Consider the following 72,089-nt stretch of genomic DNA (forward strand, 5'->3'; position numbering starts at 1 on the left):
AAGCCATTGGATTACTATTAAATGGTTGTGATTAATTTGGAAATTAAATAAAAATAAATAATAAATAACTTGTAACCTGAAAGTAACCTAATCATTTATTTCCTTATAAAACTTTAATTAAGATTAATTATATTTTAAAATTAAATTAATGAAACATTTACACCAAAAATACAAATTATACACTTTATTACATATAAACCTACACACGGTCAAATCAACTTTTTTACCTTTTCTCAATATTTTATTACACATATACCACATACACATCACATCTATGCACCAGTCACGTCAACTCACCTATCAACCATCATGCATCCCTCAATCACTTCCCTCTCTCTTTTTCTTTTGTTTTCCTTTGATTTTTTTATTTCATTTCAGTTTTTTTTTTTTTTTTGAAATAACAAATAATAACATTTTCTCTAAACCATCCCATAACATTTTCTCTAAACCATCCCTCAATCACGATTCCTCAACCATTTTCCCTCTCATTTTTGTTCTTCAAAATTTTTTCAACTCCCTCTAAACCATCCCATAACATTTTTCTCTCTTTCTTTTTGTTTCTTCATCTCCTTCTCCTGTTCAAAAAAATAATTCAAAATGGGTTTGAAATCACTAGCTAATAAAGCTAAGGGAAAACGTCCTTTTATTGAGGAGGAAGACTCTGATTTTGCTCCTCCATTAACGAAGCGTGGGAGAGCTCCTCCTAAGAAGAAAACAAAGGTCCGTGTGCAAGAAAAAATGGCTGAAGATGTTTATGGGAAAAACAATAATGTTGGTGTTGCTGTTCGAACCGAGGTTTGTTTTCGGTTTCATTTTCGTTTCCCCCCAGTTTAAACATTTTCTTGTATTTCCATTTCATCGTTTTGGTTTTTTCTGGTTTGTGATATTTTAGGTTTTTCATTTTAAAATTTCGTTTGGTTTTCTTTGGATTTTTAGGACTTTAATTTTCTTTAATCAATTTTATTTTGTTCTTGGGTTTGGCATTTTAGTTTGTTTCTTATTAGTTTCGTTTCATTTTTGTTGTGTTTTATGTTCTGTTTGTGTTTCTAGTTTTTTTTAGATATTTTGAAACATTTGTTTTTGTTTTAGTGTCTCTAATCAGTGGGTTTTAGTTTTTTTTTTCTAGTTTTTTAATAGTTTAATATGTTTATGTATGATGTGTTTTGGGAATATTATTAGGTATAGTTGTTTGCTGTTCTTTTTTAAGTAACAATTCGATTTAGATGTTTGTAGTTTATATTCGTAGAGTTGTTTCTGCTTGTCAGTTTGTTTTTAGTTTTTTTATAGTTTTATTATAGTTTGTATACTTGTTTATTTACAATTTATATTTATTGCTGTTAATAAACTATAATAAAACTAAAATGAAACTATTAAGAAACGTTTAAATTTATTTCAGAAACTAACTATTTCTCAAAGTGTTTTCTCCTTTTCTTATTTCCAAAATAAATTCTTGCAAACAATTGAATTAAACTAATATAAAATAATGATGCAACTGTAAATCAACTTGAAAAGCCACAACACTTAATTCAATTTAATATAGTTGTGGTCATTGTGCTTTTTCATCAGTTTTATTTGAATCAGATCAATTGAATTAATAGTTGTATTTTTCTCGTTTTGGTTTCATTTTGGTTGTTTTGCAGTTTTGAAACGAGCGCGTATTTTCATCTTTATGGTTCGCTCTGTACAGCTGAAGGCTTAGTGCATGTGGTATTTTTGTAAATATTTGTATGTGGACTGTATAAATGTTTAATGGGCCGGCCCAAAGTATTTTTGTAATTTTTTTTCCTTTTTTGTATTTTTTTGTTTTTTTCCCTAAATTAATTATAATTATTAATTAATTTTTTACAATTTATTACTATATAAGGATCTTTTAGCAATTTATTTTTTTATACTTAAATTATTTAAAATTTTATAGCAAAACTTTTTATAATTTAAAATTATACACATATAATTTCATAATTTAAATTTTATTATACTTGTAATCTTAATTTTAAATTATTACACTTAACTATTTAATTTTTTTTATTTAAATATTTAAAAAGTAAAAAATGAAATAAGTTGAAGGATTTTTTAGAAAAAAAATAGCTGCACTTGTTATCGATTGATTAGCTTGAGGCCTCATACTTAGTTCATATAATTGTAACAAAATAATTAAATATCATTTAAAAATAATTAATTATTTGAAAATTTATTATAAGAAGAGAATTTTAATTTGTGTCAAAAGAAGTTTAATTTTTGTAAAAAAAAAATAAATTTTATTGTAAATGTTATAATTAAATGGCTTAATTATTAAAATAATTCAAGTAAGGATTTTAAGAAAATAATTAATTATAATTAAAATATTCTAAAAAAAGAATGTCTATTTAATTAATTATTTTAAGAAAATAATTAATTAAATCTAAAAAAAGAAAGTCTACCTATTAGTAACCTGCTATTACAGGTTAAAGAAAATTGTAACCAAATATATATATAGGGAGTGGATTTTGTCCCATTATGTCAAAATAGGGAATACAATCCCTAATTGTACTGTAGCCGTTGAATTGAATTGGGCATAATCTAATCGCTGGGTTTAAAGTAGGAATTATGCCAAATATATATATATATAGATATATATTTATATATATTTGTCACTTTCATCAACTTTGAAAAGGCCAACACAACACACACAACTACCGTTGAGTACTAACTAGTCCTTGTGGAAAAAAAAATACCCAAAATATTTCACTCAGCAAAACACATTGCATTTGCAATTGCATATGTCTTGAAAGAGTCACTACAAATCTATTCCTTCTTTTTCAATTAATATTATCTCATTTTATATCTTCTTAATTCGCTAATGTATTTTGGTAGAGACGATATAAGATGTCAATTTTTAAGTAGCAGTGTGGCTGCATGCATATACATTTTGATTCCTTATTACTTCATCTTCTTATGTAAATAATTTTTGCCTATGGCTAATAATCATGTTCAATTAATATTAGGATTACAAGTTACTCTCTCTCAAGGTTTCAACATATGTTTTAGGAAAAAGACAAATAATGATAAAATTGGATATAAAGTACCTAAAAAAACGAGACATTTTCCAATAAAGGGGGTGTGATTCATGCATATCCACATGTGCTCGTAGGTTTGTTTTAAACCTTAGGACAAGTATCTCTTGTCGTTGATGAGGCTCTCACGGTTGTCTCTCTCTCTCTAGCTCTTCTCTTCTGTTATATATCTTATCAAACGACAAATTTTGGTGCCCCTTAGTCCTATAATAATAACCTATACATGTATAAATGATTGGATGGAATGATTGAATTCCACATCACTATATACATAAAGCTTAAAAAATAAAACTCCAATTTCATTATTTGCTCATATCGATTACTTTCTTTCTAATCAACCTTTTCAACTACTCTCTTGAATCATTTCACTTAAAGATAATCCTACTTTAAACAATTTTTCTATTAGCCTTTGTCCCACTTTTCACCGTCAATTTGGTAACTATTCACTAGCATATATCCCCCATATGTTTTGTAAAATACAGACCCATATTACCAGTTATATATATTTATTATAAACATTATTCTATGTATATTATGATATTCCTATGTATGGACATTTCTATATTCACAGAACAATATAATACTAATTATTATAACATTTAAATGGTCCAAACATAGTAGCTAAATTCTCTTGTGTAACATATATATTTCTATTATATATTATCAAATTAATTGCTAACATTATACTATACATGCACATGAACATGAATCATATGTAAGATGTCAACGAGTCCCCACGTGACTTTTTCATGTTCCATCATACACCCTTAATTCTCATCATCAAAACAAGTAACAACCAACTCAATCTCTTTACAATAAATTCTCTAATATATGTTTTTTTTTTCTCTCTCTCTTTTAACTTACTATGACTTTTTGACACTTATCTTAAATCATAACCGTGAATTAATATAACCATTGAACACTTCTCTGATCAAAACCGTCTATTAATATGAACCAATATAATCTCATTATCACACACACACACAATACGTACTTATTTTCTTATTATTTTTGTTTATAAAAGAAAAGAAAAGAAAATAAATAAATAATGAGTCTCTCTTTTCTTACAGATTTTCTCTCTTACTCACTTACCTATCCCCTTCCTTAGGCTTCGGAAAAAACGAACTCTACTATGCCTTTCCTTCCTTTTCTTTCTTTGTCTTTTCATTTTTCTCTTTCAGTTTTGAAATTTTCTAACTAACCAAACACAATTCTGTTTATTCATTTTTCTCTCTTTATATATGGCTCCCGCACAAATTGAGATAATCAACACGGCATATCAAGCCATGAAGCCACCGAAGAAGCCACCGACCACAACCAAGCTCGTCTGTTTCTCCTTCGCCGCTTACGCTAAAAACCTAATCCAGAATCTCCGCTGCTCCGACCTTCCCGTCGCCGGAGGCCTCTCCAACGTCGAATTCTCCTCCATCGAGTCACTCTTCAACTTCACCTTCCCTCCCGATCTCCGTTCCATCCTCCGTGAAGGTCTTCCGATCGGCTCTGGTTTTCCTAATTGGCGTTCCTCTTCTCATCAACAGCTTCACATTCTCATCAACCTTCCGATCCTCGGTCTCCTAAAGCAAATCTCTCGAAGGAATTTCTGGTTCGAATCTTGGGGACCTTTTCCCGACGATATCAATCAAGCCTTGGAGATAGCCAAGAAGTTCTTGACCAAAGCTCCTGTTCTCGTTCCTCTCTACCGAAACTGTTACATCCCGTCGACGCCGAATGCCGCCGGAAACCCTATCTTCTACGTCGACGGCGATGAGGTTTGGATTCTTAGCTACGACATTACCAGATTCTTCCAAGATTTCGAGTTCTTAAACGGCGGCGGAGGAATCCGCCGCTCATCGGAGTATACAAGAGTCAACGCTCCGGCATGGGCGGCGACGACGGCGCGTGAGATCGAGTTTTGGACGGAGGTTGCGAGCAAGAAGCGGACGGTGAATTCGGCGGCGAGTAGCACGTGGTGGAGCCGGGACGAGGAGCTGGGCGGGTGCTTGGAGGAGGTGTTTCAGAGGTTGAGAGGAGGAGGGTGGAGGGAAGAGGAGGTGAGAGAGATGATGATGATGGACGGCTACGATGACGACAAGGAGGATGATCAGAAGAGGGAGGTAGTTATCGAGTGCGGTGAAGGTGTAGGAGGAGTCGACTTGGAGGAGGCCATGGCGTGGCACGTGCGGACGCTCTCGGTGGTTTTGTTACGTGCGGGGTGGACCATGGAAGATGTGGTGTACTCTCTTGATCTTCCAAACGACGAAGAAGAGGTTGCCGTTTTGGATGAGAAACCAACGACAACTACTCTCCAACCTAGCCATGCCCAGGATTTTCAGCTTCATTGTCGTTCTAATCCAAGTGAGAGTAACCTCCAGCAGTCGATGCACTTGCAGTCTCTTGAGGTTTGACTTTCGGGTGGGGTTCACAATTTTCATCCTTGGCCGTTGGATCACTTGACTTTCTTTCTACAGTTCATCACCACATACAAAATATCATTAAATTAATTGATTGTATTTGTATATATATTTTTGGCCGCATAATAATGGTTATAAATTTATAATGTGATATAAAAACATACTGGTTGGGAAGTGTTAGGAATAATTTCAGTGAGTTAATTACTAATTAATACTGATTGGAAAAGGGCCAATTATAAAGTAAAAAATAAAAATCTAAAACGAGATTTATAGAATCTATGTAGATTTATTAGTCATAATTCATTCAATAAATTAAGGGAAAAAAAAAAGCTATAAATGAGTTAGGCTTATTTGTGCATAATAAATACTTCATTCATTTAAAGAAAGATATTTTTTTTTTTGCATATTATATCTTAGTAAATATTTGATTTTTTTTTAAACTAAGTAATACATATACGAATATATAATACTAATTTTTTGAAAAACAATATGATATGAGGATATTCTCCAAGACTCCAACCATCACTACTACAATTTGGCCTTTTAGTGACACTCTTTAGTGACCCACGTAAAAGTGCGTGTCACTAAAGAGCTAGGAGTGATTTTTAGTGACACACATAATGAGAATCTAAACATTCGGTGTTAGTGTCTCATAATGTGTGTCACTATAAATATGTAGAGTCACTAAAGAGTAATACCCATTACTTTATGATTTTTTTTTAAAAAAAAATATTTACCTATAGAGTCATGCCATGAGAGACTGCAAAAGTGTGTCCCGACTTACGTAGCGCGTCACTATATCATAGTCTTATATTTAATTATTTTTAAATAAAATTAATATTATGATATAGTGACGCGCTAAACGAGTTGGGACATGTGTATCCAGTCATGCATTGCGCGTCACTATATGTTAATAAAAAAATATTTTTTAAATTATTAATTTCTTTAATTTTTTTATTTAAGTAAATAAATCAAATTTGTTTTTTTTTTTAAAAAAAAAAGTAAATAAATTAAATGAGGTATAAAATGGACATTATGAATATGAAACCCTAAAGCCCCAAACTCAACATTTTCCCTCATATTCAACAATCTCTCTCTGCGTCCTTTCAAAAAAAAAACCAATCTCTCTGCGCTCCACTAGACCGACGGCAACCCTTCACCAGTCCAAGATTTGGTTACTGAGAACGAAAAAGAGTCTCCCCCTCCACCCTCAAATCCATGGCGACTTCTCTAATCTCATCCCTCTCGACTCCCTCCTCTTCACCTCGCTATGTGGCTCCAACCATTTTCAGAGCTGCCGAAGTTGGTGCCAGAGCTGCCGAAGATGCTGAAAAACGGTTCCTTTCTCTCTAATTCTACTCCTATCTTAATTAGTCCTTTCTTTATTAATCAAAATTTTTTAATCTGATATCAGTTTTTTAAAACCATTAAATTCAGAACTCTTTTATATAGTCTCACCGTTTGTGTTAGGGATTTTAATATTTATAATATACATATACAATTATACATATACGTGTATGTATGTATGTACTGCTGATATATGAGTTTTGTTAGAACACATTATTTTTATTTTCTAGCCATTGATCATCCATGTTTAATTATTTCGTAAATGGATTTACTAAAATAATTTAGTAAATGAAATTGTTTCCTACAATCCCTATTATCTGTCTTTAGGGTAAATTATTAAGATGGTAATTGTTTCAAAAAATACCGAGCTTCTCTATAAGCAATGGATCATTGTTTGGCATGTTGAATTTGGTGTTGACCCTTTTTAGCAAGCCTTCCCAAACGCTATATTCCTTAATTGCTGAAATTTCCATTTGTTTTATATTATATTTGTCTTAATTTATTTGATTCGCTCTGGCTCGAATTCTGCCCACTTTAAATTCAAGACACCAAATCTTTGTCTCTGCCTCCGCCAAATCTTTCGACCATATTCCGAAACAGTTCAGGCAAGAAAATCTTAAAGATGGTTGTGAGTATCTCTTGCTCTATTTCTCAATATTTTCAAATTTTAAACATACCCCTGTCGCTTGTTTTTAATTTAACCTCAATACTTTTTTGTTTAGGTTATCAATTTAACCTTATTTATGTTGCAAGTTTTTATTTATTTTTATGCTTTTTCCTATATTTTCAATACTGGAAGCCTTGGGTTGAAGCTGGTTACTGAGAAGAAGAGTCAAATTTGATAAATAGTACTTAAGAGTGAATTAGAATGATGCAAACTAGTTTGTTTATATTTGTGGTGAATGTTAATTATTATGTGGGAGGACTTTGTTTAAATGAGGGATACATTGTGTTGGCTATTTTCAAAGAATTTTTATTTTAAGTAATGCTCTGTGCAGGAAGACGCCGTTAAAGTTCTTCGTGGATGGTGGATTTTTGAACTCGTGGTTGCAAGAAGGCTGAGGCTTGGTGTTAGATGGGCAAAAGAGATTTAGACCTTTTCTTTTTTATCTTTGCATTTTTCATAGAAATGTATATTTGTAATTGCTTTGAAATATGTAATTACATTTAGTTAATTAAAATTATTATTATTATATTTAATTTTATTTGTATAATTAATATAAAATATTATTTATAATATATAAAATTTAAATTAAATTAAATTAAATATTATTTTTTTTAGAAAAATATTTAATACAGTGATACTTTTTGTGTGTCACTATATCTCCAAAAATATTAATAAAAAAGAAAAACAAAAAAAGATATAGTGACACTTCATGCGTGTGGTTGTTACATTTTTAGTCTGACAAAACCTGACACTATACGCCTATAGTGACACGCAGAAAATGAATGCAAAAGGTTTCAGTGACACGTGTGAAGTGTCACTAAAAATTGTCTTTCCAGTCACCCTCATTAGTGACGCGCGTTGAAGTGTCACTATACACTTTTAGAGTTACTCAATGTGTGTCACTAAAACCCAATTTTCTAGTAGTGCATATGCAAATCTAATTAATACGGAAAAGAAATTACTAATAATTTTAACAGCGGCAGCTATTAAGTCATTAAAAGTGAGTGTTTTTATTTTCTATCTTTAACCTTTCTATTGTATTTTTTATTAATTTATTTATTTTTTTTTTTTAAAAAAAATAACTTTCAATTAATCAAACACTGAAGTATGTTTCAAAAAAAAAAAATACTGAAGTACAAGTCACAAGTGATAACAAGGTAGACAAACAGCGAGAAGGTATCGACTATGACGAAACTTTCTCTCCTGTGGCAATATTCATATTCATTCTCCTTCTTCTTTCTAAATGGCAATCTTAATGAAGTCATTTATATGGAACAACCAGCAGAGTATGTATTGCCAAGGAAAGATCGAAATGTCTGCAAGTTGCTTAAATCCATTTTATGGATTGAATAAAGCCTCTAGATCATGGAGTATCACATTTAATAAAACTATTGAAGAGTATGGCTTCGAACAAAATGAAGAAACCTGTGTATAAAAATACATTAAAGGTAATGTAGTGGTATTCCTAGTTCTTTATGTTGATGACATTCTATTTATTGAAAACAATGTAGAAAGGTTATCAGATGTAAAGAAGTGTTTAGCCGATAAATTCCAAATGAAGGATTTGCGAGGAACAAACTATGTTTTCGGGACAAAAGTCTATAGAGATAGAAAGCGAAGAACATTAGCACTTTCTCAAGCAACTTATATTGATAAGGTGCTAGAAAGATTCTCAATGGAGAATTCCAAGAAAGGAAAATTACCGTCTAGACATGGAATTATTTTATGTAAGGATCAATGTTCAAAGACTCCTTAAGAAGGAGAGGACATGAGAAAGTACTCTTATGCATCAACAGTTGTGAGCTTAACGTATGCAATATTATGTACAAGGCCTGACATATGCTACGATATAGGGATTGTTAGTTGTTATCAATCTAATCCAGGTTTGGAACATGAATAGTTGTAAAGCACATTCTGAAATATCTTCAGAGACCGAGAGATCTAATGCTTGTATATTCCGGTGGAGAGTTAAATCATACTGGATACACCGATTCTGATTTTTAATCAAACAAAAATAGTCAAAAGTTGACATCTGGGTTAGTATTTACTCTGGGTGGAGGAGCTATAGTCTGAAGAAGCATTAAACAAACTAGTACTATTGTAGATTCAACCATGGAAGTCGAATATATAGTAGCTTTTGAAGCAGCTAAGGAAGCAGTTTGGTTGAAAAAATTCAACACTGCTCTGGAAGTAGTTCTAGAAGTAAAAAACTACTGGTGCTTTACTGTAACAATAGTGGAGCGGTGGACAACTCCAAGGAACCAAGGAGCCACAAGAAAAGTAAGCACATTGAGAGGAAGTATCATCTACTAAGGAATACAATAGAGAGAGGTGATGTGACAGTCTTAGAGATTGCATCAGAATAAAACTTGGCAGATCCATTCACAAAGATGCTACCAGCAAAATCTTTTATGGTAATAATATGGGACTACATGAGATGGCCAGTTTGCTTTTAGGGCAAGTGGGAGATTGCACCTCTCTCTCTACCTCTTAATCTTTTCTCTCTCAATCTCCTCTGAACAGAGTTCTCAAACTTGTATCTCAATTGTGTCTTCAAAAGTTGAGCCAAGGTGGTTTTTATAGGCTTGGATCAAGATCCTAAAGTCAGCGTCTACAAGAAACGAGGTTGTTAAGTTAGTTAGAAAATACTAACTCAACCAACTCCTCATTTAGCGAAGTCTCCACGTCAACATAAGCATCAGGGCCTCCAAGATCATGAACGAGCTTTCGGGCTCGAAGACCACGGACCCTTGCTGAAGACGCTTCCAGATAGGATGTAAGACTACAAAGTCAGCTATCTGGAACTACTATTCCAGGAAAGATAACTAGCCAGCTGGAACTCCTTTCTAGAGAAGAGCTAGTTATCCTGAGGACTGAACCTGGAATGGACATGATAGTCATTCGAGAACTTCCTTCCGAACTCAATTATCATTCCACACAACTCCTTCCAAGATGGACAACAACGAGTGAACAGTTTCCTAGAAATAATGTTTGTGGAGACCTTTTCATTTGGAGGAACTAAACCACATGAGTTTTTCGGTTTGGAACATGGTTCAAGTTTGAGTGTTTGGGTTAGAGCTCGAGTTCTTGAGTGTGTGAGTTTTCTCTGGGTCCAAGTGTTTGTGTGTTTGTGTTTGGACCGAGAGAGTTGAGAGAGATGAGATAATAGATTTTTGGGTTTAGAATATAGCTTTATCCGGCTGTGAAATAGGGAAGAAGAACGAAAAGATTAGAACCCTATAATCTAAGAACCCTAACTGCTAATAGAAAGAAAGAAGAAGACTAAGAACCCAAGTGTTGGGCGGCTACTTTTAGAAGAAAAGAAAAACTTGGAATCGCAGTTGCTATTCTTTAGAAGAAAAGAAGAAGAGCGAAAGTGAAGAGGAGAGGTGTTAGGGTTTGATTCTTACTGCTCCTACCCTTTTTTTATTAGGGTTTGATAATTAGGGTTACATCTTTTGGGATGGTCTTCTTTGTTATTGGGCTGAGCTGTATAAAACCTTGTGAGACTTTGCTTTTGACTTTAGTGTAGTTGGGTCGAGTTGTTGTTGTATGCTTTGAAAATGGGAAGTTTACATGGTATACTAACTTTTGCTATTTTTTTACAAAAATACTGCCAAGTGGTATTTTTTACTTTTTTATTGTGTTTTTTTTTTATAAGTTTCATACTACAGTATACTGTGTTGAATTTTCACTGTTGTTCTACTAGTGTTTTTTAGTTGTTTTATTGTTGTTTTGAGTTGTTCTGTTTTGTGTTCTACTAAAGATTTTCGTATGACAGTATTTTTGTAAAAGTTAACCCAAATTTCAATATTTTTGTAAGTTTCCTTTTAAAATACTATCTTTTCTATGGACACATAAAGTCTATGTATGTGACATCTAATAGATTGATCTTAGTTTTATTCTCAATGTTATTATGATATTTGGTTGTCACTTTAGAAACAATGAGGCATTGTGATACCAAAACAGAGATGCTTCTAAGGCAGTTCCTTAATTGTTGTTTATAAAATATGTATATCACAGTACCATATCGAATCAACAACTAAAACTTACCTTACGACATAAGAAAATCAATGAAACTACTTAGTAATATAGCATGAAATCTTAGTAATATAATATGCAAATCATTCCAAGATATCAACAGAGATTGGGGAAACATTTTACTCAGAGATACTTTTATTTTGGCTACAGAAAATAAAAGGAACGAGTTTTTAAAAGTCTAGGTTGAGTTGCGAATTAGGTCACTTTTTTTAAAACGTTCGCGGCACTGTCTAGAACTGTGTAAGTAGACTATCAGTCTCGTCGTTCCCAAGATAAAATAGCTCAGTAAACACTTTATAAGAGCTTTATTACACGATAGAGAACTATCGAAATACCACAATCGATATAACTGTACTATTGCTCGGAGTACATTTGTAATATAATCGTATATTAGTGTATATAATTTTTTCTGTGAGAAAAAAATGTACCGTTGGTTCTGATGCATTATATGGAGAATGCACAGAAAGTAGTAACGGAAAGAAAGACGTTTTTGATCATGGGAACATTAGAATGTAGGTCCGTGGGAATGATGCTAAAAATCAGGACGAGAAAAATAATAATTAATAAATAAATTTTCTCCAAAAAAATAAAATAACACCACACCCGCCAACTCAGCACGGTCGATCAGACGACAGCAACAGTATCACGTGTGTGGTGATTCGATATGTGAGTCATTACCCATGTGCACAAAATTGGATACCCCTTGTGACCCTAATCCATATGTTAAATTTGCACATTATATACACTTCCAATAAAATTTTCCTATCCCATATATCACTCAATATACTCACACTGTCACACACCTTACTTCTCATTCAACGATTTTGTAAAATTTTACTAAAGTTCCAACATGGCTTGTTAGTTACACTACTATTTGTGTTTGTTTTAGGGATTGAGAGCCACAAATTTTATGTATTTTTATGTATTATTTGATGTTCTTTAATGTTGGACTTCCTAAATTTGTTTTATAATTCTTGAATTTAAGTTTGAATGTTTGGATAAGAAGTTGTAATTTATGTGCACTTTTTTTTTTGCTGAATTGTAATTTATTTGCACTTAAACAATGCTTTCACAGCTTGTATAGTTGGTGTTAATTGTGACCAGTTTTTTCGATTCACTATTATCCAAAGTTTTTTCCTTTTAAAATATTTATTCTATATAAAGTGTGCCTATATAACTAAAATTCTTGGTTTATGAGAAATTTATGGGTGACTTTTTATTTTTATTTAATAAAATAATAAAATATTATTTATATATAATAAAATAATAATAAAACAAATCTTATTAATATTTGAACTGATATTTAGCATATTTCAACTCTATATATAATCACAACTATAACTCTAGAAATTAAAAATATATATATAAAATAATCGTCCATGAATTTACACTCACAGAATTACTATTTACAACATGCTCACCAGTTGTTTTTATTTAGATAAAACAGTAACGAGTAACACTAAATATAGACTTTAAAGCCAAAAAAGACCCAACCATTCATGGAATGGGATAAATGACAACCTTTCCAGTGGCTCTAGAAGTCTGAAGATAAGCAAAAGCCTCCATAGTATTGGTAAAAGGGAATAAGCCTTTGGGATCAATCACTGCCTTAACCTTACCATTCTCCAAGTAAGGTTCCAATTTCTCCAAAGTAATACCACTTGAACTCAAACCATAAAATATTGCTCCAACTGCTGGCTTATATATTGACACAACCTTCCCACCTTCTTTCACTACTTTTAAACCTTGTTCAACTTGTCCTGTTTTTTATTCAATAGATTTTTAGCCTTGAAACTTAAACAAAACTTCAGAAAAGCTTAATAAACTTACCAACTGTATCATACACTACATCAAATTTCTCTTGAATTTCCTCAACATTCTCCTTTGTGTAATTAATACTCCAATCAGCTCCCAACCTCTTCAACAACTCAAGCTTGGCTGTGCTTGCGGTTGCAGCCACTTTCGACACCCCGAAAACATGTTTTGCTAGCTGCCTCGGATCAAAAAAGGGCAGTTTTTTAAGAACTAGAGAAGAGTCATTAAAAGCAAAGAAAAGAGATATATGATATTGTGTGTGTACTTGAATGATTTGTGTTCCAACTCCACCAGAGCCTCCTAGACGGCAAGCAAATTCTTATTGTCGTCTAGATGGATGAGTGAATCTGCGAAAAATGGAGGATCTAACGCCAATTCGTTGTGAGAAATTCAAAAAAATCGTCGCCCAATTTCAGGTTTTGATCCAATTGGGTCTTCTTTTTATTCGTAAATCATCCCCCAATTTTTAAGATTAATTTTTTATTTTCTAACATTTTGGGATTTTTGTCTCCTTATTGAATCTTTTCAAATCTGCATTGTTTCTATCAAAATTAATGAGCTCACATCGTTGTTGTGTTATACGGAGACTAAACTATGACATTTGTTATGTTTAACCTTCACATCAAAAAACATGTTGTTATATTCTATATTTGGATTATGTTAAAAATTTGATCTTATGAAGAATACGTTTAATTAGCTTAATGTGTTTTACTATGTAGTATATTCATATACAGTCCTTTTTCTTTTCTATCTTCGAAAGGATAGTTAATAAATATAATATATAGTTTTTTTTTGAAATAATATATAGCTTTTTTTATACTCTCTCTAATATAAAATAACAAAAAAAAAAAAAAACTGAATTATCCATGCGCGTTGGGTCCACATGAGTCAAAAAAATCATAAAATTATCCTTTACAAAAATATACACTGATATTTTTTTCAATTTTTGTTGATGATCTTAAAAAATATTATAAAAATAATATCAAAACAAAAAAAATTACTTACCCTAATTTCGTTTTATCTGAAGAAAAAAGAAATTTAATTTTCTAATTATTTTTTTTTTCACAGGAAAAAATATTTTTGTGTACTGGTGTCCAATTAATGGATTATCTGTAGAGGTGTAGTTTTAAAGAAATAAAATAACTTTACTTGTCTTTCATAAGTAAATTTTTTTAATTAAATTAATTATGCACACCATGTCTAATCATCTTAAATGAAAATAAATAAATATTTGCAGGAACACCGCCGCTTTGTCGACACTACCATATTCGATTTATACACAAAAAAATGGACAATCCAGTTATATGCAGACTCGGTTAGAATAAAAAGTGCAAAATAAAAAATTATACTATTGTCTCTGTCGAAGCAAATGTTACCTTCAATTATCAACAATTTAGAGATTAATTTTTAATTTTCTTTTTATCTTACACACATTGTGTTTCTTTTTAATTTTTAATTTTTTTTTTATTCATGGGTCACTTTTCATTTATATATAATAAAATAAATCTCATTAAATCCAAAAAAATACGATTGGGTTTTTGCTGTTGTACATCTACGATTAGGTTTTCTTTAATTATTTATTGTATTCCTTTTCCTATTACAATTTTGACATTCCCATGGGATCACACATAATATTCCAATCCGCACTTCTCTTTTTTCTTCTTCACAACTTAATAACAAAATATATAAGTAATAATAATAATAATAATAATAATAATAATAATAATAATAATAATAATAAAAAGAAGCGTGACTTTTATCAAAGTTCACAAAACCAAGCATCAATGGCGAAAAGAATCCAACAAAGTTTACAGCTAATAAATGATTCTAAGTGCTCGGCATATGCATTAGTTTCCAGGAGCAAAGTTTTTTAAAGTTACGTAATAATTTACATATATGTTGCAAACACAAATATACAAAAAATAAAGAAGAATATGGAAGAAAGAAGAGACCATTATTCACATCTAGAAAGGCAGTGGAGATAATAATAGAAACTTTTCATTTTTTTTCTTTTTTTTTTATCAATTTTTTTTTCTTTTTGAGTAAAGATAAATATGAAATTTTAATCATATAGAGTTTTATTTTAATAAAATATAGTATTTTAAAATAATTTAATAGTATTTTGTTATAGAATACTATCACTTTTTGTTAAACATGGTTTTCACTTTTTGTCGACACTACCATATTCAATTTATTAACGAAAAAATGAACAATCCAGATATATGCGGACCCGGCTAGAATGAAAAGTGCAAAATACAAAAATTACACTATTGTCTCTATCGAAGCAAATGAAGATTGAAATCCACCAATGACTATCATTAGTTTTCTTATCTACAATTTTTAGACAAATGTTATTTTCAATTATCAATAATTTAGAGATTGATTTTTAATTTTCTTTTTATCTTACACTCATTTAAGTAATGTTTCTTTAAGTATTGGAACATCAATTTTTAATTTATTTTTGGATTAACTTAAGAACATATTTAAATTATCAAGCTTTCTTAAACACTAATATATTGCATTCGGTATTCAATTTTAATTGACAACATTATAAAATATAATATTTAGATACACATAATAATAATCTCACCTAATAATTAATAATATTTTTTCTTTAATTTTTAATTGTATCACTTTCAAATAACATAGAAAAAAACTAGCATAAATTTAGTATACGTGCCTCACACGTAGTTTTTTGCTAGTATATATATATATATATGGGTATGCTCTTAATGGGTATTACCCATGTATGTGTATTTTATTCTTGACTATTGGATCAAATATCTAATGGTTGATATTTATAATCATTAATTAAATATTAAAAAAATTAATATTTCCTATTTTGTTATTCTCTATATTCCTAAAATAGATAAAACTATTAATAGAAATAAAAAATTTATAAATGGAATTGTTACTTAAAAAATAAAACACACTAAAAAAACTAACAAACTATTTTTTTTAATAAAAATCATTTTAAAGATTAAAAAGAAAAAAAGTGTATATTTATCTTTTTATAAAATTTCTTCAAACTAGAATTCTAAATTGCATTACTGAAAACAAAAAAATATTAATTTTAAGCTTTAAACTGTAATACATATAAAATGTATAAGATTTTTTTCTAAACCTAAAATTTTTAATTTTATAATAATTAACAATTATTTAGATATTTTTATTTTTTTAAAAAAAATACTTGAGCTTACCAAATCTATAAGAACAAAACCAATGAAAAAAAATTTAACAAAAAAAAATGAAGGAAGAAAAAAGTGTCATAAACATTATTGATGACAATTGCCAACACAAGAATTTCAGCACAAAAAATTTATTTGACCCCTAGACAAGATTATCATCTTCCAATCCTAAAAATATAAATAATGAACAACACCTCATTAGTTATTCTAGGAGAATGATACATGGTAATATCAAAAAAAACAATTGGATGATAATAATATTTCTCTAATAATGATAGCCTAAGTAAGAACTAAGAAGTATTGTAGCGTTTTAGTTTTAAGAGTATGAATAATATTAAGACAATTGGATTCCACAATCAAGCTCTTATTCTCCTAATAAAAAAAACACATTAATATACATGTAAATGATTTTTAGTTTTACAATAATAAATTATTAATAAATTCACAATTTCATAAAATAATAAAGTAGTAATTTTAATTAATTTTTAAAAATAATTTATAATTTTTTTTTCAAACTATTAGTTGTAATTATTATTTCCAATTTTATAAAAAATAAATATATATATTTTTTTAAAAAAAAATAATGGTTAGAAACTTGCCATAAAAGGTTATTAGATTATTACTTTATTAATTTTTTTTAGTTCCCATAAATGGGTATTACCCATTAAGAAGTGTTCCTTATATATATTAAAAGAACGGCATTTCTTGGTTTAACATAATATACTTAAAAATAAAAGAATATTCTGTTAAATTTAACGATTAGGTTTGATCTCCCGTTAACAAATAAACCCAATAATTAAACCCAAAAAATTAAATCATCTTTTAAATATTAATAATCTCTTTTTAAATTAAAAAAATCATCTTAGCCACATATCTCTCTAACAAACCTATCTTGGGAGAATATTAATAATTTTTTTTTTATTTATTTTTTAAAAAAGAAAAATCTTTATATATTAAAGTTAACCTCACGTTATCTAATGTTTTCTCTGGATAAGCATAGGAAGTAGAAACACCACTTCTATCTTTGTGTGATTGCAGATATACCAATTCTGTCATTGACCCACTTTTTAGCTTTATAAATGGAGATGTTCATATAATATTAACACTTTACAGAAATATTTATAGATATAAACTTACATTACAATGCTATGTTAAAAAAAGAACTAAATAGAATAATCTACTACTCCAATAATAAATTTATTTACAATTTTATAATTACACTAATATTATTTTTAATACATTATTAAATAATATTTCAAATATAAATATTTAATTTTTTCAAACAAAAAATTTGTAATCTTTAAAAATAAAATACATTCAAAATCTTAAAAAGACCAAAATCTTAAATGAAACTAGCAATACGTGGCTCGGCACGTACATTCACCTAGTTATTTTTAAAAATGTTAATTTAAAAGAAAAAAGAAGGAAAAAAAAAAAGATAAATCTATTTAAATTTTAATGATGTTAAGCAAAACGTGGAATGATGTTTTTTAAATTAGTTATTTTTTTGAAATTTTTTTATTAATTATTGAATTAATTAATATTTAATGTAATTAAAAAATATGAAAAAAAGAGAAAGATCCTAAAGTAAATAAAACTATTTTAGAGTGACAGCCTCATACTTTTTTTATATATATATATAGATTGTTGTGTGTTCTATTGGAATAAATATTAGAGTCGATTCAAGATGCCAGTGAGCACAGGTATTAGCTATAGTGAGCAACACACACATACCATCAACCTATAAATAACCAATCAGTATTCGGTACTCAAGTTTCGAGTTTTGTGTTCCAAGAAATCCAGAATAAGGGTTTCCTCTAGTATATATATATATACTATGTAGCTTTTTATACCATAGTACTAGTGTTTTTTGTTTTTGAATATTGGATTGCAATAATTATTTTAGTTAATTGTTAATTTATTAAAAAAAAAAAGATAAGTGCATTTATAATAAATTAAAAATATATTTAATTAAACAAATTATTTTGAAATAAGTTATCTCCTATAATATTGATTTTTTCCTTTTTTGTTAGTTAAAGAGATCAGTAGTGTGATTCCTAAAATTAATTCTTTAGGTTTAATATTACGTTTGAGTGGGTTCACCATGGGAGACTATAACGATGATGGTGCTAATTTTTACCTCTATGACGATGACGATGGTGGTGATGATTCCGATGAATCTAATTATGACCTCCAATTATTCGAAGACACTCCCTCAGTCTCAAATATTGAAAAAGCTAGTTCCGTTAAGGTAAAGAATGGGATGGGTTCGATTGGAGGATTTCTTGAATTAAAGAAACAAGTGCATATTTATAATATCTGTGTCATGTTGTAAAAAAAGTGTATATATTACAATTACAACTTTTAATTAGTTTCTCAGTTTCACTTTTCAAATAATGAGTTTTTGGCATTGTAGGTAATTACAAAAGGGTCTCTCTTGGCTGCACAGGTATACAATTACACGAATATATGTATATAATTATTATTTAGAACATTTTGATTATCCTTTTGTTATGTGCTTTAATTGTTGCGCTGGGCTAGAATTTTGGATTTTAATTGAAATTAATATCCAGAGGGAGGATTTGGGGAAGGTGATGGAAATTTTATCATTGAAAGAGCACCATGCACGGACCTTACTCATTCACTGTCGTTGGGATATGGAAAAGTTGCTCACCATTCTTGTGGAGAAAGGGAAGGATGAGTTATACAGTAAGGCTGGTGTGACCTCATTGGAACAGGACGATAATTCTGCTGCTGCTGACTCATCGAAGTTGTCAATTTCATCTATGGTTTTGTGCACTATTTGTTATGAGGATGTTCCTCCATGTGAGATCACAACCATGGACTGTGGTCACTACTTTTGCAACTCTTGTGAGTATCATTCTACCCTTTTATTTCAACGCTACAAACTTAACTAGATATATGTGACCATTTACACACGATTTCCCATTTGAAGAAGTCATATTTAGGCCTCGTATTTGGAATTAGTTTTATAATTACTAGATAATGTAATTCCTAAAGCCCCTAAAATATTAGTAAATAATGTAATTTCTAGAGTAGTAATATTATATAATATGTTTGGATGTCAAGGAATAAGTATGTATAAATTCTCACTTTTATGTCTGATAAATATGTCAAATTAAATGATTATCTTAAATTACACCTAAATCCAACTAACTTCAATGCTGTGTTTTTTTTTTGGGGGGGGTATGATTGTGTTTAGGTTGGACAGAGCACTTTATAGTAAAGATAAGTGAAGGGCAGAGTAGGCGGATTGGATGTATGGAACACAAGTGTTACTCAGTGTGTGATGAAGAGAAAGTAAGAAATCTAGTGAACTCAAGGGATCCTAACCTTGCTGAGAAATTTGATCGTTTTCTTCTAGAATCATACATTGAGGATAATAGTAAGGTTAAGTGGTGTCCAAGTGCTCCCCATTGTGGAAATGCCATTCGTATTGGCGATGATATTGAAGAAATACTTGAAATTGAATGTGCATGTGGTCAACAATTTTGCTTTAATTGCCTATCTGAAGCACACTCACCTTGTCCATGTCCAATCTGGGAAATGTGGAGTAAAAAAAGTCTACTTGATTCAGAGAATGCTAACTGGCTTACAGTTCATACAAAGCCCTGCCCAAACTGTCACAAACCAGTTGAAAAGAATGGAGGTTGCAATCATGTAGGATGTGTTTGTGGTAAATCATTTTGGTGAGTGTTTTTTAATTTGTCATCATTTTTTCCATGCCCCATTGCTCTTAAATATTCTAAATGAGAATATATGTTAATTGGTTTCGATTGTGCTTGAATTGCAGTTGGCATTGTGGTGACCCATTAAACAAGGAACACAAATGTGGAAGATATGTAGAAAAATCTGAAAAGAAAGAGGAATTTGGTCTTATTACACAGAATTACCTATTGCGTTATACTCACTACCTTAACCGTTATAAAGCTCATCTAGATTCTTTAAAGCTTGAAAGTAAGCTTAAGAAAACCGGTGAAGAAAAGATATTATGTTTGATAGAAAGTGATGCAATAGTAACAAATTATAGTTGGGTGAGCAATGGAATCGACAGACTCTTCAGGTCAAGGCGAATTCTTTCCTACTCTTACGCTTTTGCATATTACATGTTTGGTGATGAACCATTTGAAAATTGCATCACCAACAAGGAAGAGAGAAAAAGAAAGCAAAACTTGTTTGAGGACCAACAACAACAACTTGAGCTAAATGTTGAGAAGCTTTCATCGATGATAGAAGACCCTTTCGAATATTTTCCACAAGATGAAATCTCGCTTAGAAAAGCGCATATTATCAATCTAACCAGAGTTGTTGATAAGTTATGCAAAGAACTGTAAGTTTATTATCTTGAACTATCACGTTATTATGAGATATAGCATAACTTAATAACTAGTGTATATACTTTTCTTGAAGGTATGAATGCATAGAAAATGATTTTATGGACTCTTACGAATGTGCAAATTCTAATATTGCTCTTTACAAGTCAAATGGGGTGGAAAAAGCTTCGAAGCTCGTTATTCATGAAGATATGCAACCCTCTCCCAGTAACGGTATTATTCTTTGTATTTTAATTTAATATAAGAAAAATCACTAAGCATACATAAGTTGTCACCTCATATAATGGTGATTTGTCTAAGAACAATGCTTTTTTTGTTTATGATGAGAGTTAACATGGTGAAAATAACCCCAAGCTTTGTTTGTAAAAGCTACTAACACACTTGTCAAATTTAGGTGAGGTGAACAAACGTCCTTGCAAATCTTCATCAAGCAATGAATCATATACGGCCGAAGTTAAAATTGAAGCTGAAGAGTCTTCTTTGAAGCGTCTTAAAGTGTTTCCCGTGTAGATTCCGCCACTTTTGGAGACACCATCGTATATATTTACAATTTTTTTTAGGGATATACTTACAATTATTTTTTTGTTAGGCTAATTTTAGATATAGTTAGCTGTTAATTGATATATATATTTTTTTAATCTAAATAGTTTCATTTAATTTTACCATAGCATTTAATTCTAGGAAACGAAGCTTGTTCTTCGGTATAATGTTTTATAAACTATATATTTTGATGAATTTTATATTAAATTAGAACAAATATAAGTGCATCTTTAGTTTTTAGTCAACTTTTATCTAAAATAGGTAAAATATTAAAATAGTCATTTTTTTTATGTTATTACTTCAATCTTGTTTTTTATTTTAGTTAAAACTAAAATTAATTATTTTAATAATATTTATATAATTTGAATTTTTTTAAATATATATTAATTTAATAAAATAATAAAAAATAGCAATACTTTTATTAAAATATTATTAAAAAATTATCGAAAAAGTAGGAAATTGTCCACATTTTGAGAATTCATCCTCTAATATAAAATTATTTTTGTGTGTAGGGGTTCATTTTTTTAAGACTCCTCCTTTATTTTAACTAAGGAGTGGTCTAGGGAGTATGATTAAAGATAATTTTATATTTGAGAAATATGCTACAATAATGTAAACACTATATTCTATTGATATATATTTACAATAATGAAAATTGAGAATTAATTTGAGTAGTTGCTACAATGTAAATTTTAGAAAGTATAATTGGAAGCAAACTTTCATATAAACATCCAAATTAAACTTGTTTGTTGAATAATATGTAAAATATATTAATAAAAAGTCGTTTTCGTAAAATGAACTTGAGATGTATGTTTAAAGTTGAAAATATAATGTAAAGAATTAATGGCCTAATTTTGTATGCTCATTAGTGTATTTTTAAAATATATTTTCTGTAAATATATAATATTTTTGTATGCTTGAAAACTGAATCTCTCACATCAATGACATCATATTATTGATGTTAGTATGGTCAATAATAACATGCAATAAATCTATGTGCTTATAGAGATATAAGGGAAAATGTTTAAGAGATTGTTGGATCATTTTAATTTTATTTTTTTTATCTTTAATTTGATAAAAATATTTTATAATTTTAATATTAATTTTAATTGCATTGTTATTAGATTTCCATATTTTTGTATTGATTGAATTATATATCAAGAAAATATGTCTAGCCATTCTATTTATGAAAAATAAGGCATAAAACATAAATTTATGACTGAACATTTTTATACATATTCAGTTGTGTATGTCTAATTTTATATGAATTTTTTAATATGTTTGATTAGATTTCTTGTGAAGAAAACTGAAGCAAAACTTTCATTTTCTATAAAAAGAAAATCGCACTTATTGCACACGTTTTTGTAGGTACAGAAACAAAAATTTATGGGCTGATTGAAAATCTATTCTAGGGAATTGTCTTGTGAGTTGTGGTCTTGTTCAGACCGTGTATGAGCTGTCAATAAGGTGTATATTGATTATAAATACACTTTATAGCAGCTAGGTCATGTATCTCTTTTATACACTTTGAATTGTATTCATATCTTAATAAAAGAGACTTTATTTTGTAGAGAAGAGAGTGTTCGTCTCTTACTTTATTTATATGTATTTTGTATTTTCTTGAGTTTGTATTTAAGTCTGCAAAAGAAAAGGAACAACAGTGCTACCTTCGGGAGAATGTTCTATAAGCTTTCGAAAGATTACTTTTTAAGTCTTGCCTCAGGAGGAAGAAAGCCTCTTTAAGAAGATCGAAGGGAGTTCGAGCACTTGAAGTTTCAACAAGATTCGATTAGAAGGTAAAATATATCAAGCTTGCGACATACAATAAGAGGGAGCCTATTTATGCATAAGTCGATTACTTTGTATTTTTGAGATCTATCTAATGAATCTTATCTCTGGGCGTGACCCTGTGGACTAGTAACAATTTGCAAGGATTGTTGATACCACGTATAAAAATCTTGTGCATTTTTATTTTTCTGCACGATTTATTTTCTGGTTTTATTCTGTAGTTACAGAGTTGTGTTTTGTAGTTACGGAATAACTGTTTCAGTACCATATTTATCATTCTGCATTTAGTTAATTGATTAATTAATTAATAAATTGGTAATATTAAAATACAAAGTTTTATTTAGTATTAGAGCTTGTCACTAAACTCTTGGTGAGATCTTGAGCTTATTTTATGCCGTATAATTTATTTTGTGTGAGATGTCATTGTTTGCAAAAGGAAGCTCCATTACTTGACCACCACTATTGAATGACTCGAATTATCCATATTGGAATGTTAGAACGAGAGCATTCATTAAGTTACAAGATGAAAAAGCATGGAGAGTTATACTTGCAGGTTGGTCTCGTTCTATTGAAAATGATGATGAAGGTAATTCTAAGATAAAACTTGAACTTAATTGGACTACTAAAGACGAAAATTTGTTGGGTTATAACAATAAAGCCTTGCATACTATTTTTAATAGTGTTGGTGAATGTTTTATTAAAAAAATATCAGCTTGTGAATCTACAAAGAAAGTGTGGAAAATCCTTCAAATTGTGTTTGAAGGTACCATTGATTAAAAAAAAAAATCACATTTTACCATGTTGCATACTAGATTTAATGAATTAAGAATGTCAGAAACTAAAATTTTATCGGATTTTTATGAAAGATTATTCGATATTGCTAATGAGTTTTTTACTTTGAGAGAAAATTTAAATGAATTTGTGTTGGTTCGAAAAATTATTTGTGTGCTTCCTGACAGATTTGACACGAAATTATTAGCAATGGAGGAGGTGAAAGATTTTGGCAAAATGAAGATTGAAGAACTCATGGATTCATTAAGAATTTTTGAGTTAAACTAACAATTCAAGAAAAAGAACAAGCAAAGTGTCGTAAAGAAAAACAAATATATTGCAAGTTTTTGAACTACATACTTTAGTTTGAGAGCTTTCTAAGGGTGGGGGTACTTCTGGTATTGGGTTAATAATATTGACATAAAATGATATAATGTAATAAGAGGAAATTTATTAATTATTTGGATGTCTTTTTAAATTTTAAGCATGATTATTGAAATTTCCCTATAATAATCAAAGAAATTGATAGAGCAACAAATTAAATAAGTTAATTGAATTCAAAAAAAAAAAAATTAAATAAGTTAACTAAATAAAAACTCAAATCCTCTTTTCTATTTTTAATTTATTGTTTTAGAATGAAAATAGCTTTCCCAATCAAAAGTAAAGTACTCTTATCAATTAAATAATTTTGGTCATTTTAAAACAAATTTAAATTGGGGACAAATTTCTATTTTTGTTGTACAATGGTCTAATTTGCAATAACGTTATCAGTTAAGTATGGGCCTGGGCCTGGGCCTAGGCCAGTCTGAGTGGGCCTGGACCGGCTGAGCATGACCCTATTTGTTACTAGCAAGGGCTTCGCTGCCTGGAGTCGTTGCGAAAAAGAGTCGGGTTTCATTCATTCTACGCTCTCCAAAATTGAACAGAGAGAAAGAGAAAGACTTCTGAGATATGGCTATGGCTATGGTCCGATCGGGTTTAAGAACCGCCTTGCGCGGTGGCTCTCGAGCCCCTGCTCAACCTAAGCGCAACTTTTCCTCTTCTGGTCATCACGACGATGCTTGTAAATCCTTCTTCCCTTTCACACTCAATCGCATACTTTATATATTAGATATTTCTAGTTTTAATTTAAAATGAATTCGATCGTGGTTTATTCCAAATATTAGATCATACTGCCATTATAGATAACTTTGTTTTCAGTTGTGATCTTGTTAGGTTTTGTTATTCTTTGTAATATACTATGAGTGTTTTTTTTAGATTTGTATTTGTTATAGAGGGAATTCTGTAAAAGAAAAACGATCTATGATTTTGATTTTTGGTACATGGTTTGAAACGCGAGAAGCATGGGATTGAATACTTCAATTGGATGTTAATTTACAATGTTCACATGCTTTAAGTTTATTGCAAATCCCTAATTCGCCTACTGTCGGCTTAGTTTCGTTATAGTTTGTTATTTGTTTGACCATTACCATTTAGGTTGTGACGCTAAGTTGGGAAGACCAACATTGAATATCTCTTTTTGATTTGGTATTGTTTACGTTTTTTTCTGCTCCATATCGAAGGTCATTATTATTTGTTTCCTTGGAAATTTTACTGATTCTGTGCTTCTCTTTCTCTTGTTCATTACAGATGAGACTGCAAAGTGGGAAAAGATAACATACGTGGGCATTGTGGGGTGCACCATTTTTGCAATTTACAACTTATCAAAGGGTCACCCCCACTACGATGAGCCTCCTGTGAGTTTACTTCTTTCACTTTATGAACTTTCTTGTTGCTGTACTTGTCACTTTATCTGTTCATATATTGGTCAGTTGAATCAATTTTTTTTTTTCGTTTTTTGTACCAATGGAGATCTGTATAATGAAGCTCTTTTTTATTATTTCTTTTTCTTCCATTAATTGAATATTTACACTAGATAAATACCATTTACCATACCAGTTACACATTTCTCTTATTTTAAGGTGTAAGTCATAGAATATATAGTTTATAAATTGATTTGATCAATTTTGATTTGCAATGTCTATGATGCTTATTGAAGAACCATTTTTTTGCGTTATACAGGCTTACCCATATCTGCACATCCGCAATAAGGAGTTTCCCTGGGGTATGATTTTGTCATCGTTGTTTATTCAGTACTCATTTTTTCTTTACTGTGCCTCAATTCCCAAATGTGGGAAGATATGCAGTGGTAACATGAAGCTTCATTTTGTTTGTTTGTTAAATAGTGCCATATACGCTAGAATATTTCAACAATGCACTTATTTTTATTTTGTCATATCAGGAATTTATGTTCATTTTTTTTATTTACATTGCACGGTTGTACTCACATCCTCTTAATATCTGTATGTGGCATCATATTGTTGAATAACAATGTAGTGTTGTTGTTTATGGATTAAATTTTTGGTAACTGTTAACAGTATCTTAGGTGATAAACATTATGTGGATTGTTTAGGAGGTCCACTCTCCAGTTGAAAGATACTAGTGATCATGCCTATAAGAGTGATGTTATTTAAGTTGATTATTTTGGTGTTAACAAGTTGTGCTCCCGGATAAGGAACAATCTGTAGATTCTAAAACATGATTCTTGTAGATTTAAAATGCCATGGTTTTTGTGTCTAGTCTGTTCATGAATCATATGGAAAATGCTGTAGATTCTAAAAGTCTGAATGGCTGGCTGAAATGAAGGATAATTCAGGATATTTTGTGGATATATTAATGCACTTTATGGTTCATCATTCTACACGCATGTACTGCATATACCAGTTACTTGTATACTTGTTTTGTTATCTATCCATTTAACTAAGATATCTTCATAGCAATCTCCATAACTCCTGTTTTCGGTTTGTTAGCTTTACTAATATCTATATTTGATTTGTTTTATGTTGCGCAGGTCCAGATGGCCTTTTCGAGACTAAGAATCACCACTAGAGTAATTTTTGGTTCATTTAAAAGCGATGCCATGTGGAACTCTTTTGATTACATTGTTTGTCAGATAAATTGGTTGACTTTATTGCAAATTTCTTTGGATAATTTACTTGCTCTGTATAATGTATGGTTCTGGATTAGAGCCTGGCAAGGCAATCCTTTTTATTTTATTCCTGTGAAGGATTTAATAAGATGAAGTGGTGAACTCTCTATTTTCTGATATTCATGCACATTATTTTTGAGATAACATGTTTGGATTGGCAAAGCTGTGAATAAATTATTAAAATAATTGTGACAAATTTCTACACCCGAATAACAGTTGAAGGAACTAAGATAAAGCATTTTAAAATCATGCTCACATTGCAGGGAGAAACTTGCAAAAATTTTGTAGTTAGTTTTATGCAATTATCGTAATTTAACATAGTATTTACATCTTCCATTGAGAATATTTTAGAATAAATTTCATTTTGAGTTTTGAATTTTGCTAATTGGTCGCTTTGTGGTTTGCAAAAGTAAGCAAAATCTAAGTCCTATTTTTATTTAACTCTAAACAATCATCTTTCTAACCTCAAAATCTCCTGATCTCTAACCTTAACAATTGTGACTCAATTTTTATTTTATTCCTAATCTGATTCTTTTTTTTTTTTACAAAAATCTATCTCAGGTATCAATATCATTATATTTCTTTTGTAAAATATTAGGTTTAAAATTGTGATTTAATAAAATAGATAGGCTAATCAGTATTTCAAAAAAATATGGAATTCAAAATAGTATTTACTTAAATTGTGAAATGTTTTTGACTAAATTATATTAGGGATTATTTCACAAATATACAAAAATAACAAAAAAGTTACAAAAATACGATTTCACGAAATTTTAAACATTTTTATGATTTTTATGATTTTTTTTTTTTTTTGAAATAAAACTTGTATTATTAAGCAACACTAGACACCTCTGCTTTTAAAAGAGCAGCAGCACAAGAGGGTAACACATTAGTCATTACAATAGACTTTTGAGTCTCAAGACTCCACTTAGCTAAACTATTAGCTACTTGATTACACATCCTAGGATAGAAAACAAAAGACAAATCCTGAAAATGAGTCTTCAAATGGTTTATATCCATCACCACTTGCCCCCAATCCGTATGCACAATCAGATTTGAGTTAATAGCTTTGACAATGGTTTGACAATCCGAGCCTAACCGAGCCTTTTGAATAGACCACCTTGAAGCCAATTGGATTCCTAATTTGATTGCAGCTGCTTCTGCTAATTGAACAGACAAACAGCCCGGAATGTAAGTCACTTCAGCCACCACCAGCACTTAGACCACAGCCTAACACCCCCAGATTTAGAAAATGAGATCTTTTTATATTGTACTATTGTTAATTTGATCTTTTTAGAATTTTTGCCCCTGCTCCTGAACTTTTAAGGCCATTGAAAATGCTCTTAAACTATTGAGATTATTGGATTTAAAGGCTTTTGTCTAATTTTATTCAATTTTACTATTTCAATGATTGTTTATGTACTAAACCATATTTCCCAGACTTTGATATCTACCAAATCATGCCCTTCGAACTTTGATATGCACTAAATTATGCCCCTTGAACTTTCATCTATGTTAGACTTTTTTACTAAAATTAGAAAAAAGTTTTTAAGTCCAACAATCTCAATAGTTCAGGGGCATTTTCAATAACCTTAAAAGTTCAGGGGGCATGATTTGATACATGTCAAAGTTCAGGGGCAAAAATCCTAATTAGTCTTTTTTTAATGGAAAACCGTAAAAATATAAAAAAAAAAAAAATCTATAAACGTAAAAATATAATTTTTTTTTTAAAAAAATAGTAATTTATGTAATTATCTCATTATATTATTATGTTCCTTTTTGTAGACCCATTGTCATTTAATAGGCCGATCGGTAGTATTTACAAAACATCCAAAATAGTATAAATAGCTATTTCACTTGAGAAGCTTAAAAGATCTGAAGTTAGCATATGATATAAGACTGTATTCGTAATCTTTGGTCAACTAAACGCAGACATCTTCCTTGTAAGACGAGGTCGGTTGTCTATATTTTGGCAATTGAGGGTGTAAAAATCAACATATTTTAGTTGTATGCTGAGAAAAGATTGCTACCATTTTGTCTAACCAAAACTTTCAACAGCTGGAAACCCAATTGAGATATTATCAAAACTAAGATCTTACAACCTTACAAATTATCTCTGCAACGTTAAAAATTATACATCTGATTTCAACACCATTATGTCATTAAGGACACAACAATTAGAGAAACGTCATGTAATTACCTGATCACTCGAGGTATTAAATAAATAAAATGATCACAAAATGATAAGGGCCGTATTGGGGATATGATTCAAACAGCTTTTACAAGAAGTTACTCAGCAGCTGTATTTTCATTGTCATTGCTATCTGGTAGAGTTCCCAAGTCAGTTCGCGCATCTTTCTCATCTTGAGATACAGTAGAATCCGAAGAATTGACTTGCTGCTCATCTTGGCCTGTATTGCTGTTATCATTTGAGGCTACTTCATTCTCCTTCTGGACTTCAGCTTGTTCTCCTGTGCCTGCACCTCCATTGTTATTTCCATTGCTCTGGTCTCCATTCTCATTTGCATTTTGGCTGGAATCAGAATTGTTGCCTGTGTTTGGAGATGCTTCATTATCCTTTTTTGCATCAGTTTGCTCTCCTTGGCCCGCACCTTCTTTGCCATTTGTGTTGCTCTGGCCTTCGTCGCCATTCACATTTTGACTGGAATCAGCATTATTGTCTGTGTTTGGTGTTGCTTCACTCTCCTTCTGGCCATCAGTCTGTTCTCCTTGGCCAGCACCTTCATTGCCATTTGTGTTGCTGTGGTCTCCATTCACATTTGCATTTTGGCTGGAATCAGCATTGTTGTTTGTGTTTGCCGTTGCTTCATTCTCCTTCTGGGCGTCCATCTGCTCTCCTTGGCCAGCACCTTCATTCCCATTTGAGTTGCTCTGGTCACCATTTCCATTTGCATTTTGGCTGGAATCAGCATTGTTTTCTGTGTTTGGTGTAGCTTCATTCTCCTTCTGGGCATTAGTCTGCTCTCCTTGGCCCGCACCTTCGTTGCCATTTGTGTTGCTCTGGTCTCCCTTCTCCTTTGCTTTTTGGCTAGAATCAGCATTATTATCTGTATTTGGTGTCGCTTCATTCTCCTTCTGGGCATCGGTTTGTTCTCCTTGACCTGCACCTTCTTTTCCATTTGCATTGCTTTGGTCACCATTCTCATTTGCATTCTGATTGGAATCAGAATTTTTTTCTGCATTTGAGTTATCATTTGCATTCTGCTGAGCATCGTTTTTGTTCTCATTCTGGCCCTCATCAGCATTGTGACCTGAATTATCATCTGTCTTCTGCTGTATGTTGTTCTTGTTCTCATTCTGGCCTGCACCAGCATTATTATCAGAATTATCATTTGTGTTCTGCTGGACATCGTTCTGGCTTGCATCAGTATTGTTTTCTTTATTCGAGGATCCATCATTATCGTCGGTCTTCATCATTAGCACATTTTCTTGAGTTCCCTCAGATCCAGAATTGCTGTTGGCTTCTAGCTTCTGAACAACTTCAATATTTTCACTCGTTGCTGATTGTTGAGAAGTTCCAGAGGTATCTGTGAACTCTCCTTTAGCAGCATTTTCATTCTCTGCTGCTGAAGTCTCCCCAGAATCTTGTTTCTCATTGCTAGCTGGTTCTGACTTTTCAGTTTGCTCTGGTACAGCATTTTGCTGAGTAGACTCATCCCCTGTGGTATTAATATTCTCTGCATTCTCATCTGGATTTTGAGTTGTATCTGTCCCATTCTGCTGTGAGGAGCCATGATTTTCTTCAGTGTTAGTATCCATTTTCTGGTGCTCATATGAAACTACTGTTGAATCATGAAAGGTACCATGTCCAGTATCTGCATGATCACTCTCGTTGCCACTATCTTCGGTGGTTTTAGAGTTAGCATCATTGCTTTCTGTCTTCTCAATTTCTGAGACCGAAGCTGAGTCGTTTTGGTTGACATCAACACCACTCTTTGTATCGTTCTCCTTCTCAACAATGTCCTGTGTCTCTTTGTTTTCAAATTGCTTTACCTCTTCAGAGTCTTCTGGACCACGTTGCTCGGTTTCAGTTGTATTCTGAGTCTCATGAGCTACAGCACTAGAAGCATCATCTCCCTTGTAATTTTCTTCTCTGGCCTCATTATTTCCATCACCTCCATCTTGAACCTGATCATCACTTGAAACTGTCTCCTCAATCTTCTTTCCATTCTCTTCTGTGTCCTTGTTCTCTTCCCTATCTTCTTTATTATCCTCCCTCTGACCTTCTACATTTTCTTGCTCTTTAGTCTCCTCAGTCTTGTTGTCCTCACTTTCTTCATTCTCACTTTGCTGTTCATTTTTCTCCCCGTCTATTTCATTGATTTCATTTTCACTCTCTTTATTTTCCTTCTCTTTTCCCTCTACACTCTCATTCTCATCACCAACATTGTTTTTGCTCTCTTCATTCTCATTCTGTGTATCTACAGAATCACCATGATGCTCAGTCATCTCTTCGGTCCTATCTTGATCATTTTCATGTATTTCTTCATCTTCACCGCCTTCTTTTCCTTCATTTTCATTCTCTTCGGACTTGTGTTCTTCTTCATCCTCCTCCTTATGCCTTACATCTTTAACAACTGGTTCCTCCACATTAGGATTGGGATCTTTTCGCCCCAGCTTGAGAACTTCACTCCCTGTCCTTGTGTTCAAATTGAGCTGTGTTCTCTTGTTATTGGACTGCTTCAATTGATAGGCTAGCCAAACGCACACACCCAGCAAGAGAAGGAGTTGAACAGCATGCTTCACTTTGACACCTCGAGATCTCCCATTCCGGCGAGGTGAATGCTTGAACATGATGACCCCTCTTGCAAGCTAAACTTTTATGGGGGTCCCTTTCAAACAGAATACCTACATTACAGATCAAACACCTATAAAAACCTCAAAGATGTGTGGTTTGAACAAATGGATTGAATCTCATAAAAAGGGAAAGAAAAGAACATAGATCCAAGTTCTGTCTAGCTTCATCAAGCAAATTAATTTTTCACCACATTAAAACAAAAACCAATCATGAAAAACATTGCAAATTCTCCCAGCATTAATGTAAATGTAACAATAGCCTTTCAACTAGACTAGAAACCAGAATGGTTAAAAACTCATCAGTCTATTTTTAGGCAAATTATTTCAAAAGACCTATGCTTCACCCATTTTTTCAGAGTGTAAATGCCAATTTCCTGCTCAACCAAATCTCACACTTGCCTTTTTAAAGGCACCCAATTACAGTCAACCAATGTAAATTAAGAAAGTAATACCAAATATAATAACAAGCAAGAAAAAGATATAGTTGTAGACACAGATCTGAACAAACCGAAAAAAAACTTGGCACATTAGAGAAAATAGAAAGGAACTTAAATGTTCATACATACCTGTGGAAAAGAGATTCTTCGATGACAGAAGCTTTTTAACTTTTAATGGGTGTCGGTGGTTTAAACAACCAAAATAACAAATAAGAGTAAAACAGTAATAATGTCTGAAAATAGAATTGGGACCAAAACAAAGTTCGAAGAAATGAACCCCTAAATGGGTTAATAAGAGAGATCAAATAGTGGGTTTGTCTGAAACTGTTGGATCTGGAATTTGCCAAAATACAAATCACCCGAAACAAAAGGAAGAAGAGAGAGAGAAGTGTCAGCACAATTTAACACTCAAAGCCCTCAGTTTTATCAGTAGGATCTATTTAATTAAACAAAAGAGAATAAAAAAAATAGTTTCTTAAAGTTGAAGAAGTGGGGTTTGGCTTAAGGATCGATACGATGTCGTTTTAAGCCTACGACTTTTTAACTGCAAAGGTTGCAATCATGTATGACCAGACCAGATTAAAATTTAGAAAAAAGAAAACAAAAACTAAAGCCGTTTCAGTTATTATTCATGGCTTGAGATATGCCACGTGTCGTCTCGAGATTCCCACTTTGCTAAGTCGGTGAATCGTAGCCGTGTACCCTATTTGCTCCACCATCTTCGTCTTCTTCTTCCTTAATCTATTCTAATCTCCTTTCCCACTGAGCTACGCAAAGGAAGAGACTAAAACCCTAAAAAGCTAAAACCCAATGGCTTCGAAGCTAATCGCTTCAAATCTCCGCCAAACCCTAAAGAGAACCTCTTCAATCTTTTCTCATGCACGCTCCAATTCAACCGCCGCTTCCGCCGCCTTAGCTTCTCCGGCGGAACCCTATGGGGAAACTGATGGGGTTACCATGAAAGGAGTGAAAATCGCCGGAAGGCCGCTTTATCTCGATATGCAAGCCACGTCTCCGGTCGATCCTAGGGTTCTCGATGCCATGCTGCCGTTTTATGTGTCTCAATACGGAAACCCTCATTCCAGAACTCATATGTACGGATGGGAAGCGGACGAGGCGGTGGAGACCGCCCGCGCCCAGGTGGCGGATCTCATTGGCGCTTCGCCTAAGGAGATTGTTTTCACCTCTGGCGCTACGGAATGCAATAATATTTCTGTAAAGGGCGTTATGCATTTCTACAAGGAGAAGAAGCGTCATGTTATCACCACCCAGACTGAGCACAAGTGCGTTCTTGACTCCTGCCGTCATCTACAGCAAGAGGGCTTCGAGGTCACTTACCTTCCAGTCGGTTCTGATGGCCTCGTCGATCTGGAGAAGCTCAGGTCTTCAATTCGACCTGATACGGGTTTGATTTCAGTCATGGCGGTCAACAATGAGATAGGCGTGATTCAACCCATGGAAGAAATCGGCCAAATCTGTAAGGAATTCAATATCCCTTTTCATACTGATGCAGCTCAGGCCTTAGGTAAAATTCCCGTTAATGTTGATAAGTGGAATGTTAGTTTAATGTCTTTAAGTGGGCATAAGGTTTATGGACCCAAAGGAGTTGGGGCTTTGTATATGAGACGAAGACCAAGAATTAGGGTCGAACCGCAGATGAACGGTGGTGGGCAGGAAAGAGGTATCCGAAGTGGCACCGTTCCTACTCCTCTGGTTGTGGGAATGGGGGCTGCTTGTGAGCTTGCTAAGAAGGAGATGGAGTATGATGAGAAGAGAATTACTGCTTTACAGGACCGAATGCTTAATGGGATTAGAGCAAAACTTGATGGGGTTGTAGTGAATGGAAGTATGGATAGACGGTATGCTGGGAATTTGAACTTGTCGTTTGCCTACGTTGAGGGGGAGAGCTTGCTTATGGGGTTAAAGGAAGTGGCTGTGTCGAGTGGGAGTGCTTGTACTAGTGCCAGTTTGGAACCATCTTATGTGTTGAGAGCTTTAGGTGTTGATGAAGACATGGCTCATACCTCCATTAGGTTTGGGATTGGAAGGTTTACAACAGAGGCAGAAATTGATCATGCAGTAGAACTTACCGTCCACCAGGTGGAGAAGTTGAGGGAAATGAGTCCACTTTACGAAATGGTTAAGGAAGGGATCAACATCAAGGACATTCAATGGTCACAGCATTGATGAAGAATTTGAATGAGCAGAAGAGTATTAAGCTTATATTATGGATGAGCTGAAGATAGGACCTTTGAGCCTGGAGCTGCATAACCAGTGTCAGAATATATGGTGTTCGATACAGGTTGTTTTGTTTCGTTATCCTATGTAGTTTTTTATTTGGATAACTATGCCTGCCACTTCATTTGCAATACAAAATATTTCCAACCTTTCTGAATAAATTAAACCGGCTTGAGAAGACGGGAATAGTGGTTGTTGTTTCCTACAGAGATATACGTTCTTGTAGTTGAAAAGGTACTATAATTTATTTTTTTTTTCTTCACTTTTATTGATTAAATTATTGTGCATGGTATGAAGGATTTGATCCCTGGACATACATTTACTGATTATTGAGCTTAGTTATGTTAAAAAAAGTTGCTTAAGAATAATAAGCTGATATATTCTTGCTCTCTCCATGGGATTTGTGTACTACTCTTTTCCTCTGCCCCCACTGCTCATCAAGTTTGCACCTCTTGCAAATTTCAAGTTGAAGATTGTTAAAATATTTTTGATCCTTTGGTTTTGAATAATTATGGATGGTAGGCATATAATATTAGAGATGGTTGTGTTGCAATTGTGTGATTTGTGGTAATTTGTGGTGCAAATTTTTGAAGAGATGGTTGTATTGAAAATTAGAATATCAAATTTCCCGAATTGATTGAAGATTTAAACTTTTACCTGGTATGATTAGTATCCGATCCTTATTCAAAACCGTAAGGTGATATGGTATGGATATGTTATTTTGTTTTTATTATAATCCATGCATTGATCTAAAAATATGTAAATTTATAGTCAAGTGGCTTTCTTTTGTGGTACTCTGACCTACTGTGATGCTTTGGTTAAAACTTGAAAGTTACATGTGAAACGGTGATTATCTTTACCCTTGTGAGGTTGGCAAAAGGACCTTTTAACCAAATTTTGTATTGTTCGTTCGAGCTAGATTAAGCTCATATTGGAAATAGAATAATGATACTTGCTGGCAACGTAATATTAATCAATCTACCATTAAATTTCATTGGGTAAGTTCAACTCTTTAACGGCTTCATCATGTCTCGTGAGCCTCCTTTACTTTTGTCTTGTAACAAAAGCAGTGACATCGGATGAGTTGGGGTATTTCGGGCATTCGTTGGGCCTGTAATGGGTAATGGGGTCGTGAATTTCTATATATTGGGCCTCTTGTTCCATGTGATTCTATACTGTACTCCCGTTAGCCGTTAGGGATTTTTATTGATAAACAGATTTTTATATATATATTTACGGATTTCAATTTTTTTTTTAGTAAAATACAGAAATTTTTTTCTTGTTGATATGGGAAATTAACGTGAAAATATTTTTTTTCCGAAAAAAACCAATAAATTGTAATTTCTACCTTCTGTTTCTTATTCTTTCATTTATACCCACATTTATAGGTAATATTTCTATTATACCCTTTATTCATTTTAGGTTAATTATATTGCAAAGCCACACACTCTCTCTCTCTCTCTCAAGGTTTTGTGTGGAACTAAAAAAAAAAAAGAAGACTTTCAAAGGTTAAAATGCATTATATTAATCTCATACAATGATCCTAACAAATACACATAAATATGTGCATAAGCAATACAACCAAAAAATTGGAGGGAGAAACTAGATCTAAGGAGAGAGATTAATACAAATTTTAATAAGAAAGTGAAATGTTACATACATTCAAATCAAAGGACAATATAGAGGTTGTGGTTGCCGATGTGTGGTGGTGGTGGTGGTGGTGGTGGCAGAGGTCATGATGGAGCTTCTGTACGATGGCGGAAGCTGGAGTTGTGTGCGTTAAGGAGTCTATGGCTGAAACATGAAGGAGACTTGTGTGGAGGGCATACTGGGTAATGTACTTGTAAAATTGGGTATATTTCAATTAAATTTAAAGTGCAGGTACTTTTGGTTAATTGATACTTAAAAAAGGTATTTTTAAACTTAACCTTTTTTTTTTTGCTAAAGAGTGACTATTCAATTGTTACATTTTTATTGTAACCATCATGATTATATTTTTCTTTGACGTGTAATAGCAGGCTACTAATAGGTAAACATTCATTTCTAGAATTAATTACTTATAAGTAACTATTTTTTAAAAATAGTTAATTAAATATTTAATAAGACCTCTTTTAACAATTAATATTTATAAATAATTTTTTTATTTATATTTAAATCCTTATTCTAATTATTTTAACCATTAAGCCATTTAATTATAATATTTACAATAAAATTTATTTTTTAACAAAAATTAACTTCTTTTTACACAAATTAAAATTCTCTTCTTATAATAATTTTTTAAATAATTAACAAAAATTAACTTCTTTTTACACAAATTAAAATTCTCTTCTTATAATAATTTTTTAAATAATTAACAAAAATTAAACTTCTTTTTACACAACTTATGACAACTGAAAAAAGACACAAAATTTGTCTTGAGTAGATTAATATCAAAGAAACTTAAAAACAAATATCAAACAAACCCAAACAGAAACTCGATCACAATAATCAGTCAATTTTCTCTTAAGATCATCAATCACAGTTAATACCTCCTTAAAATTCACCTCAACAAAAACTCTCAAAATAACCAAATCGTTAGACAATTTATTTTGACTAGAAATAATTTCAAAAATTTTATCTTTTAAATATTCATTATCAAGAGAAACCTTCTCCCCTGAAGAAGAACGTGTTGGGAATTATTTTACCAGGATCTTAGATCTACTCACAAGTATGTTTATTAACATCCTAAATAAGAACTTTCTAAAACGATGAATTAAACACATATAAAGTTAAAGAAACCTTACATTGGGTGCAGCGGAATTAAATGACTCCTTCCGTTCAGATCTCTAACCCTTGTATCCTTTCTGTAGCAGACTATTATCAAGATCTGAACCTGGATCTCTTTCTCTGAATCCTTGATGCTGAATCTCCTTTGCTGATGATCTTTCTTCACGATCTTCCTCACTATGATTGAGGTATTGCTTGCTGTGTGTGGGCACTACTCTAATCACTAAGGTGAGTTCGAAAATCAAAGGAAGAAGAGAGAGAGTGAGTGGCGGCTAGGGAAGAGAGATAGGAGGCTCAGGTTTTTCTGATTCAGAAAGTGTGAAGTGTAATTTTCCTGATGCCTTCACTATCTATTTATAGCATTCCACTAGGGTTAGGTTTGAATTATTTGGCATTAAAATAATGAAAATATCAACTTAAAAAGCCTACAAAGGTGGCCGGCCATGGCTTAGTGGACTGGGCCTTGCTTTTTGCAATTTTACAATTTTAACACCTTTTGTATCTGATTTTCTCAAAAATGTCAATTTCCTAATTCAACCATTTAAATGCCAATTATAACTATTTAATAACTATAAATAATTATTAAATAATATTGTCATTTATCATATTTATTAATTGAACCATACAAAGTATCATAATTAACAAATATGCCCCTATTAACTCTTTCTTTACAATTTCGCCCTTACTTAGTGAAAATTTCACAAATAGACATAGTCTAATTTGTGAATTATAATTGATTAATCAAAACCAATTACATGAGTCTTACAAACAATATTATCTCAACTAGTGCGGGGACCATGGGTCTATATAACCGAGCTTCCAATAAGTAGATCAAGAATTTAGCACTAAAATTCACTAACTTATTAATTCTTCGTTGAATCCACGCATAGAACTTAGAATTGCACTCTCAGTATATAGAATGCTCTATATGTTCCACCATATAGACACATCATTAGTTATCCATTGTTATAATCCTAATTTGATCAATGATCCTCTATATGAATGATCTACACTGTAAAGGGATTAGATTACCGTAACACCCTACTATGTATTTTATCCTTAAAACACTTGACCCCGTATAAATGATATTTCAGCTTATGTGAAATGAGATCTCCACCATTTATTTTCGTTTGGTCAAGCTCGAAGGAGATTATCCTTTACTTACTATTCGCCAGATAGAAGCTATAAATTCCATGTTTATGCTAGCGCTCCCACTCAATTGCACTACCGTGTTCCCAAAAAGTACGTATCACCCTGACCTAAAAGTAGGCTTAACTAACAATTCAAGGAACACGAATAGCCTCTTGAGATTGAGCCTAATCATAACAGGATTAAGATCATTTGATCTAGGATCAACTTGGCGATATTGACTTGAATAGATTTTACGGTAAGTTTAATTAAATCTAAGTCAAAGTTCAATATCGGTCCCTTCCGATGCATACTCCATGCATCCAACCTGAGCTTTACTTTAACCAATGTTCTGGAAAGAACATAGTATTTCTCCAAATACAAGTAAACTCTTGTTGTAGATTATCATATCAGTAAAACCATGTGTCTGATAAATCTAGGAAACTTTATTCACATAGTCATGTTTACTTTCCAATGTGATGACAGCACAATAAACATGATCAAGTATGTGAAAAGGGTTTAGGATGAATTTATAAATCAAATAGACAAGCAATTGATAAAGTGAACCAAAACATACACAAATGAATGAAAAATACTTCTGTTTCTTTATTGATGTTGAATAAAATAGATTACATTGAAATGGAGTTTTATTTAGGGCATAAAACCTAACAGAACGAGGATCAATAATACACTTGACCAGGGAACGATCATCAATTGAAACATCCTCAAACAAACCATTTAAAGGAAACTGCTTAAATTCTTCAAACGTCAGCCTTAAGTTCTTCACTTGTAACTGAAAGAAAGAACAACAAAAATCAATAAATAAATAGAAAATGAATAGTAAATCATGCTTTAAACAACTATCAGACAACTAATAATTGAGAAATTATCATTTTTCAGAGGCAAATAAAAAATTTTTAGAGTGAGATCAAGTAAAGTCAGTGTACCAACAGCAGGAGAATTATCATCGCTCCAATTCAAAATTCTTGGAATACGAGAATATAATCATTTACCAAAATCTTCTATCCTTTTCATACAACATTCATAAAACTAATTTTGAAAAATACAGGGAAAACTCAATATTCTATACCAACCTTGATAAATATTTTCTCCCGTATGTTTATTTTTACTCTTGATGCCATGAGCAATATGACCCTTGAAAGAGTGCAATGTCAACTCAAATGACTCTCTAATCCCAGCAATACCCATCATATCTCGCACTATCAATCATGTCAATTTCTACCCTACTAATCATGTCAATATATAAAATATAGAATTACCACCTTTAAACCCAGACCACCATTATCACCCCATACACAACCCGAAAAAGCATCTTCTATAGATTTTTGAGTGATCTCTTTAACACCGCGAAAATAAGTGTCAATAATTTAGTTTGAATCATGACGAAAATCTATTTTATTACAATCCCCCATAACAACCCAAACTCGTAACCAAAGTGAACTCTTCAACACTAAAACGAACGTAGGTACATCAATGTTCACCCAAATTTCCTTTTAACTGGATTGTTGCACCTCTCTTAAAAGAAGACCATGAACAACTTGAGGGTACAACTTGAATGGAGGAATATTTAAAATTTACCTAGGTGTGTTGCACGCAACAAAGCCTTGGCATTTTTCAAAAGAGTGGAATTAAGCTTCTCAATAACACTGTAATTGCAATTTGAGGCCACTTTCGATTTATAGTGATCAAAAATAGGGTACTTGCATTCATTGTCTAAAATCAAACAAAAAAATATCAAAATGAATGCAAATGGTGATCACAGTATAAATAAACTACAATACATCTATTAGCAACCTATTTAAAAACAACACCATACCAAACTAACAAAATGATAAATAATGCCCAAAGAATATGGAAAAACATAAAAAAAAAATACAAATATTCATTACAAAATAAAGTCTAAATTTAACAGAATTAAATACATCAATGAATAACTTTTTATGCTGAAAAAACTAAAAAACAACCTAAATCTAACAATATTCCAAATAAAAAATTCTATCACTAAGAAAATAACAAAACAAATAAAATATATAAAACCCTAGAAGCATAAACACTAAACAAAACAAAGACAACATTTTAAAATTAGGGCAAAAGCAAAAGGAAACTGAAATCAAACCGTAGGCATTTGATCCACACGCTTCTTCCCCCTCATAATTTCTAGAATTGAACTCTAGCCAACTTCATTCCTTTTCGATTTTTTCTTCAAAGGACCACGATGAGGTTTTGTTGCTGGTTCAACAAAATTTTCATTAGAGTCATCATCTTTAACTATAACATGTTTTCTTTTTCTTTTGTTCGACAACGATTCAACACTCATTGTTGCATGTTTAGAACTTTTGCAAATGAGCTTCTTAATGAGTTTTTTCATCGACGAGATAGAGAAGAAGAAGCACAAGACACAACCATTTATACATAGCTTGGAAGAAGAAAAAAACAGGAAGAAAAAATATGGGGTGGAGCTTCAATGGCAGTTGGAGATCGTAGGGGAGCAATTTTTTGGAAAAAAAAATGGTTTTGATCGTGGAGAAATAATTTAAAATCAATCTGAAATGAAAATCACAATCAAAATGAAAATTGAGAATAAAATAGACAACATGTACATATAAAAGAGAAGGAAAAATAGTTAGTGTCATTATAGTATAATTAATGACATGAGCATAGAAGGCTTATGTGTGTGCAAATAGTATTTTTGTAAATAAAATATTAAAGAATGTACAAAAGTTAATCCATGCCTAGGAAGGTAAATTTGTAATAAAAGTATAATTTTGTATTGGAGAGCTCTATTTGCACCCCCCATAAAATGATAAATACACTCCATTATCGAAAAAAATATAAATTTAATAATTTTTAAAAATTACTCTCAATATTTTTTTAAAATTTTTTTCTCATATTATTTTATGTTAATTTCAATACTTATTTTGATTTCATTTTCATAATTTTTTCGAACTCATGTATATATTTTTTTTTATTTTTTTTCTAAGAAAATTTCATATAATTTTTTATTTTAATTTTTTTGTCATGATATTTAAAATATAATTTATTTTCATTTGATAGGTATATTTTTTAAGAATATGAATCGGAAGAAAAAAGTTAAAAATAATTTAGTACAATTACAGATATAAATTTTATATAAAATAAAAATTATTAAAATAGAATGTCTTTATAAATTTATTTTTGGGATGTAAATAAAATTTTCCTCTTTACGTAAATTCTTCTTTATATTATTAAAAGGACCACATTTGTATTATTTTTTTCTGCAAACTACAAATTGAAAATTTAAAATGACTAAATTTGTATGTAGAATTATCTTTTTGGCATTTTATGATGGAAGGTTGAAATCAAGTTTAACGGAGGGCCTATTTTGTATTATCCCGCCCCCATTATCGGTAGCATCTTCCTCAGTCAATGCATTCTTAATCATTTGGAATATATTTCAAATAGAATCAGTCCTAAAAAGAACAAAATATTTCTTCTGTGAGTCACGAATGTTACGAGATATACTATGATACATGCATAATGTAAACGGTATAAGGTTGGAGAAATCTGTTATTTCTTTCTGTAAGGAATAAATTTCATTGAAAGTGTTGTAGGAATTTTCTTGGTGAAATTCCAAGAATGCCCTACACCAACTCAAGTATATAGTCAAAAACGACAGGGACAAAATTGTCCCAGAAAATTCAACTTAAACCAAAACCAAACGACGAAGAAACACTGTCGTATTCACCTGCACGACAAATCGTTTTAACCAAACGATTTGTCGTTCTGCCTTGAACAAAACTGAGTGAAATCAGAGCTAACCCTAGCTCATTTCACTCATTCGAACATTCGAGAGTTTCTCAAACTCTCTCTCTCTCTCTCTCTCTCTCTCTCTCTCTCTCTCTCTCTCTCTCTCTCTCTCTCTCCCTTCTCTCTGGTTCTCAAACCCTAGAACCAGAGATCTTGCTCGATCTCTTGATCGATCTCACCCAGAAAACATCCCAGAAACACCATAAACACACACAGGCAAAGATTAGACAAAACTCAGTAGGTTAGAGTAAGAAATCAAACACCAGAAGTTATAGAGGTTCGCCCTAAATCAGGGGTACATCCTCTTTCGAGCTCGCCTTGAAGATCGACCTCAGATCTTGCACTATATCGAAGAAATATTACATCAGGTGAGAAATCCAAGTCACAGATCGACTGGTATTTCTGATATGTTCTCTCTTTTTGTTTTTTTGTGTTTATCTCTCTATTGTTTTTCTGTTCTCACTCACTGACTCTCTTTTCTTTCTTTGCATGAACTTGGAACAACGTTTGGAGCTGAACAACTTCCAGATCTGGAAACCTGGGCTCTGGTTTTCTGGTATCTCTCAACTGAGAGATTGGTAAGGCTCTAGATCCCTTTATATAGATGTAGTTTAGGGTTGATCAAGGTCTGGGAGTTAGTTACAATTTCGGTTGTAACTAACTACCAGATCTTGATCCACTAGAGGCGAAGCCACATAGGATCTGGTCTGGTTTTATTTGTATTTTTCTTTTCTTCTTGTAAACTGTATTAATAAGTGTGACATGGAGGATCTAAATTAACAATTTCCACCTTAGATCTCTCCTGGAACACTTATTCTTATAGTGCGTCTTTCTTCAAGGGTCCTAGCTCACTGTGGTAATGGTCATCCACCATTACCAACCCCTAACAAGTCCAAGCAATGCTTGAACTTAGTTAAGGGTAGCACCTTAGTACCGATATCAGAAGGATTCTCTTCAGTGGGAACTTTCTCTATCTATACAACCTTCTGTGTCACTTTATCTCGTATAAAGTGGTACTTAATTTCCACATGTTTGGTTCTGTCGTGAAAGACAGGATTCTTACACAAGTGGATACAACTCTGGCTATCTGAGTAGATTATAGGTTCTTCATCTAATAATTTCAGTTCTTCTAGTAATCCCTTAAGCCAAATGGCTTCTTTAATAGCCTCTGTAACAGCTACATACTCAGATTATGTTGTAGATAATGCTACAACAGGCTGCAGTTGTACTTTCCAGCTGATACAATTTCCCCATAGTGTAAAGAAATAGGCAGAGGTAGATTTTCTACTATCTCTGTCTCCTTCATAGTTTGCATCACTGTACCCAGTGATCATTCTACTATTGTCCCTTCTCTTGTAGTTCAATCCCACCTCTGTAGATCCCAATAGGTACCTGAACAACCACTTCATAGCCTCCCAGTGTTGTTTACCTGGGTTTGCCATGTACTTGCTTAGTACACTAATGGCATAGGCTAAATTTGGTCTAGTACTGACCATTAGGTACATCACTGATCCTACTGCACTTGAATAAGGCACTTCACTCATAGCTTCCTTCTCAGCTGTAGTTTTAGGGCATTGATCTTTGCTTAGATAGTACTGATTAGTCATAGGTTGCTTAGTATGCTTTGCATTAGCCATAGAAAAATTTTCTATGACTTTCTTTATGTAGTTCTTCTGATGTAGCCTTAGTGTTCCATGTTCCCTGTCCCTGGAAATATTAATCCCTAGGATCTTAGCAGCTTTGCCTAGGTCCTTCATCTCAAATTCTTCCCTTAGCCAACCCTTCATTAGGTCAATTCTGGTCCTTTCTTTGCTCACAATGAGCATGTCATCTACATACAGATGTAAGTAGACGACTTCATCAATTTTAGTGCCTTTGTAGTATAGACAGATATCATAGTAGCTTCTAGTGAACCCCTTCTTGATCATGAACTCATCAAACCTTTTATTCCATTGCCTTGGTGACTGTTTAAGTCCATACAGGGACTTAATCAGTTTGCAAACCAAGTATTCCTTGCCTTTTTCCTCATATCCTTTAGGTTGCTGCATGTAGATCTCTTCCTCAAGTTCCCCATGTAAGAATGCAGTAGTTACATCCATTTGATCAACTTATAGGTCAAATTGAGTAGCTATGGTAAGTATAATTCTGATAGTTTTATACTTAGCCACAGGTGAGAATATCTCATTAAAATCAACCCCCTCTTTCTGTGTAAATCCTTTAGCCACTAGTCTTGCATTAAACTTCTTAGGATCTGCCTCAGTTAGTCCTTCCTTGTGTTTGAAAAGCCATTTGCATGAGACAATGCTCTTTCCCTTAGGTTTCTTCACTAGTATCCATGTTCTGTTCTTCCTCAGAGATTCCATCTCTGTATCCATTGCCTTGGACCATTTCTTGGCATCTTTATCTGTCATAGCTTCCTCATAGGTCTTAGGTTCTGTCATTTCCACTACCATAGCACAAAAGAATGCATAGGCTAGCACTTCTTCCCAAGCAGTGAAACTGAATCTCTGTGTAGGTCTAGGAACCCTTCTAGTTCTGTCTCTAGTTAGTTGGTAATCTTGTATTGCCTCAGTTTCTTGCTCTTCTTCTAGAATAGGTTCCACCTGAATGTTGTCATCCTGAACTTGGTCATTTCCTTCCAAGTTTTCATCTCCCTGAGTGTTTTCCACCTGTTCTGGTTCCACCTGAACAGTATTAGGTTGAGAGTTCCTTGTTTGCATGTCCACAGATGTGCCTGCAGGGTTAGTGTCTAAAGTAGGACTAGATACAGTATTATTATTAGTAATACAAGGAAATAAGTCTTCCTTAAAAATAACATCCCTACTGTTTATAGCTTTAAACCCTTGTTTCTCTCTTACCCATAATCTGTAGCCTTTAGTGCCTTCAGGATAACCTAAGAACACACATTTGAGAGCTCTAGGCTCCAATTTACCAACACTCTGATGTGCATAGGCTGCACATCCAAACACTCTTAAATTTGAAAGATCAGGAGGCTTACCTGACCAGATCTCCTCTGGTGTCTTGAATTCAATGGCACTGGATGGACTTCTGTTCACCAGGTATGCTGCTGTTAACACAGCTTCTCCCCAAAATCCTTTAGTAAGTCCAGATTGCATTAATAGGCATCTGACCTTGTTCATCAAGGTCCTATTCATTCTTTCTGCTACCCCATTCTGTTGAGGAGTGATCCTCACAGTTCTGTGCCTTTGAATTCCAACAGAACCACAGTACCTGTTAAATTCATCACTGCAAAACTCCAAGCCATTGTCAGTTCTTAGGGTTTTAACCCTTTGATTAGTTAAATTTTCCATTAGAGTTTTCCATTGTATGAATTTAGATAGTGCCTCATTTTTATGTTTAAGTAAAAATACCCAAACTTTCCTAGAATGGTCATCTACAATAGACATAAAATACACATTACCACCATGTGTTGGAGTTTTCTCTGGTCCCCAAAGATCAGAGTGAACATACTCCAATATATGCTTAGTTTTATGAATACCTGTTTTAAACTTTAGCCTATGATGTTTACCTAGAACACAAGATTCACAGAAATCCACTTTACTTACTCTGTCCTTACCCAATAGCCTTTGATCACTCATGATCTGTAGGCCTTTCTCACTGATATGCCCCAATCTCCTATGCCATAGAACAGCCTTTAAGTCTTCTGGATTGCTAGTGACTGTAGTGTTACATTGAGTCACTGGTTCTCCATCTAAATAGTAAAGTCCTTCATGTTTGTGGCCTTTAATAATTGTCATAGCTCCCTTACTTAGCTTCATTGAACCTGCTTCAATTTTGCTAACAATACCCATGTCATCTAGAACACTTATAGAAATTAAATTTCTAGCAATATTAGGGACATACCTTACACCAGTTAGGGTTCTAACAATTCCATCAAACATTTTAAAACTGACATTACCTGAACCTTCTATATTGCATGTATTGTTGTTTCCCAATATTACTTTGCCACCTTTAGAATCCCTGTAGTCAGTTAGGATTTCCCTAGAATTTGTCATGTGAAAAGTACACCCAGAATCCAATATACAATCATCTTTGAAAGATGTGGATGCAACATAGACTTCACCACTGTCATAACCATCTGAGTAATTAGCTTCTTGTTGTTTGTCATTTTGATGTTTGTTTTGATCTGTTCTTTCTGGGAATCTGCCTCCTTTCTTGTTCTTGTATTTATTATTGTAGAAATAGCAGTCTTTCTTATAGTGTCCAGTTTTTCCACAATAGAAACAACCTGTAGAATCACCAGAATCTCTTGATGGTGATCTACTCTTCCCTCTGTGTGAGTTTCTGTGATGATGTGTGCTATTACTTCTACCTCTGTTCTGGTAGGGTTTCTTGTGAGATGGCCTTCCTCTACTTAGGTTTATTTCACCATGTCCAGAATTGGATTTCTCACTCTTCATCTCTAAGTCTTTAGATTTTAGGGCAGAAATGACTTCATCAAGTGTGATTGAAGTTCTTCCATACTTGATTGTTGTCTTTACCTCTCTGTATGAATCAGCTAATGAATTCAAAATGATTATTGCCTGATTTTCATCACTTAGAGCTTCATTCTCTCCTGAATTTGCCAATTCAATATGCATTTTGAGAAACTCATCAAGATTCTGATCTAGGGTTTTAGTATGACTCATCTTGAACCCAAAGATTCTCTCCTTTAGGTAGATCTTATTAGTTAGAGACTTCTATTGAAACTGTTCTTCAAGTTTCTTCCAAATCTTGGCAGGAGTTTCTTCTTTATCAACCAATCTGATAATGGCATCAGAAAGGTTGAAAATTATGATCCCAGTAGCTGTTTCTAACAGCTCTTCTTGCTGTATTTTTGAAGTGTTGTCTGGCCATTCAATAGAGTCTTCAAGAACCCTTAGTAATTTCTGTTGAGCCAACAGAGATCTGATCTTTCTCCTCCAGATCCTGTAATCACCAGATCCATCAAAACGATCAATATCAACTTTGATATTACTCATGTTAGAAAAATCAAAATTAAATTGAGTAGAGTTTATAGGAATAGATTGGTTATCAATTTGTGGAATTTCCACAGGTTTTCCACTGTTCACAACTTCTTGTTGTGTTTCTCCTTCTTCTTCCAGCCTTTGTCACTTTCTTGAACCTTTCTTGAGTTGAATTAAGCTTGAACCAAAGCTCTGATACCACTGTAGGAATTTTCTTGGTGAAATTCCAAGAATGCCCTACACCAACTCAAGTATATAGTCAAAAACGACAGGGACAAAATTGTCCCAGAAAATTCAACTTAAACCAAAACCAAACGACAAAGAAACACTGTCGTATTCACCTGCACGACAAATCGTTTTAACCAAACGATTTGTCGTTCTGCCTTGAACAAAACTGAGTGAAATCAGAGCTAACCCTAGCTCATTTCACTCATTCGAACATTCGAGAGTTTCTCAAACTCTCTCTCTCTCTCTCTCTCCCTTCTCTCTGGTTCTCAAACCCTAGAACCAGAGATCTTGCTCGATCTCTTGATCGATCTCACCCAGAAAACATCCCAGAAACACCATAAACACACACAGACAAAGATTAGACAAAACTCAGTAGGTTAGAGTAAGAAATCAAACACCAGAAGTTATAGAGGTTCGCCCTAAATCAGGGGTACATCCTCTTTCGAGCTCGCCTTGAAGATCGACCTCAGATCTTGCACTATATCGAAGAAATATTACATCAGGTGAGAAATCCAAGTCACAGATCGACTGGTATTTCTGATATGTTCTCTCTTTTTGTTTTTTTGTGTTTATCTCTCTATTGTTTTTCTGTTCTCACTCACTGACTCTCTTTTCTTTCTTTGCATGAACTTGGAACAACGTTTGGAGCTGAACAACTTCCAGATCTGGAAACCTGGGCTCTGGTTTTCTAGTATCTCTCAACTGAGAGAATGGTAAGGCTCTAGATCCCTTTATATAGATGTAGTTTAGGGTTGATCAAGGTCTGAGAGTTAGTTACAATTTCGGTTGTAACTAACTACCAGATCTTGATCCACTAGAGGCGAAGCCATATAGGATCTGGTTTGGTTTTATTTGTATTTTTCTTCTCTTCTTGTAAACTGTATTAATAAGTGTGACAGGGGGATCTAAATTAACAAGTGTCATGGATGTAAATTTCCAAGAAAAAAAAAACAAATTATGTTATACTTAATAGCCCATTGAGCAAAAGAGACCATAATTTATAAGAAGTGTCATGATGGCAAATCTTCTCCGTTTTTGTGCAAGGTACCACCTTGAATTTATAGCTCTCTTCTTAGTCACTCGTACACAGTTGCAGTAGAGACCATATTTTTCTAACTTAAGAGGTTGTCCTTTTTATAAATGGTATAATTAAGTTTAAGTCCCATTTCTTCATCATTCCAAATATTGGCTCCGAATAAAAACTCTAACATATATAAGTTGCTTTTATTGATCATGACTTACCACGAACCATGTGAAGAAGGGTTTAAAATTTCAAACTTACACTCTCTTGCATTAATTAATATATGCTCTAAATCAAGATACATGAAAGTGGTCCAATCCGAAATGGGATTTGGATGTTTGTCCAAATGAACAACAAACCCCACGAGTTATATTGTTCTTAACGCCCCCAAAAGGAAAGATCCATCTCTTTTCTCACAAAATGAATCTTTTCTTTTCTTCTTTTTTCATTTCACACAAGTCAGCGTTTGCATTGGAAACCCAATTTTTGTACAAACTTTGAGCCAGATTTCACATAAAAGAAACAACTTACCCCTCTTCGTCTTGTTATCCATCATGGGCCTAAACTTTTGCCGAATTGTACTAACTAACAATATTTACTAGCAAAGCTGAAAAGGGCCCCATGAAAATGGCCTCTCGTGGGCTGCCAATGAATGCCATATGATACCACTCTTGGGTTCTGATGCCTAACTGTTTTGGTATTCCGGCTAAAACCCTTTTTGCTATTCATGCTGAGTGATGAGTCTGTCTGATTCTCTGAGTGAGTGTCATGTGTTTTTTTTATTTTTGAGCTAAATTTTGAGTTTGGTGCATTTTGTCCATGTTTTGGATGTGGAGGTTTCATTATTGCCTTTTTCACTAAACAACTTAAGAGAAAACAAAATAGTATTTGTATATGGGAATCAGAATCCTTTTGCCTTCGACTATATTATATCATATATTCATATTCATATCTATGGTCCTTCTCACCTTTTCACCTGTCTTTTGTCTTGAACTTTGAACCAAACATTCTCTTTTTTAACACATTTACAGATTAAGACATATAAAGAGAAGAAGATCCCATTCAAGAGTTTCACTTTTTATTGTTATTTATTTCTAGTATGGTCTCCCACGTGAATATTGGGTCCAGTTTCCTCCTTAATGTGTCCTGGCTTTGGATGATGATAATTGATATGTAATAAAATAATCACATGAGATCAAAAGATTTTCAGCTTGTTTTTTATAACTGAGCGCATAAAAAGTTCAACTCTGGAAAATTGACATAGCAATAATCACACAATAAAATTATTTTGGCCTTAACATGGAGGAGCAAACAACAAATGAACCAGCACAAAAGAAAGATATTTGATTACATATATGGAGAAAATCTATGTCTATGAATATTCTCACTCTCTAACTCACTCAAAACTTTCATACATTTTCCCAAAAGTCCCTTAAGACCTATTCTAATTCTTCACTAGTAGTGCTCAGTGACCCGGCTTCAGTAACATGGTGCAACACCAAATCAGAAAATATTGAATTCGTTCTAATTGAAGATTTTTTTTGTTAATTTATGACAAGTGTGTTGTGGTTACATGTTAAGTATTTGACTAATTTTTGTATAATTTATAATGCTAAATATTTACTATAATTATAATAAGAGACAAAAATTAAACGATTTTACAAATGAAAATGTCAATTTCATAGATAATAAATTATTCTTAAATTTAGATGAAGTTATAAATTTTATGAGTTTTTATATTATTAAAGCAAAAATATAATATTTTTTCAAAAAATTATCATGGAAAAAATTTAAGAAAAAATTAAAAAATATAAGAAAATTAGGTAAGGGTAACCAATACTTTTGGGTAACTAGTTACTATAAGGAGGTAATCAGTTACTATAATGAGTAATCAGTTATTAGGGGTGTTCATCCAATTCAATCCGCACTATTTTGCTCATAGTACATCCGATCCGCACTAAGTGTGGATTTCATTTTTTGGATCCAATCCAATCCGCACAATAGTTCAAATCCAATTCAATCCAATCCGCAAAAGTGCGGATTGGATCGGTTATTTTAGATTGGTTACTTTTTAATATTAAATAATTTAATATTTATGAAAAAAAAATATTTTTTTCACATAACTAGCAACAAAATAAAACAAATTATAGTTATTTTATGTCTTCAACAATACATTAAAAAAAATAAAATAGTAAATAACAAAAGGAAGAAAAAAAAATTGTATGTATAAAGAAATGTTAATTTTATTTTAAATTGTATATAGAAAAAAAAATATATATATATATATAAGAATAGAATACATATTTAATTTATTACGTTTTGAAATATAATTGTATTATATGTATTAGACTTTTAAATTACTATTTTTTTTTTACATTAAAATGTTATTTGTATATATAATTTTTTAATTTTTTTATAAATGTGTGTGGATTGGATTGGATCGGTTACTTTTATATGTCAATCAACATCCAATCCGCACAAGTGCGGATTTTGAATTTTTCAATCCAATCCAATCCGCACAAGTGCGGATATATCCGCACTTTGCGGATTGGATTGGATTGGATCCGCTATTTTATGAACACCCCTATCAGTTACAATAAATAAATAATGTATAACTAGTTATTTTATATTGTTTTTCTTATATATTTATTTATTTATTTGTATTTTTGTAAAAATTTATTTAACAACTCACATCAAAATTATTGGAACAACTTAAACTATAAATTAAAAAAAAAAAAAATTGATATATATAAGGTTTTTTTTAATTTTTTTTTAAATTATCTTTATAAAATAATTTTTTTTTTAGAAAAGTCATTTGTAAATTTATACTTTAAAAATTATAAAAATAAATGTAAAATCAGTATTACGTGTCCAAAATATAACCTTTCACAATAATTGTGAAAGTTAAAGTTGAAAGCTTTATCAACCAATTATGTGGTGGTTGACTGAATCACAATTAATCAATTTGAAATCTAGCTTTGATAAAATCTTCTGAGTTTGACATTATCAAATCTGTCTATCACTGGTTTGGTCATTCAAAATCATTTCCATGAGCTTAATTTTTTTTTGAAATAACAAGAGGCTGATTAACAAAGAAACAGAGAGAGGCACAACACAGCCTAAAGGGGTTAAGAGAACCGCCTAGTCTTCATCTCTCAACCTGAGAGCAAGCTTTGCAAGGGAATGAGCCTTGTCGTTGTGTTGCCGTTGGACATGCATCAAAGTTGCTTCAGGGGAACTGGAGAGGAAGGTTCTGATCCGTTGAACAAGAGAGGATAAAGAAGAATTATCCTGCCAATTACCATTCACCTTGGTAATGAGGTTAAGACAATCTGAGAAGACAAACCGTGGCTGCAAATTAGAAGCAACACACCACTTCAGACCTTCATAGAGAGCTTGAGCTTCTGCAAAGAGAGGGGAAGACGCTCCGGGCTTGAAAATCCTTGTAGAAAGTTGAACATGAGAAGGACCCTGCATAAAAACCAATCCAATACCAGTAGCAGGGGCATTAGTGTTGAGTGCAGCATCAACAAAAAGTGTCGTAGAAGAGGGGGTCAAAATGTGATCCAAAACAGCAGAGCAATGAGTGACATTGTGATGAGAGCTAGAGGGAAGAGCTTGGGCGTCCTGGTAGTCCTGCAAAAAACTTGCAACTGTCTCTTGAACATTAGCCTGAGGGGAATGCTTTTGAAAGAGGTGGGCATTTCTGATGTTCCAAGTTTGCCAGATTATACCAAGAAACAAGGGGATATGGTCTTTGGGAAGCAGCGAAAGACTGAGAAGATAGAAATCTTTAATGTCAAGCCTGAAATGGTCTACAAAAAACTGCTTAAAGATGGTATGATGCCAAATTTGTTTGACTCTGGTACAGTGAAGGAGAGCATGAGAAACCGATTCTGCATCTCCCCCACAATAAGAGCAAGTGGGAGAAGGGATTGCATGTTTAAGGAACAGGTTTAAAGAACACGGGAGAAGATGGTTGAAAGCTTTCCAAGTGAAATGTTTAATTTTGGGAGGGATTTTCAAGGTCCAAAGAGTTTTCCACCAATCCTTATAAGGGTTAGGGTTGGAAGTGGAAGGAGAGGGATTGAGGGCCTTGGACTGGGCTAAATGATAAGCTGAATTAACAGTGAAAAGGCCAGAGTGATGTGATCCCCAGATGAGAGTATCAGAAGGTCCAATATCCAAAGGAATGTTAAGGATAGCCTCAGCCTGATAAGAAGGGAAGTAATGGTAAAGCTTATCAATATCCCAGGTGCGATCATGATTAATAAAAAAGGAAACAGTGGAAGAGGAGGGATCAATGGGATGTAGAATAGTTGGGTGGGAAATGTTGGGGATCTAGTTTGGGGCAGAGATAGGTACATCATTGCCAGAGCCAATTTTCCAAACAAGGCCCTGATTGAGAAGTTGAGTACCCCAAAGAAGGCTTCTCCAGGTAAAAGAAGGGTTATGACCTTTAGGGGCATGGAGAAGATCAGAATGCTTAAAATATCGGGCCTTAAGCAGAGAATGTAACAGGGAGTCAGGGTTAGACCAAATCCGCCAAGCCTGCTTGGCTAGAAGAGCTTGATTGTGTGAAGTAAGGGAACGAAATCCCAAACCACCAAAGAATTTGGAAGCAGAGAGAGCATGCCAATTTTTCCAGTGAATCTTCTGCCTATTCGAAGAGGAGCCCCACCAGAATTTAGCTGTTAAGCTTTGAATAGAGGCACAGGTGGATTTTGGAAGTCTAAAGCAGGACATGGCAAAAGATGGGATTGCTTGGATGACTGATTTAATAAGAATTTCTTTGCCAGCTCTGGAAAAAAGTTTTTCATTCCAAGAACTAAGTTTAGAAGAAGTTTTTTGGATAAGATAGTGAAAAACAGAGTTCTTGACCCTACCTATACAGTGAGGAACCCCAAGGTATTTACTAATGAAACCTTCACCATGTAGGCGTAAGGAAGATCGAAAATTTGATTGAGAATCAGAAGATGTGTTAGGGGAGAAGAGAATGGAAGATTTGTCCCTGTTAACAGATTGGCCAGAGGCTTCAAGATAAAGATGCAAAATATGATTTATGGCCTCAGAGGATTGGGTAGAAACAGGGACAAAAACCATACTATCATCAGCAAAGAGAAGGTGGGAAAAAGCAGGAGCCCCACGGCAAATTGTAATACCAGAGAGAAGGCTGGCTTCCTCATGAAGACGAATAGCAGCAGACAAGCCTTCAGCCACGATTAAGAAAAGATAAGGTGATAAAGGGTCACCTTGACGAATGCCTCGAGAGGAAGAAAACACCTTTGATAATTAACCATTTAACCAGATATTAAGGGGTGTGTTTGAAAAAAAATCAAGCGGTTTCACGTACTCATTATATAACAAATTATTATTTATTTCAGTACAACAAATTTTATTAATCAATTCAAAAAAATCAATAAAGAAACCACCAAATAAAAATAGTTAAAAAATATATATATATTTGACTGTATTATGTCATGCAACCAGATTATTATTTATTTATTTATTTGAATAAATCTGAATTTATGTTTGATGGGTTAAAAATAAATTAAAATTTATTTAAAATGTATATATATTAAGTAGTATAATATACATTATTCACGATAGGTAATGTTTTTTTTTCAACTGTGTGAAAAGTGGTTGCTTTTCAACCATAATGGTAATTTTTGAAGGCATATATATACTTAATCATATATTTAATGTATTATTCAAAAAAAAAAATCATATATTTAATGTAATGTTCATTTTTTTTTTCTTGTTCATACATCTAAGAAAACTTAGAAATAAAATTTCATCATGTTGATAAATAAAAGGGTATAATAGGAAGAAGGATTATTGTCTTTAATAAGAATCTTTGGGTGAAGCATTCAATTACGAATGAGATACAACCTCAACAAATTGATTAAAAGATAAGGTTAGTGCAAAGAAGATTGTATGTAGGGTAAACTGTATGCAGGGTAAGTTATATATTCAGCTCCTATAAAAGCAAGGTTGAGAGGATATATAAAGGACATCAGAAGCAAAGAAGAGTTTCTCTCTAATAATCCCAGTTTTCATCATTACTCCATATACTCTTCCCTTACACACAACCATCCCGTCTCATCAATTCTCTTCTTACACACAACCATTACATCTCATAAAAACTCTTTCATGCACGTCCATCTCGTTCTTAATAACTCTCTAATTAATCACACCTTTACCATTCGTTAGGTTGCCTATTTAACAAGCTTCTATAAAAACTAAGCTGCTTATTTCATCACTTTTTATAAAAACCAAGTTGCTTATTTCATAACCTTTCATGAAAATTAAGCTGCATTTCATAACCTTCCATGAAAACCAGACTGCTTATTTCATAACTTCTATGAAAACCATTTAAGCTGCTTATTTCATAACCATCCACGAAAACTAAGCTACCTATTTCATAACTTTTTATGAAAACTAAACTGCTCACACCACTTTCCAACACATCAGCTCACCAAGGTTCTTCTACGAATCATAAGTTCTTCTATTCACGATCATTTCTTTCTTCTTACAAACACAGTTATATGGTCTAATACACCTCATTTATCTACAAAATACATACAAAAAATCAACCTAATCTTGGTCACCACATATGCCCAGGATTGATCATTTTTGTAAGAAGATAGATATCATTTGCTCTTGATCTTTATAATATTTCACACTAATAAAAATGCACAACTGACTGTTTGCTACCGTAGATGTAGGCAAATATAATTTGCTTAACTATGTAAATTTGTGTCTTATTTTATTTAAAGCAATAAATATATATGATATATGTGTATATTTAAAGTAACATATATCAATATTATTAAATGTTTGGCTAGAACTCCTGAACATTTTAGCGACTCTGCTTGTACATTAAGGTGTTGAGATTAATTGAAATGCACTTTTAATTTTATATTAGTACAAGTGGGAGTTTGTTGGAATTTTATGCTCTAAATAAAACCTATTTCAATATGATTAGATTTACTAATTAATAATTAAAAGATCAAAATTCATTTTATGTTGCATGGTTCACATAATTTCTTTCATGATTATACGTTAAATGTATAAATTCTATTAAATCCAGAACAAATAGTTATTTATGATTATAGTGTTGTCAACAGAGTGGAAAATAATCATGATTATACGATTTAAAGTTTAAGTCTCATGATTTGTCAATACACTGGATTCACACTAACATGATAATCAGCGATAAAGTTTACTTACACCTTGGATAAGTGTTATGTTCTTTCCAGGGCATTGTCAAAGTATGCTAGTATTGGATGTATGTAGTACACATCGGACTGGACCGATATTGACATTGAATAAGATATCATAAACTTATCGTTTTATCTTTTGAAGTCAATATCACTTAGTTGATCTTAGGTTAATAGATCTTAATCCTGAGATAGATAGGTTCTGGCTTAAAGATATTATTTGTGTTCTTTGACTTGTTCGTTAAAGCTGACAAATTGGATCGGCCCAATGCATATATCTTAGGAACATGGTAGTACAACTAAGTGGGAGCGCTAATCATAGATATGAAATCTATAGCTTCTTTAACTTCTAGAAGTGAAACAATAATTTCCTTCGAGTTTGACTTAACACGATAAATAATTGAAGCCACATTTTAGTAATTATATTAGTTTACTGAAATATTATTTACAAATAGCTAAGTTTTTTAAGGATAAAATACATTGAAGGGTAGAACGGTAACTTGTTAGGTTATTTTTAGTATTAATTCTAGATTAAGTTTAGTATATTTTTAATTTAGTTCTACTCTTGTTTGGAGTAATTCTACGCTTTTTATCTTTTATTTTTTCAGATTTAAAATAGAAGAAGATTAGAAAATATCAAAGGAATAAGATGAAAAAAAAAAGATTAAAAAAATCTCACAAAAAGATGATATATAAAATAAAGAAAATTGTGTAAGAAAATAAAGCTAAAACTTCAAACCTGAATTCGACTATCTTTTGATTAGATTTTGGAAAAAGTCAAAACATAAAAGTTCTAGATCTCTCTTTTATCTTTCTGTAACATCTTGAGCAATATCGAGAGAGTTATGGCCAAAATACTATCAGTCAAAGTAACAGAAAAATCATCGTCGAAACGAAGCCATGTAATGAAACTCCAACACGTGCCGCGGCCCAGGCCTTGTGGGGCCGCAGTCCACACCCCTAAACTGTACAAAAATCATCTTTTTCTCTCACGTGAGTTTTAGTGGTTTCCTAATTCGAATAGGCATTTAACATGTGCGCTTTTATATTTTTTTAGTCCCTAAAAGCCTATATAAAGGGTGAACTGGAGTTGATTTCAAAAAGCAATTAAAAAAGAAAAATGAGTACGAATTTCAGAGACAGAAGTCAATACTAGAGGCATTCTGCAGAGGATTTTCAGCATTATTTTATTCTCTATCTTCTTCTCTTTTCTAAAGTTAATATGTGTGATTTTTCTTCCATGAACATGTGTAGCTAAACACTTGATTAGGGTCTAGATGGATGTTGTTTGACATTGCTTTATGGTTTAAATATGATTTAATTTTCCCTCTAATTTCTATGTATTCTATTTCATGTGCTTAATTACTTTTAATTGCCTGGCCATCAATTAATTATTTTATGATTTCGATGCGAGATCTAAGAAGTGAGTGTCGATTATGCTATAGTAAAATAGAATTGAATTTTGATATATTGGACGAGAGTACCTGTATGGTTTAGATAACTTACAGGGTTTCTGTGTTTAATGCTTGTTGCATGTTAAATTTATCACAAAAGTAGAAAGTTTGCATGTGATTGAGATTTATATATATAAGAAGACTATAAATTACCTTAGTAAACCTGCTATTGCATAAAAATTGATAATAGGAAGATATTCATATTAAGGCATAATTCAATGGATACAATTGAAATCGAAGCCCTAGTTTTCATTAACGGTTAATTTCCCTAAATTATTTCTCCTTTCACTGTTTTTATTATTTTCTAGTTTTAAACTATTCTTAATTTTTATTTAACCAAATAGAAGTAAAAGTTTAATTTTAACGTACTTAACTACAATCTTCGTGGGATCGACCTCACTATTAGTGAGTTTACTACTTGTTACGATACGTACACTTGTGTGTGCAAAAATATCACAACATAACTTTATCTCTACTCGATGTAGATCATCTATAGAGGATCTTTGACTATTTGTATTGAAACAATGGGTAATTCAAATTACATCTATTTTTGATAATATAGCGTTCTATTTAATAAAGAGTTCAATTCTAAATTTATAGTAGAGTCAGAAAGAATTAATAAGTTAGAAAATTTACTTGATAAATTTCATATCTACTTATTGGAAGTTTGATTACATAGGGTCATGGTCCCAAAATTAAATGGGATAATATTATGTTGCATTCTTAATTAATTAGTTTTAATTAATCAATTAGAATTCTAAATAAGACTAATGTCTTGTTTGTGAATTTTCACCAAGAAATGGCTTAATTGAGAAGAAAAGAGAATTCAAGGTTTATTTATTAATTAAGAGACCTTGAAAGGTCTAATTAATAAATATATTTACATAGTAATTTTATTTGATAATTATTTATAATTATTAAATAGATAGAATTAGTATTTAAATAACTAGACCAAAAAAATGGTATTATTAAAGAAAGACAAGTTTATTTCATTAAGGAAATAAAATAATGGCAAAATTCTAACTCATGGGCTTCATTAAGGAAGTCGACCATGAGATGAATTATAACCCATTGGATCTTTTTAATCAGCATATTAAGCTTTAACCTTAAACTTAATGAATCCCTATAAATATAAAAGTATAGCTCTTATTTTCATAAGACTTCAGTCTCTTTTGTCAGACAACTAGAAAATAAAGAGAGATCTTCTTCTTCTTCTTCTTTTTCTTCTTCCAATATCAAAATTATTCATCTTCTTTGTTGAATAATTTGAAGTCCATGGTGATTGAGAGTATGCCCACTCATATCAAAACAATACCTAGCATAGTGTGGAAGACTGTGTCTAACCAAATTGGAGGAGAGAAGATCCAGGTTCAGATCTTAATAATGCTATGTTACATAAAGGAATCAAGGACTAGAAATCTGAATGGAATGAGTCATTATTATTCCGCTGCCATCAATGTAAGGATTTATTAATCTCTTATGTGTTTATTTCATTATTTTAGGAAATTCATATTTAGAATGTTAGATTATAGATTATAATCAAACATACATATTAGTAGATCTAAATCTTGTTAAAATAAGTTCTGACAAGTGCGAGCAGCTGGGGTGGTGCTGGTGGTGTGGAGTAGTCAACTTGGCGCCTTGTGCTTCCTTAGATGCACTAGGTGCATCGAGTCCTTTGGACCCAGGGACGGACGCAGTAAAGAAAGTGTATATAGCCCCCACTAAAAAAAAATTAGTGTTAAAAAAAATTAAATATCTTCTATTTAATTAAATAATTATAAAAATATTTATTATTTACTTTACATTAAAATTATAATTATTTTGTGGGGGCTTTTTACTATTTTGTTGTATAATTATTTAATTAAATAGAAGATATTTAATTTTTTTTAACACTAATTTTTTTTTTAGTGGGGGCTATAGCCCCACACTTTCTTTACTGCCTACGTCCCTGGGTACAATTCAATATCAGATTCCATTTATTTTAATTTAATAAAAATTATAAAAAATCACTAATCAATTATAAAACGTCATCTTATAGTAGTACTTGACACCTTGATACCCCATAACAATACTCCTCCTTTCTATTATTCTACCCTCTTCACTTTTCGTAATCTATCCATCCTTCATCTTCTCCCTCCTTTTTACCAAATATAGTGTTAGTATTTTATGTAAAACTATAAGGGCTCGTTTGGAACGCCGTATTAGGTCGTATTGTATTGTATTGTATTATATTGAATTGTATTTTATGCAATATTTTTACCTAAAATTATACGTGGTATTAAATTTTATGAGCACCTAAATATATAATATTTTAGTATAAATTAAAATTTAACATAGTATTATATAAAAATATGATATATAATCTAATTCAATATAATACAATACAATACGACCTAATACGGCGTTCCAAACGAGCCCTAAAACAAATATCCGTTCTCTTAGACATTTATACCCACCTTTGAATTAATTGCTATTTAAAAAAAAAGTTCCTTTCTATTTTATTAATTTCCAATACAATCTCTTTGATATTTTGTGTAATGCCTTCCTCTGTTTCTTATGATATTAATATACCCATAGAATATTTTATTTGAAAATGAAAGCCAGAATTAATTAAGATGAAAATTCATTAAAAAGAATATAGAGATTGGAGAGATTGACAAGCGGCGATGTAATATGTAGGAGAGTTGTTTAGAAGTAGAGTAGAGTACAGCTATAATAAATAAAATAAGAAATAATAATATTAGGATATGATGATGTGCCTATTTCCAGTACTGATTTGCCTCGTCTTGTTATGTTTACCACATCAAATCGTTTAGAGCAAAAGTAGCAACTTACACTGTTCCAATTAGAAAGCACTCTCTGTAACTACCCATCTTGGCCTCAAAATTAAATTATATCATATTTCTTTCACCAAATTCTTTGCTTCTTCTCCTCACAAGTAACAAAAAACCTTATGTTCATCTGCTGTTTTCCTCAAATCTCTCTCTCTCTCTCTCTTTGAGTTGTCATTCAGGAGCTAAATAACTTAAGAGGGTTTAGTTTGAATAATGATGATATTCCTAATTGTGGATTATGTTGTAGAGTCACTTCTGAAAGAGTTTAAAGAAAATATGGTGTGATGTAGTAATGACTAGGTGAAAGTATTGATTTTCCGAGAAAATCAAAACTAGAAAAACAGACAGAGAAAGATGGGAGATATGATTTTGATTTACTTATTTAGCATAGTGGGACGTGCCCATGAAAAATCCCATCAATTATTAATATTTTCGACTCAATCTTTCACAAAATTTCACACATCAAACGTGCATATAAATTCTAATCATATTGTTTTGTTTTTGCGTCTTTTCATTTACACCCATCAAACATTAATAATAATAATATTTATTTTTTAATAAATAAATTATTTTTCATCTTCTTTCTCTTCATATGACATTTGAAAAAAAAAGTCAACAGTGAAATTTCTATTCACTTTGTTTTATCTTCTTTCTTTTAAAAATTATTCTTTTTTTTTAATAAAGATAGATAAAAATAGAAAAAGACTTTGGACTTTAGATAATAGAAATAATAATGGAGTTACATAGTCTAGTATTACATTATACAAAATATACAAAATGGATATGGGGCTCATACATTATACAAAGTCTATAATACAAATCTCTGAACAAGTTTCTAGACATCGACATGTGGAAAAATTCAGAGTAGGCAGTCGAGGCACCAGATCATGCAGCAGTGAGGGATAAACAGTACTTTTATACTTATTTTTAAAAAACTAACTTTATTTATTTTCTTCTTTCTTTCTTTTCTCAATTTCTCATCTCTTCCACTTGATCCAATACTTTCTTTTTTTTTTTACGTTATATGAATCTCAATATACTGCTTCTTGGAAACTGAATGCAAGCGTTTTTCCTCTGCAGTTCACTCTCAGAAGAAAGATATAGTAAAAATAAAAGAAAATTACGTCAATATAATACTGAAATATTTATCTATATTTTATCAAAAAAAAAACATTAAGTTAATCATTTCCTTCAAGTACAATTATCAATAACTTAAGTGATACACAAAACTAGAGGTACCTTGCCAGTTAAAAATCAAAGTAAGAAAATTAAAAATATATTAATATTGCTATTTACAGTGAAGAAAAATGGTCGAAAAATTGGTATGAAAATGAGTTATGATTATTATTACTAAGGGTTGAAAATGAAGTTGCCACATTTGCATTTCCAACTCATTGGCTTGTAGTTAGAGTTGTAATCATCTCCTCCTCTAGCGTATTGGGTGTTGAAAGATCTTTTGGAAGTACCAGATTTCACTTGTGGATTTGTTGGAACCTGAATAGCTTCACAGTGTCCACACCAACTACATCTTCTTTCACACCTCGGAGGCCTCGAACCAATTCTTGCTCTTACCATCACTTTCTCTTCATTTTCACTTTCACTTACTGCCTATCCATATATATACATATCAAACCAAAACATGTATTTTTCTTTCAGTTTCAAAATAAATAAGAACAAATGAAATAATGGAGATAAGTGAGGCTGGTTTAATTCTCACCTGGGAAAGATTTTTCTCTTTGGGAATTACTCTGCCTGCAATTACATGCAAAAGAGAATATATTGTTTAGTAGTAGTGTTGTTGTTATGATGAAATAAATAATTAACATTAAATATTTTGGATTTTTGAGTCTGACCCACTTACCTTGAGCCATGAATCTGAATTGGGTAGAGCTCAGAAATGAGAGAAACAGAAAACATATGACCAAATAACGAACTCTGCTGCGGTGGCTTCTGCATACGACACTACTACTCACTTGTTCATAACCCATTTTTTTCAGTGAGAGTAAAAACAGAATATTGCAAAGTAGTGAAGAAGTAAGTTGAAGAAATGAAAACGTAGAGACAGAGAAAGAAGTTTGCCTATTTAAGTGGAGAAAAAAAAAACAAGTGTGTTTTGTGTAGGTAAATAATAGAAAAAGAGCAGAGAGTAATGTGGTGAGGTTTCAGCAGTAACGGAATGACAACATAATATAAATCAAAATTTCTTTTGTTTTGTTTTGTTTTGTTTAGTTTCTCTCTCTCTTATTATAAATCGTTTTCTTTTCAGTGAGATTTTTGAGGTGATGGAACGTAGAAGGACAAATAAGAAATTTCAGGGGTGGGGTGGTGTGGGGGGTGGGGTAAGTAAAATAAGGTGCCTCCCAAAAGGAATAACCCTCTCCTCACCTTCTCTAGTCTCTAGTCTCTACCTCCTCGTTTATAGAGCCCAAAATATAACTTGACAAATATTTTTATTACAAGCCAAAACTCAACTGACCCCAGAAACAGCAACGAGTTAGGATTTAAGACAAGGAGTACTCAAATAAAATAAATATATATAATAAAACTTACACCATTTCTAGTACAGGTGGCCTCTAAAAGACATGAAATTACAGCTGTGGTTTTTTTTTTATGTGTTTGTGTGTGTGGAGATGCTCACTTTTGGAGATTTCTTGTAGAGTTTGGTCTGAGCAGTCCCACCTAATCACGCCATATCTAAATCCCTCGCTCTGAGAAAGAGAAATAACATGTAGTACACTACTCTCTCTCTCTCTCTCTCTCTCTCTCTCTCTCTCTCTCTCTCTCTCTCTCTCTCTCTCTCACACACACACACACATCTCCTCCTTTTCGATTATTACTATTATTTTTAACTATATAATTCATCTTCATATCTTGATGCTTTATTTTATTTCTGGCAACTTTTGAACTTTTTGTTTTTGTTCTTGTTTCTGAATTAAAATTTGAATTTGAATTATTAGGGAAATAAAAATTGTTTTATGCCATTGCACTACAATGACTTGTATATCATTATTTTGGCAAGGAATTAAAGTGGCATGGGCTTAAAATCGTACGATTCCTAGCTTTAATGGGCTCTGTAAAACTAGAAAGAAAGATGGAGTTTGGATTAAATTATCAGAAATGTTAATATTGAGCAATTTGTGACATAAATTAGAAGAAATATTAGAAGGTACACTTTCACTATTATAATTTAATATTAAGTCTCATTTATTTTAATTTAAAAAAAATTATAAAAAACTATTAATTAATTATAAATAGAGATGTTGGATCACTCCATAGCAATTTTTCTTAAAATAATGTTATGTGATGTATATAAGTGAATAGAATAATTGGTATTACATAAACAAAACAACTAGTGTTTTGTCATATCTCATTTATTGCACAAGAAGTGAATTTTGCAATTTGCATTTGGCTTTAAGTTTATTTGGATTTTCATAACATTAATTAATATTTATATGTGGGTTCCGTACAACAGATGTACTTGTCATTGTGTTGTGGGCCTGTGGCATAAAAAATGAAATGCTTTTTATTTTTTTGTAGACAACAACAGTAATTGGACCTAATGTGGGTTTTGTGGGCCTCGGCCTTGCTGTGAGCCCGTTGGGCTTTGCGGGTCATGCTTGTGTTTTCCACAAAATGTCAAAAAAAAAAGGATTTTTACAAAAATACTATATTTTGGGTAAAACTTTTCAATTTTACAGAAATTACATTTATACTGTCCTCTTTTTTTTTTCTTTTAAACTGTAAATACTAAAAAAAATACGAGGCCTCTATCTTCCACACTCGTAGATAGAACTACCACAACAACACCAGCACAGTCGAAAAACAACTATTAATTCTAGCGAGATTGAGGAAAAACAGTGAAATCGACGTCAAATAAATAATCATGGCAAAACAACTGTAAAACAACACTAAAATAAATAAAAAATAAAGGAAAAAAAGATTAAAAAATTAACAATCTTCTACACAACCTCAATAATAGATGTAATATTGGCTATATTTACAAGCCCAATCCTGAAAAATTAGAATAAAAAAACTACTAAAACAAAATGAAAATAACAAAAAAATAAATGTAAAATAATGAAGCATATATAACCATTTAGAAAAACATAAAAGAACTACACACCTCAAAACTCTTTTGTCAGTGAGCATGTGAAATGTATTTATAGGAGAAATAGAATCAAAAAACTACTAAAAATAGCCAAAGAGAACGAAGAAGAAATGGATTTATAACCTCCATCTTTCACACCCACAGACAGAACTACCACAGCAACACGAGAACACCCAGAAAATAACTATTAATTCCGGTGAGATAGAGCAAGAGTAGTGAAATCGACGTCAAATCCCTAAATAAATCATGACAAACAACCGTAAAACAACACTAAAACAAATAAAAAACAAAAGAAAAAAAATGATAAAAAAAAAACTAACCATTTTTGCACAACCTCAATACTAGATGCAATAGAGACTATATTTGCAAACAAGTTCTAAAAAATCTGAATAAAAAAACTACTCTTATTTTTCCCAAAAACGTGAATAACAACTTCAAAAACTAAATAAAAAAATGAAGAAGAAGAACTTAATAAGAAATAAAATAAAAAGCTGTATATGTTAATGGAGAAAGATAGAGAGAACTTGAGGAAGAAGAGAGTGAAAAATAAAAGTTATTTATTATTTGTTATTTGTTCAAGACGAGTCTATATATAAATACATAAAAAGTTTCTTGGTTTGAGAGATCACGTGGGCTTGCCCAAATTTTAAAACAAAATTGAAAAAAAAAACAAATATGTTAAGGAAAGGAAAAAAAAAAAAAAAAAACTTACAAAAATACTGGAATTTGAGTTAACTTTTACAAAAATACTGTCACACGGAAAAGTTTTCAAAAATACTGTATTTTTATAAAACACCAATAGAACACAAAACATAACAACTCAGAACAACAGTAAAATAACTAAATAACATCATTTGAACACCAGTGAAAACTTAACACAGTATACTGCAGTATGAAACTTATAAAAAAATACAGTAAAAAAGTAAAAAATACCGTCTAACAGTATTTTTGTAAAAAAAAAATGACAAAAGTTAGTATCTCATGTAAATTTCCAAAAAAAAAAAAAATATTCACTTTTGTGACAGCATAGTGACAACATTACTTTAGATATTCAAACTTTTGTTTATATATATCTATAACGTGGGTTGGGCTATAACTCAAAAGTAAAAAAAAAAAAACAAATAGGGTTTTTTTTAAATATATACATAATTTGAAAAATAATTATACAAGTAACAAATGGAACTTTAATCGTGAAATGATGTGTATTATATACCAAGCTTCCAAAACAATAAATAGGGATTTACTATTTTTAAGCTCCACCCACATTCTTAGCCACTTGTACTTTTTTTTTCAGTGCCACTTCTCTTTTCATTTTATTTTTTTAGTATATTGTTTTGGGAAATTTGAAATTATATGCATAATAAGGACTAAAATTGGTCACATAATTTAAAACTATACCAAATTTGTAAAATGGGATCATTTTTACTAAAACTCAATTTTACCCCCTCATTCTAAAATGACTCTCTCTCTCTCTCTCTCTCTCTCTCTCTCTCTCTCTCTCTCTCTCTCTCTCTCTCTCTCTCTCTCTCTCTCTCTCTCTCTCTCTCTCTCTCTCTCTCTCTCTCTCTCTCTCTCTCTCTCTCTCTCTCTCTCTCTCTCTCTCTCTCTCTCTCTCTCTCCTTTCGAATTCCCACCACTCACAGACCATTCCCACTCGACCACCGATGAACCCACCACCCCACTGACCGAACCCACCACCCCACCGACCGAACCCTCTTTGGATCTTTTTTTTCATCAGATGTGATTTGGGAAAAATCTAGCTTTGATTTTTTCGGGCCCGATGCAGGTCCGATACCGGTTTGATGGTATCACATAAAATTGAGGAAGACAAAGACTTGATGGGCCCGATGGGGTCCGATGCCTATGTAAAAAAAATAGAATTTGATATGGCCCGATGGTGGTGCCGATAGTGGGCCCAATGGTGGGCCAGATGTGGCCCGATGCCTGTGTAATTAATAGAATTTAATATGGCCCGATAGTGGGCCCGATGGTAGGCTCGATGGGCCTGATAGTGGGTCTGATGGGGCCTGATGGCTATGAAATAAAAGAGAGAAGAAGAGAGAGGGGGTGATGTAAATATGGAGTATTTTAGGAATATTATAAAATGTGTCATATCCTACAAATATTAAATATTATGAGTTTAGGGGAAATTTTTTAAGTATATGTAAGCATAAAAAATCAAATTTCTCATTGTTTTTCCTCTTTGTTTGTGTCATCACAACTTCATTTTTTTTTTCTTTCTAAAATCCATTTCTATCATTCTTAAAAAAAAATCTAGCTACATTGTTAATTATTTAAATTTTAAAAAAGTACTATTTTGACCTAGCTATATTTTAATATTAGGGAAGCATATATATTTTTTTATCGTTATTAGATAAGTTATCCATAATCAAAAGCAATCTTTTAGTTTATTTTATATTTAGTTAACAAAAATTATGCATTTTTATTACCTATTCGGGTTGGCTAACTTTTCATTTTTAAGTTATATAATATTATTGATTATATTACCAATGGAGGCTTGAAGCGAGGACGTTACACTTTTTCTTTGTATATCCCCCTAAAGGAGGGATTCAGGTGATAACTTGGCTCGTAGGGTCACTAATTTTCGGTCTTTGTATACCTTTGTCCTTATTGCGGCCTCTATTCGCCGAATGTAGGCTTTAAGGCTATCATTTGGTGGTTGCTTGACATTGGCCAAGGAGCTAACTTCCATATTAAAATCTTGAGCAGCCACAAACTTCTTCTTGAACATAGAGTGTAGGTCACGCTAGTTCCTAACTGATATGGAGGGTAACCTCTTCAACAAATCCTCAACGGATAAAATGAGGGAGAAACATAAGCATTTCTCGTCGTCACTAACGTGCACCACTTGCATAAGCCTGCTATACCAAGGCAGGTGAGCCCTGGGGTCCGTCTTGCCCTTTTACAAGTCCATTTGAAGCATCCAGAAGTGCTCGAGGAGAGGTGCTTTTAGAATCTTCCTAACACATGACTATGGGTCTTCGTCTTCCCAGTCAGATGCAACTCCATTTTGTTTGCGGACCAGACGGTCCGTGGTCTTGGTTAAGGCTTCTATCTGGTCTTCCAGTCTTCTGATGTTATCATCATGGAGCTCACACCCATGGATTAGATCATTAGTGTTATTTTAGAGATCTCCTCTACGAAGCCTTGCTATTTCACATCTTACTTTCTCCTGCTTAGCTGTTAATGCAGATTTCGTTAACCAAATTTGAGCCTCACGATAATAATTTCACAAAAAAAAAAGCTATAGAAAAATAAATTATGAACACAAGGTTTTTTTACGTGGTTTTGCAGTTAAAAATTTGCATAGTCCACGAGTCAATCTTATTTAGATTTCTGATTGTGTTTTCTCTTTAGGGCTTCTCTTATATAAGATTTTTTCGTCCCTTTTTTGAGCTTTTCTGCCACTATTTATAATTACATAGTGGGCAGTTAATTACAAAGTTGACCGAAATAATTTTACAGCAATCATCCCTAAAATCGTGGGATTATATTATGTAGTGTAAATGTAGTTTATGATTTGAAAATCGTATAGCTGTGATTTTTCCCCTTTTACTGGGTCAAAAATATCGTGTATTAAACACGTTTTTAACTGTTGAATCTGATCCCAATAGCGAGTTGGGGCCATTCTTCCTTTCGAGGTCGACAATGTATGTCTTGCGTCGATCACGGTTATTTATAAAGAAATCTTTTGGCTTGCCAAGGTTGTGAGCCTCGCTCCTGTTTGTTGGATGAAGCTATAGGAAGTCTTCCCATAGCGAGATGGTCATCTCGCATACTTGTTCTTTGAGCCGATCCAGCTTTTACACTTAGTTTGCTCATTGCAAGCTAAGGACTTTTATAGTTGGTATGTGTCACTTTCTCCGATGCCTCGCTATTCATGTTTAGCGACAGATGGTTTCTCGCTAATACACTAATTACCAGTTTGTACATTGATTCCTCGCCTAAGACCTTACAGTCAGCGGGTTACAAATATACTTTGATACTTACGTAATTAATGAGTCATTCTATAAAAAGCTTTAGCTCCGATTTACATTTCCTTTATCTTGACACATGTCCTCCAGCCGAATTTCGGGTATAACATTAGCATTTAGGCAGTCCTTGAGGTCTTTCGTCGAGATGCTGTCATCGGGATCTAAGTTTTCCACGTCAACACTTTAGTTAACAGAAATTCTACGGGTGGTTTTTCCTTCCCCAAATGGTAGGTCCCAGTACCTAAGCACGAGGCCTATTGTCTCGCTCGACCTTTCTCTGTAGATTGATTGGGCGAGCTAACCCTATACCTGGGTCAACCCTTTCTCACTAGAAGAATGGATTGGACATGTTTTTGTTGTCTCTGGGAGTGTCATGCCGAAGCCTTGGTGGATATTTTTTTCTTTGGGGTTCACCCACCTTTTTCTTCCTTTTTTTTTTTTGAATTTGAGAGTCTAGCCCCGAGGTGGTTGAATTTCCTTGCTTGTGGAGCTCCAACATTAAGGTTTCCTCTTACTGCCACGCCTTGTAGCTCTAAGAGGGATTCTCGTATTTGGCGTGTGACTTCCTGTTGTTCCTCCATCTTTGCTTGTTGATCCGAAATATATGTCCCAATGTCACCACCTCGTGTTCCTCCTCGTCGTATTCCTCGTACTTTTTGATATGGTTTATTCCATAGTCGTCCCCTTAATCCTCATATTGGCCTTCTTGGTCATCCTCCTCAAGGGGATTTTCATCAACAAACTTTTCTAGTTGCTCGCCTTTCCAAGGGGGATGGTTGGCTACTTCTGATGCATCACTATCTCCTTTGATGTCCACATGAACGTTCAACGAAGGAGGCCTATTTATGTCATCAGTAGTAGCGTCTTCCTTATCGTTGCGAGCGGTCAGCTTATTGGTCACAGTTTTGGTTGTGACCATGGTGTAGATGACAACAATGGTGGAAACTTAAGTTCAACTCTCACATAACACCTTTCCCACTTGAAATTCATTAACAGCAACATCTTCTAACACATCAAAGGAATTTCTAGTCTGGACTTGGGAAGGGCTAGTTATCATAACCTTCTTCTCTTTAGCTTCCTTTAATCCTTGATCATCTTCTTTAATAATTATTGAAGCCTTTCCACTCGAGCCACTGTTGGAACTTTTAACTTCCAAAGTTTCTTAATTTGCTCCACCTTTCCACCTTCTTACAAACATTACTTGTGTGAACAATGCCCTTACAAATCTCACATTTATTTAGCTTCCATTTATAAGAAACTTAGAGATAAACCATCTGCCTTTTTTCATCTTCAAACTTTATTTGATTGGGAAATCTTTTTAAAACATCCATCTCAATTAGAACTTTAGCAAATTGGAGCTTATCCTTGTTAATAGTAGCTTGATCCTACTTAGTCATTCACCCTAAAATACTGCCTATTTTTGCCATTGATCTGTCTCTCTCTCTCTATATATATATATACATATCTCTCTCTGTCCGGTATCATAAGTTAAGTTGTCTCAATTGAACCCACATTAGTGTTGGATATATTTTACCAGGATCTAGATTTACTAACAAGTATGTTTCATTAACATCCTAATATGAATTCTAAAACAATGAAATAAACACATATAAAGTTTAGGAAACCTTACATTGGGTGCAGCAGAATATAATGACTCCTTCCGTTCAGATCTCTAGCCCTTGATTCCTTTCTGTAGCAGAGCATCACCAAGATCTGAACCTGGATCTCTTTCTCTCCTACCTTTGATGCTAAATCTCCTTCTTGTTGGTTGATTTTCCACAGTCTTACACACTATGATTGAGATACCACTTGATGTGTGTGGGCACTACTCTATCACTCAAGGATTTCAAAATTATTGAAGAAGAAAAAGAGAAGAAGAGGTTTCGGCTATAAAGAATAGAAAGAGGCTCAAATTTCATCTGACAGAATTGAGTGTGAATGAGAGCCATCACTGTAATGACCGCTTTAGTAATTTGGTTTAGTAAAGACAATTAGCACTAATTTTTATTATTTTATTATTATTTGTGAATTAATTTAATTATGGACCCCAATATTTAGAAATAAATATTAGAGTTATAATTTCTCAATTCCGGAGATTTTATTAGACTCTAGGGGTATTATTTAGTTTATATGTGAAATATGTTATTTTTGTAATTTTTGCTCGGCGACAACGGAAAATGCGATGGATGGCTAGATTGATCACATGGGTAAGTTTAGAACCTTATTTCATAGTGGGAAATATTTTAGAGAAAATAAATTATCGGGATTGAGCGGGGTTATGGAAATTGACCATTTTACCCCTAGCTTTTGAAAATACCTAAGTTTGATTTAAAGGGCATTTTAGTCTTTTATGGGGGGATTAGGTGGCTGATTGTATGGATGACACCTAGTCATTTTTGGGCAGCAAAGGATTTAATTAAATCCTTTTTCCAATTTAGGAAAGTCAAAAAAGAAAAGAAATTAGAAAAAATTGGCAAGCTTGAAAGAGAAGCTCTTTCTTCTCTCTCTCTTCGAAGGCAGCAAGAACAAGGGGAAGGGACTGTGATTTTCTTGTGTTTTCAGCCAAAGATTCAAGGGGAAATAAACCTAAGGTAAGCTCTAATGAAACCTTTCTTTAGTTTTCAAGTTTTTAATTAGGTTGAATATGTGAAATTGTAAATCAAGGGCTGTTAGAGTTTGATGTTGGTTTGGTTCGAATTCTAGGGTTAGGTTGAGTTGAATTTAGCCAATAGCAGCTGGTTTTGAGTTTCTTTGGTTGGTTTGATGTAACTTTGAACATGGAGTTCAAAGCTTTGAGCTTTAATGGCAAATTGATTTTGAATGGTTTGTTCTGTGAAATACTGCCTGGATTTTGTTGCTTATGCATTGTATAGGAGCTTTGGAAGGTTTCATGGCAATTGGTGGAGAGTTGAGCAACAAATGAAAAGCTTTGGGGAAACTGGTGCAAACTGGCTAGCCGGTTTGCAGAGCCACAAAAACCGGCTAGCCGGTTTTGGCAGGGTTCCCCGAGCCTTTCATTTTCTCAATTTTTGCCATTTCGATGCCTCGGTTGGGTGTTTCCCTATTTCCAGAGTTAGAATAACCCATTAAGAGCATAGCAGAACCTAGGGTTTTGGTTTTGGGATTCCCGGGATTAGGGTTTCAATCATGTGACTTACCCGGTTTGAATATGTGATTAGGGCATCCATCTAGCACGAGATTTCCGTTCAGGTCGGCCAGCACACTTGAATTCGGAAAACAGGTAAGAACTGAATACAATATGTGATGTGATTATCTGAATGTGTGTATATGTGTTTGTATATGCATGCTTAAATTATAATTTGCACTACCAACACTTGTATGAATATGTTACAGAGTGCATTGGTACAGTGAGTATTGTTGTTGTGAGTACGATACAGTGATACCAACACGGGCACGAGAAGGTGATAAGGTGTGTGGTATATCACTCAGTGGTACTCAGAGTACGGAATAAACCCTACCAACACTCGTACAGTGAGGTACGATGTGTATGTGGTATAGTGGTTGTACCCTTGTGTTGAACGTTCATACTCATCTGTTAAGCTCTGTAAATAGGTGTATGGGGGCCTATTTACAGGTCAGAAATTATATGATATGTTATATGCATTTCTTACTGAGTCTGTCGACTCACAGTTCTGCTTCCATGTGTAGGTAAAGGAAAGGCGAAGGCTGAACAGGAGTGAACCTGAGCTCGGGTGAGATTGTACATGTCAATTAGCGCGACCTGGAGTGTTCGGTCTCGGGACATTTGGGAGTTGTATTTTGATAGTCATTGTGCGACCTGTAAATTTGTGTATTTTGGAATATTAATTTTAAAAAGTTTTAAAACGGGATCCCGGCACTTATAAATATTTTATTATATTACAAAGTTTAATATTTAATGCAAAAGTTTTAATTTGACACGTTTTTCGAGAAAGTTCTTTGATTAGCAAAGATTGCACTATAATTGAAAAAGCACTGTAGCGTGCCTTAGCATTAGGGCGTTACAATTTTAGTATCAGAGCCGCCAGGTTTGTCTACCTAAGCTTGCTAAGACATGTACA

The 72,089-nt window shown here is 32.6% G+C and overlaps 7 protein-coding genes across 8 annotated transcripts; 4 read left to right on the plus strand and 3 right to left on the minus strand.

The window, feature by feature from the left end:
- Positions 1-4,028: 4,028 nt before the first annotated feature.
- On the plus strand, positions 4,029-5,648 carry LOC115712228 (uncharacterized). Its single transcript, XM_030640491.2, has one exon. The coding sequence runs from the start codon at positions 4,292-4,294 to the stop codon at positions 5,453-5,455; it is 1,164 nt and encodes a 387-aa protein (XP_030496351.2). The 5' UTR covers positions 4,029-4,291; the 3' UTR covers positions 5,456-5,648.
- Positions 5,649-13,013: 7,365 nt separating this feature from the next.
- Positions 13,014-13,964, minus strand: LOC115717507 (2-methylene-furan-3-one reductase-like). Its single transcript, XM_061113929.1, has 3 exons — positions 13,947-13,964; positions 13,347-13,506; positions 13,014-13,276 (listed from the first exon to the last, which is right to left on the minus strand). The coding sequence occupies exons 1-3, from the start codon at positions 13,962-13,964 to the stop codon at positions 13,014-13,016; spliced, it is 441 nt and encodes a 146-aa protein (XP_060969912.1).
- Positions 13,965-18,198: 4,234 nt separating this feature from the next.
- Positions 18,199-21,631, plus strand: LOC115712217 (probable E3 ubiquitin-protein ligase ARI2). The gene is made up of 8 exons (XM_030640469.2): positions 18,199-18,222; positions 18,595-18,770; positions 18,936-18,968; positions 19,093-19,390; positions 19,743-20,229; positions 20,334-20,870; positions 20,951-21,087; positions 21,269-21,631. The coding sequence occupies exons 1-8, from the start codon at positions 18,207-18,209 to the stop codon at positions 21,382-21,384; spliced, it is 1,800 nt and encodes a 599-aa protein (XP_030496329.2). The 5' UTR covers positions 18,199-18,206; the 3' UTR covers positions 21,385-21,631.
- Positions 21,632-24,818: 3,187 nt separating this feature from the next.
- Positions 24,819-27,120, plus strand: LOC115712239 (cytochrome c oxidase subunit 6a, mitochondrial). 2 transcript variants are annotated; one of them, XM_030640503.2, is made up of 4 exons: positions 24,819-25,036; positions 25,603-25,709; positions 26,035-26,077; positions 26,864-27,120. In XM_030640503.2, exons 1-4 carry the CDS (start codon positions 24,925-24,927, stop codon positions 26,899-26,901), a joined length of 300 nt encoding a protein of 99 aa, XP_030496363.1. In that variant the 5' UTR covers positions 24,819-24,924; the 3' UTR covers positions 26,902-27,120. The 2 variants fall into 2 exon arrangements, with proteins under 2 accessions (XP_030496363.1, XP_060970851.1); XM_061114868.1 differs by having other exon boundaries at positions 24,827-25,036; positions 26,035-27,120.
- A 1,913-nt stretch (positions 27,121-29,033) lies between these two features.
- LOC115712212 (uncharacterized) lies at positions 29,034-31,816 on the minus strand. Its single transcript, XM_061114869.1, has one exon. The coding sequence runs from the start codon at positions 31,814-31,816 to the stop codon at positions 29,291-29,293; it is 2,526 nt and encodes an 841-aa protein (XP_060970852.1). The 3' UTR covers positions 29,034-29,290.
- A 1,250-nt stretch (positions 31,817-33,066) lies between these two features.
- Positions 33,067-34,889, plus strand: LOC115712220 (cysteine desulfurase, mitochondrial). Its single transcript, XM_030640477.2, has one exon. It carries the CDS (start codon positions 33,067-33,069, stop codon positions 34,441-34,443), a length of 1,377 nt encoding a protein of 458 aa, XP_030496337.1. The 3' UTR covers positions 34,444-34,889.
- A 26,214-nt stretch (positions 34,890-61,103) lies between these two features.
- On the minus strand, positions 61,104-62,707 carry LOC115712238 (EPIDERMAL PATTERNING FACTOR-like protein 2). Its single transcript, XM_030640502.2, has 3 exons — positions 61,787-62,707; positions 61,643-61,677; positions 61,104-61,533 (listed from the first exon to the last, which is right to left on the minus strand). The coding sequence occupies exons 1-3, from the start codon at positions 61,911-61,913 to the stop codon at positions 61,276-61,278; spliced, it is 420 nt and encodes a 139-aa protein (XP_030496362.2). The 5' UTR covers positions 61,914-62,707; the 3' UTR covers positions 61,104-61,275.
- Between the last annotated feature and the right edge of the window lie 9,382 nt (positions 62,708-72,089).

Source organism: Cannabis sativa, chromosome 4 (assembly GCF_029168945.1).
Source record: "Cannabis sativa cultivar Pink pepper isolate KNU-18-1 chromosome 4, ASM2916894v1, whole genome shotgun sequence".
Taxonomy (NCBI): domain Eukaryota; kingdom Viridiplantae; phylum Streptophyta; class Magnoliopsida; order Rosales; family Cannabaceae; genus Cannabis; species Cannabis sativa.

Coding starts and splice junctions, on each gene's coding strand:
- LOC115712228 (XM_030640491.2), top strand. CDS start 4,292: ATGGCTCCCGCACAAATTGAGATAATCAACACGGCATATCAAGCCATG.
- LOC115717507 (XM_061113929.1), bottom strand. Junction 13,277..13,346: donor TGTAGTGTATGATACAGTTG/GTAAGTTTATTA, acceptor AATAAAAAACAG/GACAAGTTGAACAAGGTTTA.
- LOC115712217 (XM_030640469.2), top strand. Junction 18,771..18,935: donor AAAAAGCTAGTTCCGTTAAG/GTAAAGAATGGG, acceptor TTGGCATTGTAG/GTAATTACAAAAGGGTCTCT. Junction 19,391..19,742: donor TCACTACTTTTGCAACTCTT/GTGAGTATCATT, acceptor GATTGTGTTTAG/GTTGGACAGAGCACTTTATA.
- LOC115712239 (XM_061114868.1), top strand. CDS start 24,925: ATGGCTATGGCTATGGTCCGATCGGGTTTAAGAACCGCCTTGCGCGGT. Junction 25,037..25,602: donor TGGTCATCACGACGATGCTT/GTAAATCCTTCT, acceptor TGTTCATTACAG/ATGAGACTGCAAAGTGGGAA. Junction 25,710..26,034: donor CCCACTACGATGAGCCTCCT/GTGAGTTTACTT, acceptor TGCGTTATACAG/GCTTACCCATATCTGCACAT.
- LOC115712212 (XM_061114869.1), bottom strand. CDS start 31,816: ATGTTCAAGCATTCACCTCGCCGGAATGGGAGATCTCGAGGTGTCAAA.
- LOC115712220 (XM_030640477.2), top strand. CDS start 33,067: ATGGCTTCGAAGCTAATCGCTTCAAATCTCCGCCAAACCCTAAAGAGA.
- LOC115712238 (XM_030640502.2), bottom strand. CDS start 61,913: ATGGGTTATGAACAAGTGAGTAGTAGTGTCGTATGCAGAAGCCACCGC. Junction 61,678..61,786: donor ATTCAGATTCATGGCTCAAG/GTAAGTGGGTCA, acceptor ATGTAATTGCAG/GCAGAGTAATTCCCAAAGAG. Junction 61,534..61,642: donor AAGAGAAAAATCTTTCCCAG/GTGAGAATTAAA, acceptor ATATATGGATAG/GCAGTAAGTGAAAGTGAAAA.